The sequence below is a fragment of the Hyla sarda genome, chromosome 1 (assembly GCF_029499605.1).
Source record: "Hyla sarda isolate aHylSar1 chromosome 1, aHylSar1.hap1, whole genome shotgun sequence".
NCBI lineage: Eukaryota > Metazoa > Chordata > Amphibia > Anura > Hylidae > Hyla > Hyla sarda.
Genome location: NC_079189.1, coordinates 337,906,484 through 337,978,572, shown reverse-complemented (window position 1 = coordinate 337,978,572; position 72,089 = coordinate 337,906,484).

Below are 72,089 nucleotides of genomic sequence, written 5' to 3'. Positions count from 1 at the left end.
TAGGTCGGGGACTCAACAACGCTTATTATCCAATCTGTTTGCTATGCACTCTCTTGTGGACACATGGAGGGAACATAACTGTGCCAGTAGAGGTTATACCTATTATTCCCCGGTCCAACGCCACTACACGAGGATAGACTGGATCTTGGTCAACGCTGCGATGGTGTCTAAGCTGGTCTATGCTCGTCATGTACCCGTGTCATGGTCGGACCATGATCTGGTATTGTCAGTCTTTAATTTTATGTCCACTCTCATATTACCATTTAGGTGGAGACTTAACGAGTCTCTATTGACTATGCCTAGAATTAAAACCCAATTGGAGAGTGATATTGCTTCCTACTTCTCTTTAAATAGCTCCCCACAATCGTCTCCGCATTGGACGTGGTTGGCCCATAAGGCTTACATCCGCGGACGCCTGATCTCTACGGCCTCGGGTATTAAGCGAGATAGGTCTAGAGCAGGATCCTACCCCCTATCTTTATAAGTCTATTGCGGATACTAGGTTGCAATTGGATGCCCTGCTTTCTACTAAGGTTGAGAAAGCTTTGAGGTGGACGGGTGCAACCTATTATAGGTTGGCTAACAAACCTGACAGGTTGCTCGCGGCTATGCTTAAGAAAACTTCCTCATTTAACCGGGTACATAGTGTTCAGTTGAGACCGGGTCTCCGCACATCCCACCCTGATCGTATTTATGAGGCTTTTTCTTCCTTCTATTCTCACCTCTACTCGGCTCCTCCCTCTCCCCCTAATTATTCTGCTTCTTTCAATGCTTTTTTCTCTCAATTGTCTCTCCCATCTTTATCTGCTTTGGACCGGGAGGCCTTGAACGGACCCATCACGGTGGAGGAGGTAGAATGGGCCATTGACCATCTTAAATTGGGCAAGTCTCCCGGCCCGGACGGATTTTCTGCCTCCTACTTTAAAACCTTTTCCTCTTTGCTAATTCCTCATCTTGTTTCCTTTTTCAACTCCCTTTTTTCTGGCGCCAAACCTCCCTCTGAATTTCTTGATGCTTTGATCACTGTGTTGCCTAAACCCTCTAAGGACCACACTCTACCCTCTAACTATCGTCCTATCTCTCTTCTTAATGTCGATTCTAAACTACTTACCTCTATTCTTGCTTCTAGACTTAATTCCTATTTGCCCTCTCTTATCCACCATGACCAGGTGGGATTTATCCCAGGCCGACAAGCCCCAGATAATATCAGGAAGATCTTAAACCTTATCAACTATTCAGATGTAACTAAAACTCCCATGGTGGCCCTAGCGCTAGATATAGAAAAGGCCTTTGATACGGTCTTGTGGCCCTACCTGTTTCAGGTACTGTCGAAATTTGGCATGTCGGGTCCCTTTGTTAGCATGTTGCGTGGCATTTATTCGGCCCCAACGGCCTACTTGAAGCTGCCCTCCACTTCACCCTCATCTATATCTATAGGGAGGGGAACGTGCCAGGGATGCCCCCTCTCACCGGCACTTTTTGCGCTCGTGATGGAGCCCTTGGCGGTTGCTATTAGAGACAATGTTGACATTAAGGGCCTTGTGGTGGGTTCGCTGGAATATAAAACTAGTCTATTTGCAGATGACCTTTTCCTGACGTTAACGAATCCTTTAGTTACTTTACCTAATTTACTCACCCTCTTGGATAGGTTTGCTGGGCTGTCGGGGTTGAAGGTGAATGTGGCTAAATCGGAGGTTATGTATTGCAATGTCCCACCTTTGACACGTCAATTGATTTCATTAAATTTTGGGTTTCATGATTCCTCCCAAGGCCTGTCCTATCTAGGTGTTACTCTTACTACATCCCTTAAAGCTATATATGCGGCAAACTATCCTCCACTATTTCGCTCTATTAGAGCGGATCTCACTAAGTGGACGGTACCCCATATCTCGTGGATAGGTCGCATAAATGTATGCAAAATGGTTATTCTTCCACGCATCCTGTATTTGTTCCGCTCCCTTCCCATCCCGGTAGTGAAAAAAGACATATGCTCTCTTCAACACACTATTTCCCATTACATCTGGAATGGGAGACGACCCCGCATTAATAAGACTGTTATGCATTATCATAAAAGGGTGGGTGGCCTATCGGTTCCCAACCTGTTGAAATATTACTATGCTGCTCGCCTAGCCCAATTGGCCCTCACACACGCCACGCAAAATGCCCCTAGATGGGTGGGGTTGGAGGCATCCCTTATTTCTCCCTACTCTTTTTCCGCCTTGATGTGGTCATCTTGTCCTGTCTCAGCTCTTCTCTCCTCTTTGGCGCAAATCACTCTGTTTTCCTTGTCTCTTTGGCATCTGGTTCGCTTCAAATTCCGTCTGCAGTCCCCTATACCTCCCCTCCTCCCCTTTCTTTCTAATCCCTCTTTTCAACCTGGCATTTCCACTGCTTTATATTCTTGGTGGCGCTCTGCTAACCTAACTAGATTATCTGACCTGCTGGTGGGTAAACAATTGATCACCATTACACAACTCTGCTCTATACATACACTCCCGCCTGGGGAATATTTCCGGGCCCTTCAAATCCTATCATATTACTCCTCATTGGGACCTAAGGGCTTTCAGGTACATACTACATTCTATGAAGCAGCCTTGCTTTATGGTCCTACGTTGCCAGGCATGCTTTCTCGCATTTATGCTCATCTAAATGCTCCCCCTACTGATACTAAACTGCGCTTCATGGTAGCCTGGGAACGTGACCTCCGTGTGACCCTATCTTTGCCCCAATGGCATGCTTGTTGCACGGCTATTAGTAAGGGTAGTTGGCAGGTCTCCTTGATGGAGACATCTATTAAAATCCTACATAGAGTCTATATGGTCCCTTCTAGATTGCACACGCTATACCCATCGGTGTCTCCTCTTTGCTTCAGGGGATGTCAGACTACTGGTCAGACTACTCTATGCATCATATTTGGTGGATCTGCCCTACGGTAGCGCAATTGTGGAGAAGGGTTCATGTGGTCCTGGTAGATTTATTTGGTGACCGCATGCCCAGTTCCCCATCTTTTTGTCTTTTAAGCAACAGACCCAGTAGGATGCCATTCCGCACCTTTCGAATGGCTCAATTCATTCTTATGGCTAACAGGATTCATATAGCGGCCCAATGGAAATCCCCGTTATTGTCGTTTCAGAAGGTTATCGATAGAGTTAACTTTATTATGCTTTGTGAAAACTTGTCTGCCATTCGTGAGAACAGGGTGGAATATTTTGATAAATTATGGGAAGAATGGCAGGCCTCCTCTTATTGCCCACCTATGCAGAATTGCCTTTCTCTATATTGAACTGGGGGGCGGGGAATTTTACTAGGTATTATATGTGCTTGAGGCGACTGTTTGGGACGACCGATCCTGCCATTGCCCTGTATTTGTACTGTTTTCCATGCATATGTTCTTTGTTTCTGTGCGAACTAATGAGATGATGTAACCTCCATGTTCTCTGTTTTATCTGTTATTATGTGATTTTATGCCTGAAAAGGCATTTTACTATTTATCTTTTGCCTTTTGTACTGCTATCATTATTCTTTTCAATAAAAGATTCTTGGTTTGACTGTTAAAAATGAAAATCCCCTTATCCAATTTAAAAAAATAAGTGTAAAAAAAAATAAACATTTTGGGGAATTGCCACATACCTAGATGCCCAATCTATTAAAATATAAAGTTAATGATCCCGTATTGTGAACGGAATAAACATAAAAATACAAAAAACAAAGTCCAAAATTGATCAAAAGTGATCAAAAAGTCACATACACGCAAAAGTGGAACATATAAAAACTACATATCGCGGTGCAAAAAAATGACTCTCATACAGCTCCATATACAGAAAAATTCAAGAGTTATAGGGGCCAGAATAGGGCGATTTTAAAGATAATAATTTTGTTTAAAAATATTTTTTAGTAGTACAATTTGTAGTACAATTACAGAAAAGTATGTAAACATGGGTATTATTTTAATCCTATTTATCCACAGAATAAAGAGGACATGTCAGTTTTATCATAACGTGCAATGTGCAAAAGCTACATTTCTTTTCAGAACATAACAATACACTCCAAAAATAATTACCCATTTATTTATATAGCGCCTACAGATTCTGCAGCGCTTAATCCTTCCACTCCACATTGAAGGTATAAAGCTTGAGGGGCATATGCATTGCATTTATCTATTTAATCTTATGCAGGCTGTATCAGTAGATCCATCAAGGCAGCCAAGGAAATCTATTGAAGGCCACAGGCTACCATGTATATCGGTCAACATGCAGACCACTAAACCACCAGGTACGCACCTAAAAAACTGTTTAGATGCTGTAATTGCTATTGATTCTGAAAACGACTTGCATCAGAGTGATCTCTAGTGTCAGTCATTACTGGTGAGTGTTAGCTGTAGAATGTAACAGGCACCCAACGGGTATAGAGAGGGCTCCACGCCATAGTCAACGCCATACTCCCCATGAAAAGTGTTTAAAAGACAGGACTTTTGTGCAGGTTTTTAAGGTACCACAAAACCATTCTCCTAGCCCTCCCCTTATCCAATTTTTTTAGGACCATTGGGAACGTATGGTACCACATAATCAAGAGAGTAATAACTTAAATAGTAACACAAGTAGCCTTAACACAATTTAAACAGAACCTTATATATTTTTATGTTTAGTATTTCAAATTGACCCCCACCATTTGGTGATTTTGCTTACAAATGTTTTTTAGCCCTTGGCTTGTTTGATTAAAAACCTGTCTTAATGTGACAATGATTATTAAAACCTCTTCGTTGCAGTTCACCCAAATAAAACAATTTGAAAAAAATAGAAAAAGGTAGAAAATATTCTTTATAATAGTTATTAGACAAAAGAACAGCTGTGAAAATGTTTTCTTTTAAAATCCATAACTCATTGCATTTTTCATCTATAGGCCCATATGAGGGATTGTTGTTTGCAGGAACAATCGTAGTTTAACCCCTTAAGGACGCCAAGTGTATCCATACGCCCCCGTTTCAAAGTCCTTAAGGACTGAGGGCGTATGGGTACGCCCTTGGGAATTCCGGTCACCGCCACTCGCCGTGCGGGGACCGGACCAGGGTGACTGCTGATATCTATCAGCAGGCACGCCATGCAAACCCCTGGGGGGGGGTCCTGAGACTGTCGATTTGTGGATATTCTGGGTCAGTCGGGTCTCTGGTGACCTGGGAAAAAAGGGTGAATGGGGCTATCCAAGACCCAGCAGGAGTGAGGACCTTGCCCTGGTTTGGCGGGGGTCCTCTTTGGTGCGGTGGCGGCAACAGGAGCAGCAGGATCGGTGGCAGCAGCGGCGGCAGTCCCGGTGGCAGGATACAGCAGGAGGTGAGGCCTGTTCACCTCCTTCTGTTGCTTAGCAACAACTATCGGCATGCAAACCCAAAGGGCATGCTGGAAGTTGTAGTTATGCAACAGATGGCGTTCCAACTACAACTCCAAGCATGCCCTTTGGTAGTCTGTGCATGCTGGGGGTTGTAGTTATGAAACAGCTGGAGGCACATTTTTACTATGAAAAAGTGTGCATTCAGCTGTTGCATAACTACAACTCCCAACATGCACAGACTATCAAAGGGCATGCTGGAAGGTGTAGCAGTGTGCCTCCTGCTGTTGGAAAACTACAACTCTCAGCATGCCCTTTGACTGTCAATGCATGCTGATTGTTGCAGTTTTGCAATTGCTGGAGACACATTGGTTGGGAAACCAAATTTTTTACCTAACTCAGTGTTTTGCAACCAATGTGCCTCCAGCTGTTGCAAAAATACAACTCTCAGCATGCACTGAGAGACTGTACATGCTGGGAGTTCTAGTTTTGTAACAGCTGGAGGAACGCTGGTTGCATAACAAACCCTCTCGCAACCAATGTACCTCCAGCTGTTGCATAACTACAACTCCCAGCATGTCTGTCAGTGCATGCTGGGTGTAGTAGTTTTGCAACAGCTGGAGGTTTGCCGCCCCCCCCCCCCCCCCATGTGAATGTACGGGTGGGTTTACAGTGAGTTTTCTGCTGCAAGTTTGAGATGCGGCAAATTTTACGCCGCAGCACAAACTCGTAGTGAGAAACTCACTGTAAACCTGCCCATGTGAATGTACCCTAAAAACACTACACCACACTACATTAGCACAAAATAAAAAGTAAAACATTACATATACATATACCCCTACACAGTCCCCGCCCCCCCCCCCCCCCCCCAATTAAAAAAAAATAAAAAAAACATCTTGTACGGCACTGTTTCCAAAACGGAACTCACAGTATTGTGGGACAGCCACTGACTGTCAAGGCATGCTTGGAGTTTTGCAACAGCTGGAGACACCCTCTTTGGGAAACACTGCCGTAGGGTATTATTGTGGCGAATTCAAATCCCCAATTTAGGCCTCAAATGTGCATGGCACTCTCTCCCCCTGTCGTATTTCAAGGAAACAGTTTAGGGCCACATATGGCGTGTCTCCATACTCGGGAGAAATTGTGTTACAAATGTTGGGGGCTTTTTCTCCTTTGACTCCTTATGAAAAGGTAAAGTTGGGGTCTACACCAGCATGTTAGTGTAAAAAAATAATCTTTACACTAACATGCTGGTGTTGCCCCATACTTTTAATTTTCACAAGCGGTAAGAGGAAAAAAAAATTGTAACACAATTTCTCCTGAGTACAGAACTAGAAGTGCTCTGCGGGCACACAACATGGCCCAGGAGTGAGAGCGCACCATGTACATTTGAGGTCTAAATTGGTGATTTGCACAGGGGTGGCTGATTTTACAGCGGTTCTGACATAAACGCAAAACAATAAATACTCAGATGTGACCCCATTTTGGAAACTACACCCCTCAGGGAATGTAACAAGGGGTATAGTGAGCCTTAACACCCACAGGTGTTTGACAAATTTTCATTAAAGTTTGATGGGAAAATGAAAACAAAAATGTATTTACCCCACATTACCCCTAATGTAGTTACCCTACATTTTCAATTTTCACTAGAGAGAATAGGAAAAAGCCCCCCAAAATTTGTAGCCCCATTTCTTCTGAGTAAGAAACTACCCCATATGTGGATGTAAAATGCTCTGCGGGCAAACTACAATGCTCAGAAGAGAAGGAGCACCAATGGGCTTTTGGCAAGAGAATGTGTCCGGAATTGAAGGCCATGTGTGTTTACAAATCCCCCGTGGTGCCAGAACAGTGCCCCCCCCCCCCCACATGTGACCCCATTTTGGAAACTACACCCCTCACAGAATGTTTTAAGGGGTACAGTGAGCATTTACACCACACTGGCGTTTGACAGATTTTTGGAACAGTGGTCCGGGAAATTGAAAAAAGTAATTTTTCATTTGCATAGCCAACTGTTCCAAAGATCGGTCAAACACCAGTGGGGTGTAAATGTTCACAGCACCCTTTATTAAATTCTTTGAGGGGTGTAGTTTCCAAAATGGGGTCACATGTGGGGGGGGGTCCACTGTTCTGGCACCACGGGGGCTTTGTAAATGCACATGGCCTCCCACTTCTATTCCAACCAAATTCTCTCACCAAAAGCTCAATGGCGCTCCTTCTCTTCTGAGTATTGTAGTTCGCCTGCAGAGCACTTTACATCCACATATGGGGTATTTCCATGCTCAGAAGAGATGGGGTTCCAAATTTTGGGGGGCATTTTCTCCTACAACTCCTTGTAAAAAAGTAAAATTTGGGGGCAAACCAGCATTTTAGTGAAAAAAAAATTCATTTACACATCCAACTTTAACAAAAAGTCGTCAAACACCCTTGGCGTGTAAAGGCTCACTGGACCCCTTGTTACGTTCCTTGTGGGGGGGGGGGGGGTGTAGTTTCCAAAATAGTATGCCATATTTTTTATTTTTTTTTGCTGTTCTGGCACCATAGGGGCTTCCTAAATGTGACATGCCCCCCAAAAGCCATTTCAGAAAAACTCACTCTCCAAAATCGCATTGTCGCTCCTTCCCTTCTGAGCCTTATAGTGCACCCACAGGGCACTTGACATCCACATATGAGTTATTTCCTTACTCAAAAGAAATTGGGTTACAAATTTTGGGGGGCTTTTTCTCCTTTTAACCCTTGTAAATTTTGAAAAACTGGGTCTACAAGAACATGCGAGTGTAAAAAATCAAGATTTTTAATTTTCTCCTTCACCTTTCACCTGCTATTCCTGTGAAACACCTGAAGGGTTAACACACTTTCTCAATGTCATTTTGAATACTTTGGGGGGTGCAGTTTTTATAATGGGGTCATTTATGGGGTATTAATGAAGACCCCTCAAATGCAAGTCAAAACCGAACTGGTCCCTGAAAAATTACAATTTTTAAAATTTTGTGAAAAATTTGAAAATTGCTGCTGAACTTTGAAGCCCTCTGATGTTTTCAAATGTAAAAACATGTTAACTTTATGATGCAAAGATAAATTAGACATATTGTATATGTGAATCAATATATAATTTATTTGGAATATCCATTTTCCTTACAAGCAGAGAGTTTCAAAGTTAGAAAAATGCAACATTTTCTAAATTTTCATGAAATTTTGTGATTTTTCACCAAGAAAGGAGGCAAGTAACAATGAAAATTTACCACTGTGTTAAAGTAGAATATGTCACGAAAAAACATTCTCGGAATCAGAATAATTGGTCAAAGCATTCCAGAGTTATTAATGCATAAAGTGACAGTGGTCAGAATTGCAAAAAAGGCTCAGGCCTTAAAGGGGTATTCCAGGAAAAAACTTTTTTTTTAGATCAACTGGTTCCAGAAAGTTAAACAAATTTGTAAATTACTTCTATTCTGCTTTCAATAAATATCAGCTGCTGAAGTTGAGTTGTTCTTTTCTGTCTAAGCACTCTCTGAAGACACATGTCTCGGGAGCTGTCCAGAGTAGAAGCAAATTCCCATAGCAAACCTATTCTACTCTGTGCAATTCCTATGGGAATTTGCTTCTACTCTGGACAGCTCCTGAGACACGTGTCATCAGAGAGCACTTAGACAGAAAAGAACAATTCAACTTCAGCAGATCATAAGTACTGAAAGGATTAAGATTTTTTAATAGAAGTAATTTACAAATCTGTTTAACTTTCTGGAGCCAGTTGATATATATAAAAAAGTTTTTTCCTGGAAAACCCCTTTAGCCCCTTAAGGACCAGGCACGTATGAGTACGTCCCTGCGCCCTGGGTCTTAAGGACCAGGCACGTGCTCACACGTCCGTGGGAATTTCGCATCCCGCCGCGCAACGGGCAGGTTGCGAAACCGGAAGCCTGCTGAAATTGTTCAGCAGGCGTCCGAGGCAAACCCCGCGGGGGGTCCTGAGCCCCCCCCCCCCATGTCGGTGATCGCAGAAAATTGCATGTCAATTCAGACATGCGATTTTGCGCTATTCAAGGCTGATCGGGTCTCTCGTGACCCGATCAGCTAGGAAAATAGTGATGATCTGACCTGTCAGTGACAGCCCAGATCATCTTGCAGAGTAGGAGTGAGGTCGCAGTGCTGTGATCTCCTCCTATCCCCTGCCATTGTTCAGAACTAATTCTGACCAATGGCAGAGCAGGACAGTGGGTTGCCATGGCAACCCCCCGCTCTGCCCACCCCTGGATGTCGCGGGGAACATGGGGAGAAGATGGAGGTCGGTACCTGCAGGAGAAGATGCCTGGGAACAGCTGACCGTCACTGCAGACTGCTGGATCCCGGCTCAGGTAGGGAAGCGACGTGGGGGGGGGGGGTTGGGGGATTGTGATCATTACTGTGGCAACCACTAGGAAGGCCAAACTGCAACCCCAGCATGCCCAGACTGCAAAAGGCTGTCTGGGCATGCTGGGAGTTGTAGTTTTGCAACATCTGGAGGGTCACAGTTTGGGGACCACTGTTACAGTGGTGCCCAAACTGTAGCCCTCCAGATGTTGCCAAACTACAACTCTCAGGATGCCTAGACTGCCCAGGCATGCTGGGAGTTGTAGTTCTGTAACATCTGTCCCTTCAGATTTTGCAATTTTCATGACATTTTTGAAAATTGCTGCTCTACTTTGAAGCCTCTAATTTTTTCAAAAAGTAAAAATATGTCCATTTTATGATGCCAACACAAAATAGACATATTGTATTTGTGAATAAAAATAAAATGTATCTGGAATATCAATTTTCCTTACAAGTAGAGAGCTTCAAAGTTAGAAAAATGCAAAATGTTCAAAATTTTCATGAAATTTTGGGATTTTTCACCAAAAAAGGATGCAAGTAATGATGAAAAGTTACCACAAAAATAAAGTAGAATATGTCACGGAAAAAAAATCTCAGAATCAGAATATTCGGTAAAAGCGTTTAAGAGATATTAATTCTTAAAGTGACAGTGGTCAGATGTGCAAAAAACGCTCTGGTCCTACAGTGAAAATTGGCCTGGTCCTTAAGGGGTTAAGGTGAAAAAGGGCTCAGTCCTTAAGGGGTTAAAGTTACATCACTCATTTTACCACAAAACCTAAGTCAAAATAAATAAAAAAAACATAATTAACATAAAATTTTAATAATATAATTATATTTTAATAATCTTTCAATTGCATACATTGAACAATGCTGTGCCATAGCACAGCATTAATCAATATTACCAGGACTCCATTACAACAGGCTGCCCATCTTCTCAGCTGATCAGGACTTGGCCAATTTGCAGCTGTCCCAATCAACTCCACTAAGCTACCATCAATTAGTTTTGCCACTTTTACACACCGCGATGAACTTTAAATGTGGTGTCTAAAGAGTTAATGCCGTACATCCATCTGATCAATGACGTCTGGCATTAACCATGGGTCTGGCTACAAAGCTCCTGGGCACATTTCATAGACTGGGAGGAGGTGCAGGTCATGCACTTATGCCCTGCATCTTTTAGGGGTTAATAATATACATTATTAGATGAAAATATTCACATTATTAGATAAGAAAATACTGCAGATTTTTACTGCTGTTTGTGCTTTTATTTTACAATATGTGAACTTAGCCTAAAAAGGATATATATCCATTATGGTACATTTATTTTACCCTCTTTGAAACATATAATTTCAAAGAGAAGACATATACACCTCATACAGTCTTCTCATTCTTCTCATATTCCAGCTGTAACACAAACATACTATAGAAATATCGGGCAAAATTTATTATTGCTTTTAGAGCCTTTTTTTGTCTATGTTTTGGCGCAGTTCAGGAGCAAGAAGCATATTGATATAGACAGTTTAACTCTTTTTGCCTATCCGTAGAATTTTGTCTTTTTGACTATGCAGTGGTTACGTATTTATCATTTGTGACTTTTGTCAAAAGTCGCTTTTTTGTGTGCAAAGGTACTTTTTTAGGCGCAAAGCTTCACCACCTACCAGTAGGCGTGAGAATCACTTCTACCTTCCGCAATTCAACCTTCAACCCCTTGTGGATGACAGCGTCCCACTCCCCTTCTATGACACATGCTCAGGAGCTGAGCGCAGGTCCTAGCTGGGTGGCTTTAACCTCTTAGACACCGCAATCAAATTAGATTGTAGCAAATGTCATGTCAGCTCTGTGAAAGTTATTAAAGGGGTATTCCAGAATTTTTTTTTTAAATTTGACTATGCTACAGGGGCTGTCAAGTTGGTGTAGTTCATAATATAGTGTCTGTACCTGTGTGTGACGGTTTTCTCACAATTCTTCTGTGATTTTCACCCCAATATTTATTTTTACCAGCATACAAAATTACTGTTGTCTCAGATTTTTCCCAGCTTGCAATGCGGCCAAGACCTGACTCAATAGTCGGCTAATGACAGGGAGCCTGTCTGCTTCAATGGGTGGAGGGATCAATCTGCAACTAATGCAACAGCTGTAGGTACCCTGATTGAAAACCACACTGATTTGAATGGATGCAGCTCATTTATGTTCAATGGGTGGGGTGGCTGATGTGCGGGAGGGAGGAAGATGGAATTGTAGGATTTGTAGTAAAAAAAAGGAAAGTCAAACAGGAAATACTAGTTCACAAACAGCTAGCCACAGTTTTATGGTAATCTCACAACATAGCCATTTAGCCCCAAGACAAGCGCATATCCTTCCTAAGCATGTCCATTACTGTCTGCCAGGTACGTACTAAAATCACCTTATGCTGGATAACCCCTTTAAAAACACCTAACCTGCCAAATTCAGGACCGGGGAAAGGGTCTACTTCCCTCCCTCACAAGCGTCTAGAAAAAGTGTATGTGGTAGAACTTTTCCCACCACAGCAGAGCTGCGCAAAATTCATCATCCTGCTGCACCTTCTTTATAAATAAGATACACGCTAGTCAAACCCACCACCCAAATAAACATGGGAAAATAGCTCTACCGTAGACATTCTTTGATAAATCTGGGCCATCATGCTTACTTTCAGGGCTGGTGTAAGGATTTTTGACACCCTAGGCCAAAGCTAATTTTGCCGGCCCCTTGACTCCTCCCATTGACATTCCCTACCTTACTACTGGGTTGACACACTGTAAGAAACCTCCTCATGTATCTCATTGTGACTGGGATGACACACTGTAATAAACCCCTTCCTCATGTAATCACCTTACTACTGGTCAGGACCTGGAAAAATAACTTTCTTGCGGAGGGCAGTACGGCGCCCCCATCAAGGCGGCTGCCTATTTTGCCTATTGGTGGAACCGGCCCTGCTTACTTTCTCACAGTGAAAGCACCTGCTATGTAGGATCAATGTCAGTTGAAATAAAATATTACATTATCCATCTTGTCTCTCCTGTTTGTGTGCCAGGTCTATTGGCTGTAGCAAAGAAATTAACAGCAAGCTGAGAAAACAAAGGATTTTACCAATCTTCAGTAGATGTTTCACCAAAACTGTTCTTTCTCAATGTCATCATCCCAATAATTTATTTCCTCCCAGGCTACTTTACTTATTTCCGGCTGTATTTCTACTGTCTGTGATGGCTTCCAGATGTCTATGCTGTCATTGGTGATTCACTGTTTTCAATACATAATTTACAAACTTCGAAATATCTCCTAGTTGGTTGTTCTAACACTTGTTCAATACCCAGCAAAACTGTTACCCTATTTTTATGCAGCTTTTTTTCTTAAACCAAGACTACTAAAGTAGGGATATCGGCATTTTTCCCAAATGTTGCCATTTTGGAGCCAAGTGTGCAGAAGCCAATATATACTTTTCACCCAGATTGTAAAAATGTATTATTATTACGGTATGTAGTATTATTTTGCCACTTTAAAAATGTCAAACTTCTTTTAACAAAATAAGTATGCTTAATATCCCCCTATTATTACCCTATTACAGTGATTGCTGTGCAGGATTAATAATGTTATATATATATCAAATATTTATTTATCTAATTATTTGGAGAAATAAATGGTCCACTATGGCCACTTTTTAACCCTTTAAGGACAACGGACGTAAATGTACGTCCTGATGCGGTGGTCCTGTACATGACGTGAGCCTTGGACCGATGCTCGCATAATGCACGGCAGGTCCCAGCTGCTATCAGCAGCCAGGGTCCCTGTCTGTAATGGCAGACATAAGTGATCACGCTGATGTCCGCCATTAATGCCTCAGATGCAGATAAGATGCCGATACAGATAATGGCATCTACTGCAATGCAGGCTTCAAATGGATGATCGGATCACTCTCGGTGCTGCCGCCGGGATCCGATCATCCAACATGGTGGCCAAAGGTCCCCTTACCTGCTCTGGCTGTCATCCTGGGGTCTTCTGCTCTGGTCTGAGATGGAGCAAACCTGAGTAGAAGATCACCGATAATACTAATCAGTGCTATGCCTATGCATAATGAGAAAGTTATAGGTGGTCAAAATAGGACAATTTTAAACATACTAATTTTCTTTTAAAAGTTTGAGCTCTTTTTTAAGTGGTACAATAATAGAAAAGCATATATCATGGGTATTATTTTAATTGCATGGACCCACAGAATAATGAAAACCTCATTTTTACCATAAAACCCACATAAATAATATTTTTTGGTTGCCACATATATTTTATGGTAAAATGAGTGATGTCATTACAAAGTACAATTGGTCACACAAAAAAACAAGACCCTAAATGGGTCTGCGGATGAAAATAGAGTTATGGCCGTAAATCTTGGCACCCCTGAAATTTTTCTAGAAAATGAAGTATTTCTCACAGAAAAGGATTGCAGTAACACTTTTTGCTATACACATGTTTATTCCCTTTGTGTGTATTGGAACTCAACCAAAAAAGGGAAGAAAAAGCACAAATTGGACACAATGTCACACCAAACTCCAAAAATGGGCTGGACAAAATTATTGGCACCCTTAACTTAATATTTGGTTGCACACCCTTTGGAAAAAATAACTGAAATCAATCACTTCCTATAACCATCAATAAGCTTCTTACACCTCTCAGCCATGAATGTTGGACCACTCTTCCTTTGCAAACTGCTCCAGGTCTCTCTTTTTGGAAGGGCGCTTTTTCCCAACAGCAATTTTAAGATCTTTCCACAGTTGTTCAATAGGATTAAGATCTGGACTCATTACTGTCCGCTTCAGAACGCTTTGTAGCCATTAGAGATGAGCGAACTTTTCAAAAATTCGATTCAGCCGATTCGCCGAATTTTCCCGAAAAGTTTGTTTCGATCCAAATTTGTTCACGGCGAATCGATATTAAAAAAGGCTATTTCTAGCCTATATACAGCCTCTCTAGGGGTATAGAACACTTTGCTGTGTCCTAAAACGCATATGGAGTGTGCTGGGGTAATGAAATAATACTGTTATTCAGAATAGCATGCAGATTACCGCCATCGCTCTTAGAATCACTGCCGCACAGCAGCACAATGACAGAGCCTGGTTGTGGCATCATTGTCAGGAGACCATATAGTGACTGAATGACATAGCGTAGAGGTGTTGGCAGCATGGGGACTCCATATAGTGGCTGAATGGCACAGCGTGGAGGTGTTGGCATCATTGTCAGGAGACCATATAGTGACTGAATGACATAGCGTAGAGGTGTTGGCAGCATGAGGACTCCATATAGTGGCTGAATGGCACAGCGTGGAGGTGTTGGCAGCATGAGGACACCATATAGTGGCTGAATGGCACAGCGTGGAAGTGTTGGCAGCATGAGGACACCATATAGTGACTGAATGGCACAGCGTGGAGGTGTTGGCAGCATGAGGACACCATATAGTGGCTGAATGACACAGCGTGGACATGTTGGCAGCAAGAGGAAACCATTTAGTGGCTGAATGGCACAGCGTGGAGTTGGCTGATGCACTAGAACACTACACACCAGGGCTTCACAATCCCCCCCAAAAAAACAACACAATATATGAAATTTTTGACAAAGATTTCTCATAGGTAGCACCCGCTATCCAAAAATTAGAAATTTCCAGACCCAGGCCCCACCTCTGCGGCATCAGGAACCCATATATTGCCTGAAGGACACAGTCTGGAGTTGGCACCAGTACACACCCGGGCTTCACAATCCACTCCAAAAAACAACAAAATTTTAGAATTTTTTTAAAGAAATACCTTTGTGTAAGAACAAGCACATATCCAACAGTTCACAAGACTCTATAATGCAGGACGGTGGACCACCCAAAGACATTCTTCTCAAAAATAATAAACCACACAATGTTTGAATTTTTTTTACAACTAATTCAATATGTGTGTAAGCGCATCTGCCTCCAAAAGATCAGATCACCAAAGAACTTTTTTCGGCCAAAATGATGAAGCAGAGTTAATCCCTGTCCGTATTTTATATATTTTTTTTTTCATTAAAAAATCACACTCAACAAGTTCCATTGTGTAATGATTAGCATTCTGGAAAATTCTATTTTATTACCGATAAAATTATCAGTAAATTAAAAAAAAACACTACTCAAGAGTGTTTAATTACCCCATACATTGCACCAGGAGCAGTCAGGAGTAGGCCTCAGCAGTACCCAAGAGTCTTTAATAACCCCCTACCTTTGCACGATCAATTGCGAGATCGAGCAATACCAGGTGTGTTATGCCCTCAGATTTCCGGGGCCGCAGCCGCGTTCCACTGAACCGATTAGCGTGTCTCTATCTTTCAAGGACAGGTGCGTGTTGCAGCCTGAAACCAGTTCGTGATAGGGATCTGGGATTGCAATTATTTAACCTTAAAACGAGGAATTACCAGTAAGTGGGGGTCATAAGCTGGCATTGAGTCCCTGCCCTTTGTACACACCGCCCGTCGCTAGAAGCGATTGGATTAGTTAGTTAGTTGGTTAGTGAGGTCCTCGGATCGGCCCAGGCGGGGTAGGTGAAGGCCCTGGCAGAGCGCTGAGAATTTAACGATCATTGTTGAAATTTGCATTAAGCATGTATTTAGCTACTGCTAAACATCCAAAAATGTAAGGCCCAAGGCCAGAGGCACCAGGGAGGCAAGTAGTTCCTGAAAGACGCAGAATGAGTCTGGATCATGCATTTGCAGTACCCAAGAGGGTTTCATAACCCCTTACATTTAAAGATCAATGTTGATATTTACATTAAGCATGTATTTAGCTACTGCTAAACTTCAAAAAATTATAGGCCCAAGGCCAAAAGCATCAGTTTTCCCCATATTAGGAGCATAGTTGTCCCCCAGATTAGGCAGCATAGATGTCGCATAGTTGTCCCCCAGATTAGGCAGCATAGATGTCCCCCAGATTAGGAGCATACTTGTCCCCCAGAGTAGGCAGCATAGATGTCCCCCAGATTAGGAGCATACTTGTCCCCCAAATTAGGCAGCATAGAGGTCCACCAGATTAGGCAGCATAGATGTCCCCCAGATTAGGAGCATACTTGTCCCCCAGATTAGGCATCATAGATGTCCCCCAGATTAGGAGCATACTTGTCCCCCAGAGTAGGCAGCATAGATGTCCCCCATATTAGGAGCATACTTGTCCCCCAGATTAGGCAGCATAGATGTCCACCAGATTAGGCAGCATAGATGTCCCCCAGATTAGGAGTATACTTCTCCCCCAGAGTAGGCAGCATAGATGTCCCCTGGATTAGGAGCATACTTGTCCCCCAGATTAGGCAGCATAGATGTCCCCCAGATTAGGAGCATACTTGTCCCCCAGAGTAGGCAGCATAGATGTCCCCCAGATTAGAAGCATACTTGTCCCCCAGATTAGGCAGCATAGATGTCCACCAGATTAGGAGTTTAGTTGTCCCCCAGATTAGGAGCATAGTTGTCCCCAGATAAGGAGCATAGTTGTCCACCAGATTAGGCAGCATAGATGTCATCCAGATTAGGCAGCATAGATGTCCCCCAGATTAGGCAGCATAGATGTCCCCCAGATTAGGCAGCATAGATGTCCCACAGATTAGGAGCATAGTTGTCCCCCAGATTACACAGCATAGATGTCCACCAGATTAGGAGTTTAGTTGTCCCCCAGATTAGGAGCATAGTTGTCCCCCAGATTAGGCAGCATAGATGTCAGGCAGATTAGGCAGCATAGATGTTCCCCAGATTAGGAGCATAGTTGTCCCCCAGATTAGGCAGCATAGTTGTCCCCCAATCAGCGCGGGCCGGTCAGAGCCAATCAAAGGGCCATATGTGGCAAGCGGACCGTACAAGGCCCATGTCTGCCCCAGAGGGTTTCATAACCAACCACAATAGAGAAAATGTTGTTGTAGGAGCATGGTCAATCTACTCAGACCCATCTGTCATTGGTGGCTGGAAATCCTGGCTAATCCATCCCTGATTCATCTTGACAAACGTCAGTCTCTCCCCATTTTTAGTGGACAGACGAGTTCGCCTTGGGTTGACTATTGCCCCGGCCGCACTAAACACCCGCTCTGATGGCACACTACTGGCCGGGCAGGACAGCTTTTCCAGGGCAAACTCCGCTAGTTGCGGCCATAAATCGAGTTTGGCTGCCCAGAAGTCCAGCGGATCTTCAACGGTTGTTGGCAGGGTCTTGTCGAGGTAAGCCACCACCTTCTGGTTCAGGTCCTGCTCCATGTCCACCTGCTGCTGATGAGTAGCTTCACTATGTGGCTGAAGGAAGCTACTCATCAGCGACTGTAGACTCAGGCTGCTGCTGATTGAGCCAGTACTGCTCCTGCCACCCCTCCCCTGCCCAGCAGCCATGAAAGTGGTAGGTGAGCGCAGAGGGCCCCCCGAGTCAGACCTGCGAGTGGATGGACCATGTGGCCGACCGACTACGTAGAAGCTCCCTGAAGTAGGTCAGTTTGTCCTCCCTCTAAGTGGGTGTAAAAAAGGCCCCCATTCTGGGCCGGTAGCGAGGGTCTAATAAGGTGGAGATCCAGAAGTCATCGCGCTGATGAATTTTGACAATTCGGGGGTCACTATGCAAGCAACTCAGCATGCATCGTGCCATTTGTGACAGTGAATCGCTGGGACTACCTGCCTCCATCTCCACTGCATACTGCCACGGTGTGTCTGGGTCCTCTGTCTCGCCTCCCTCGTATCAACCCTCCAGCTCCTCTGGGTGCTCCTGCTCCTCCTCTCCTGTCCAATGACCAGAAACACCGGCCATCTCATCCACCGTAAACTGTGCTCCGCTCTGCCCCTCATCATCCTCCTCCAGTTCATCCCCCACAGGACTCATGTAGCCTTCTGATGTAGGCGCAACGTCTCCATTGCTGTGACCAGCCATGTTTTCAATCATTTTTTGGAGTAAATGTAGGAGTGGAATTACGTCGTTCATGGCGTAATTCGAGCGACTAACAAAAAATGTGGCTTCCTCAAAGGGCCTCAGCAAACGGCAGGTGTCACGTATGAGCTGCCACTCGTTCACATTGAAGTTACACAGGGGAGTACTCCTATCTGCTTGTATCATCAAAAAATCTGTGATGGCTTTTCTTTGTTCGTATAGTCTGTCCAACATATGGAGGGTGGAATTCCAACGTGTGGCAACGTCACAAATGAGACTATGTTGTGGGATACCGTTCTGATGCTGCAGCTCAAGCAAAGTGTGCTTGGTGGTGTACGAGTGGCTGAAGTGCATGCACAATTTCCTTGCCATTGTCAGGACGTCTTGCAAATGGGGTGAAGACTTAATGAACTTCTTGACAACCAGATTCAACACGTGTGCCATGCAGGGCGAATGGTTCACACTTCCTTGTCGCAGCGCGGCCACAATGTTCTTCCCATTGTCGATCACCATGGTTCCCATTTCCAGATTTCGTGGAGTAAGCCGTACTCGGATTTCTTCCCTAATGAACTTCAGCAGTTCCTCCCCTGTGTGACTCTGTTCGCCAAGGCAAACCATGTGAAGGACGGCTTGACACCGCTGTGCCCTACACACGTGGTACAATGAAGGGCAACTGAGATTTGGACGTGCAGTGGAGGCCGAGGACACGGGGGAGGAGGAGGCGCACACTGCAAAAGGACCAACTGCCTGGGAGCGATAGCGTGGAGGAGGAAGCGGTGTGACCTGTCCAAGTTGCTGTTGTGGCTGTGCAGGAACAACATTTACCCAGTGGGCCGTAAAAGACATGCATTGTCCCTGCCCGTAGTTACAGCTCCACACGTCGGCGCTGCCGTGGACTTTTGAACACACCGACAGGCTCAAGGACTGGCCCACCTTCTCTTGTACAAACTTATGCAGGGCTGGTACTGCCTTCCTCGCAAAGAAATGACGGCTTGGGACTCTCCACCTCGGCTCGGCACAAGCCATCAATTCCCTGAAAGCTGCAGAGTCCACCAGTTGGAAAGGGAGGGACTGCAACACCAGCAACTTGGACAGGAGCACATTCAACTTCTGCACCGTTGGATGAGTGGGCGCATACTGTTGTCTCTTGGACATGTTCTTCGCCGATCGATTGTTGGCGGAATGGCTGACTACGAGTGGAAGAAGCAGGAGCGCAAGAAGGAGTACTGCTCTGATACTTTTTAAATGTGTGGTTTATCTTTGATTCAGTTTCTAATAAAGTTTATGGATTTTAGTTGGTATATGGGAAATTAGGGTACTATTGGATTGCCCCAAGGGGTATTTTATTGGAAAAGTGATTGGATTAACCCTCCATATACTGGTCTTGACCAGTGCATTGATAAGAGGTTAATCACCTCACTTAAAAAGACCGGGCACAATAGCCATCAAATGTAATGGCAGGCTTTCTGTCTGGGAAACCTAACTCTGAATTATTCTTAAACCAAGCACAGCATGTCTTTTCAGCCAATGAGCTGCCTTTGAATCAGGTGGACATTAAATCAGCATTCAAGAACCTACAAAAAACCTACGAAAGTTATTTGCGCTCCTGGTGGGAGATTGCAAGTCTAGAGACTTATTCCTCACAAAAAATTGTGTATAGGGGACTTAGGATAAACATAACTCCTAATTCACACAAAGACGACCCAGAATTTATCCGTGGATGGCAACAATTGCTAACTGAAAATTCACTCCGTATGTTAGAGTACCTTCTAGCATATGAAAAAAGGCCTTTAGTGAAATCAGTAAACAACTTGAGGGACAGATAGAAGAGATTCAAATCTTCAAACCTCAGACAGATTTTAGTAATCTGGAACAACAGTTACAGAAGCATATAGAAAGTTTTCAGTCAGAATTAAAGGAACGGAAACATCGTAAATATATCAGAGATAAAAAAGATTTTGATACAGGTCTGATATATGTGAAGAGGGGACCTGAAAACTATAATTCGAACAATCAGTATACTGAGATCTCTGAAACAGAGGTGTCTGAATCAGATGACCCATCTGGGGGAAAAAATCAAAACCAGGGCAGATATAGGAATAAGAACAAACGTAAGACCTATAACAAAAGATCAACTTACCGAGGAAACTGTAGAGGTCAGGGACAGGGGAAGAACCATGGTAATCAACAAAGGGGAGGATACGGTCAACAGAACCAAACAAATTATAATCCCCACCCACAATGGCATAAGGAACCAAATATATGCCCCCAGGAACAAGTGGTATGCAATTACCTGCATACACTGCATCATCACAACCCTCTGGTTTACAGTCCTCATGTCCTCCAATACAATCCTCTGGTTTACAGTCATCATGTCCCCCTACACAAATAGTGGCTACAACCATACCACCCGTCAATCCAGCAGGGAATATGAATCAATATCTGCCCCCACAAGTTGCCCCCCTTTTTTTTAGGGGGAGGTGTCCAACTCAGGGACAGGGAAAAGTGGGGATATCTTCAAAATCCCCTTCACCCCAAACCAACTTAGGGGAAAATGATGAAATGCAATCATGTAATTTAACATCATTACAGCTAACAGACGATCAAATATCCTGTGTAAGGGGCTTTCATTTACCCCCACTCCAAAATATGATTCCTTCACATGGGGGAAGGATATGAATTTATTCGCAAGGAAACTTGCTTTACATAAGGTACACAAAAACAATATAGCAACCAGTAATACCAGAAGACAAGATGAACAGGTGGTGACAGATTTGGTTGATCTGTTGGAAGAAAGTGAGACGGGAGAGCGAAGAATGCCACTTCCTCCTTTTACAAGTTTAAAACCCAAATGTAAGACTACACCCTATTTTGGTCAATTCAGTAACATAGACACCTTTGTGAGAATGGTCAGTGCAAATTTAGAACAATTGCCGTTTAGGAAGTACAATACCAACCTAACTCAAAGAGAGAATCAGGCTCTAAAACAACTAGAAGAAAATGATGAAATAATTATAAAGCCCTCCGACAAGGGGGGCAACATTGTTGTAATGACCAAAAATGCTAATAAAGATATGGTGCTACGTTTACTGAAAGACCAAAGTGCATATAAAAAATTGGATTACAACCCTACAAGTGCATTTGTAACTGAACTGAAAGAAATTCTGTCCCGAGGGAAAAGTGATGGTCTGATTACAGATGATGAATTTAAGGCAATGTTGAATGAGAAACCGACATTGGCAACGCTTTATGTGTTGCCAAAAATCCACAAACAGAAGACTCCCAATTCCGGGTCGCCCGATCGTATCGGGCAACGATAACCTGACAGAAGGAATAAGCCTGTATGTTGATCAAATTTTGGCCCCGTTTGTTACCTCCTTACGATCATACATAAAAGATACAAGACATTCTGTCTCCAGGCTTGAGGAGATATCATTTACCTCAGGTATTTACATAGCGAGCCTCGATGTTGAGGCCCTGTACACGAATATTGATCACAAACTGGGGATTAGAGCGGTAGAGCACTTTTTATGCACGAAAGGTACACAATTTACCACTCACAATAAGTTTGTCACTAAACTTTTGTTTTTTCTATTAACACACAATTATTTTACCTTCGATGGCCACTTTTCTTTACAAACTAAGGGCCCAGCAATGGGCACAGCATGTGCACCAAATTTTGCAAATGTATTTTTAGGGTGGTGGGAGGACACGGTGGTATTCACTGAGACACTAGGTGATTACACAAAACACATTTTATTTTGAGGTCATTTTATAGATGATGCTCTTTTGTTTTGGGATGGCACCATCACCTTATTTCACAAATTTGTTCACAAATTGAATCACAATCAAATAGGAATGCATTTTACATCAGAAATAAATGAAAAAACACTGTGTTTTCTAGATATGGAAATCTTTCTCGGACCTGAAGGCAGCATCCAGACAAAAGTCTACAGAAAGACCACCTCAACAAATAGCTTCTTAAACTGGAGAAGTCATCACCCTAGGCCCCTCAAGAGTGGAATACCAGTGGGGCAGTATTTGAGGGCCAGGCGAAACTGCTCCACTGAGGAGGCCTTTCTTGAGGAAAGCAAGGTACTAATGCATCTTTCTGTCTACCCCAAAAAGGTCCTCCACAGGGCCTTTGTGAGGGCAAGAGATACCCCGAGATCTGAGTTATTGAGAAATAAAACAGCAAGCGGACAACAACAAAAAAAAAGACAGTTCGATGCACCTTTGATCAAAACAATCAACAGGTGATGCAAATATTGAGAAAGTACTGGCCAATTTTATTGGCAGATAAAGATCTCACAGAAGTACTTACGGAACAACCGAGTGTGACGTACCATAGAGGTAGAAACATCAGAGAAAAGTTGGTGCGAAGTCACTATAAATCAAAAAAAGACAATTATGAGGGTACGTGGATCACACCCCTGTGGTAGATGCAATTTTTGTAGGTTCCTTTCAAAGAAAAAATAATTTGTTAACCCCATTGATGGGAGAAAATATGAAGTCAGAGACTTCATTAATTGTCAGACACAAGGAGTTGTGTATATTGCCGAGTGTGGGTGCCCCAAATTGTACGTAGGAAAAACTACACAAGAATTAAGAAGAAGGATTTCAAAACATCTAAGTACAATTAGAACAGGGGCTGATACCCCCTTAGCACGGCATATACGAGACGCGCATAGAGGAGAAGTGAAGGATTTGAGATTCTGGGGCTTCATCAAACCCAGCCTCGGACCAAGAGGAGGGAATTTAGACAAAAAACTCTTGAAGGAAGAAGCCATTTGGATATATAGGCTGAAAACTCTTAGTCCATTGGGCCTAAACGAAGGGTTTACCTTCTCGGCCTTTCTATAAAGCCAGCCAGGAATCAAATAGGAATTAATAGATCTAAAAATAACTATTGAACAATAATCAGGTATCCGCGTTAAAAGACGTGTAAGGACAAAAAAAGAATTAAGTAAAGGAACATGCCCATCTACATATTTAATTGGAAGTAATAATAAAATGAATCACAAATAAGAATATGAACTAGCTAAGAATTAAGTTACAAGGATCACTTACCTGGAATTGTGGAGGATTGATGGGAGATTGGAGGAAGTAGGGTGTAGGTCTGGTTGGGTTTGTTATGGAGAGAGGCCCTGTTGCAACAAAAGAACAAAAAGTTATAAGTTGCTGAATCTAAAGGAATATGGAATAAAAACATAATACCCTCCCCTCTCCTCCCCCCTTCCCCCCATTTCCCTTCCCCCTCCCCCTCCTTTCTCCCCCCCTTTTCCCCCCATCCCCAACTCTCTCCCCCCCTTTCCCCTTCCCACACAATTTAATCTCCCACCGTTCCCAATAAAATATAGTTGAATCAAAAAACAGAGTACAAGCAAAGTAGATCCAATAATAAGATAAACAAGCTAGTATAATTAGTAATAATTTAAAAATGACAATTAAAAATAAGATTTAAACCATTCCAAAACTCCCCAGATCCAAAAGAAGAGAGATACAAAGAAATATATGTATAGAAAGAACAAATATATAGAAGTAGACAAATCATTAAGAGAAGTAAACAGTCTCCTTTATCAAACCCTAAAAATAAACATTCTTATATTCCCCCTACGAATCTGATGATGTGACTCTCAAAAGGTTATTTACCTTAGCAAATGATGTTTGGGATTTCTATGAGTTCTGATTGGGAACTCAATAATCATCTAATTTAATGATAGAACTCAACAATGATTTTACTCTAGAAACAACCAGCCTATAATAATAATACTGGTGTGTAGAGAGATGAGATTTATCTCCTGTCAAAGTGTCTCAAGTCTCAGTATTGAAACACTAACAGTCCACGCATATGGAAGTGCGCAGAGAGAGAATTAGGAGGTATCCATTTACCTGAGAGTTCCGCTTCTGAAAACAAACAGTTCGCGCACATGGGAGTGCGCAGACGAGAAGAAACGCTACAGATACTAAGTCCTGGCGCATGGGAGAACACGCAGATGACGAAAATAGTAAACAAAGATACCGATTGGTTAAGACATGTATCAACTTAAAACCAATGAGATTCGGAGAACCGAATCAAGATTTCATTGGAGGAAGCCAATGTCACTCAGGAATATGTACCAATTAGAGGAGAATGACAACAGAAGAAGGATTTGGTTGGATGGGGAGTGATGGGTATGGGATTTAATGACACAAACAGAGGTAATAAAGAGTCTGGCACATGCTGTCCACGCTCAGAAGCCCCATACCTCTTGACAAAGCTACGTAGTAGCGAAACATGTCGGAGAGGGGGGCTGAGTAGGGTGTTTTAACTATATCAGAGCAGTTTCCGGAGCAAGCAGAGTGTGAGCTGCAGGCACACTCAGCAATAAAGATTACTAATTAATCTCAGTAAGAGAGATACCGCAAGATAATAGATCAACCTCAAGGAATACTGCTCTGCTACTTTTTAAATGTGTGGTTTATCTTTGATTCAGTTTCTAATAAAGTTTATGGATTTTAGTTGGTATATGGGATATTAGGGTACTATTAGATTGCCCCAAGGGGTAATCTATTGGAAAAGTGATTGGATTAACCCTCCAAATACTGGTCTTGACCAGTGCATTGATCTGCAAGAAGGAGGGTTTGACACAATGCTCTCTTCGGCTGAGGTAGTGGAGCCTTGGCTGGATAACGGAGGGAGCGGATGGCCACTGGGTGATGCGGCAGGCTGGACCACTACCTTGGAGCCACGGTTATCCCAGGCCGCTTTATGGTGGCGAATCATGTGTTGACGCAGGGCCGTGGTGCCGAGATTGGGACCCTGGCCACGCTTCACTTTCTGCCCACAGATTTTGCATGTGACTACACTAAGGTCCTCCGGATTCTTTATGAAGAACAACCACACCGCAGAGTAGATGATTTTCCCACCCGCAGTTCGCACTATTTCACTGCTATTGGCGCCGTCTCCAGGAACCCCTGTTCACTACCTCCCTGAATGGTAGCTTGCCGCGAAGCAGGTGGTCTCCCCCTGGCACGTTTGGCTCCTGAATTTCCTCTACTGCCACCACCACGCTGATTGCCAACCGTGCTACCGCCTTGCTGCCTCATAGACAAAGAGCAAATCTCTTCTCCTGATGATGATGAAGCCCCGGCTTCTGCACCTGGCTCCCAATTGCGATCGGCTTCATCATCATCAAAAGATGTGTGCACGTCACTGATGTCCTCCTCGTGTTCCACAACAGTGTCGGCCTCAGGACCCTGAACAATTGAAACACCGCCTCCCTCGTCACTCTCCGCATCAATACTTGCCCGCCTTGCGGAGCAAGGGACGCATGTCTCCTCACATTCTTCGCTGCCCATTAGATGCTGAATGTCCTCTATTACATCGTCCTCACTAAATAGTGGAGCTGAACCCAAAGCATGAGATACTTCTTTGGGAGAGGGAACAGCATAGGACAAAGGCAATGGGATTACGGGGACTGCTCCCAGGCCATGCCAACTGAGGGTTGTGTCTGAGGAACCCACGACTCTTGACTGGGGTTGTCAGATGTCGCTTGTGATGATGGGGATGAGTGTGCAAACCAATTGGCGAGAGTCAACGACATGACCGCTGGGTGTTAACGGGAGCTCAGGCCTATTGCTGCGACTCCTGCTGCCACTCGCCCCAAGTCTGCTGCCAACTCTGCCTGACGTATGTAGGCTTCTGCCCCTTCTCTGTGCACGTCCTGGCACTTCCCTGCCTGACATACTTAGTGCGTTTATGAGGGTATAGAACAGCAGCAGGCGATTACTTATGACTGTCCTTTCAAAGTATATAGGCCCTAGACAGAATAACAGTTACTAAATAGTAAACTCCTTTGTTGTATGTATGCCCTTTGCAATGATGAGCGCACTGTTAAGCGTATTTGTACGCAGGAAAAACTTTTTTTTTTCATTAATACACCGGCAGGTGTATAACGTGTGGTATAACACTTAATTTAGCACAGAGAGAGAAAAAAAGGAGGTATATGGTACGCTATTTGCTTGAATTTAGGCCCTTTGCAATGATAAGGCCACTGTTAAGCGTATTTGTACTCAGGAAAACCTTTTTTTTCTTGAATACACCGGAAGGTGTATAACGTGTGGTATAACACTGAATTTAGCACAGAGACAGAAAAAAAGGGGGTATATGGTACGCTATTTGCTTGAATTTAGGCCCTTTGCAATGATAAGGCCACTGTTAAGCGTATTTTTATGCAGGAAAACCTTTTTTTTCTTTAATACACCGGCAGGTGTATAACGTGTGGTATAACACTTAATTTAGCACAGATACAGAAAAAAAGGTAGTATATGGTACGCTATTTGCTTGAATTTAGGCCTTTGCAATGATAAGGCTACTGTTAAGCGTATTTGTACTTAGGAAAACCTTTTTTTTCTTTAATACACCGGCAGGTGTATAACGTGTGGTATAACACTTAATTTAGCACAGAGACAGAAAAAAAGGTAGTAAATGGTACGCTATTTGCTTGAATTTAGGCCCTTTGCAATGATAAGGCCACTGTTAAGCGTATTTGTACTTAGGAAAACTTTTTTTTTCTTTAATACACCGGCAGGAGTATAACGTGTGGTATAACACTGAATTTAGCACAGAGACAGAGTAACAGGTGAAAAATGGTAAAAAGGCACTAAAGTCCACACTAATATGACTTATTTCTGAACAGCAGCAGGACCCAACAGTGCAGCACCACAAAAAAAAAAATAATCCAGGGATTAAACCCTAAATTGCACTCTGTCACACAATTCTGAGTAGCAGAAGATTTGTGGAGCAAAAAAAAACTCAATTGGGCTGAAAAATGAGGAGATAAGATGCTTCAGAAAGTTCAGGCAGCTTGAAGATCTGTATGAGGCAGCTGACAGGTATCTGCCCCTCTCTGCTGCAATGCTAAATAACGTGAATAGGAGGTTTAGCAATCAATGATCCTTCTCAGTGTAACAGCACAGCACTCTGCACTCCTGCCTTTCCCTAATGCTGATGTGACTAGCAGTTGCAGTGTAACGCTCTGGTATGAGCTATCCACACAGTCCCGTCCTCTCCATCTGAGTGCATAGATGAAATGAAGAGAGGCAAGATGGCCACCAATTATATAGGGGCTGTGACATCAAAGGGGTCAGTGAACACTGATAGGCTGCATCTCACATGTGGTTCAGGGTCAGCCCGCCTAACTTCATTACCGCCCCTGTTTCCCGCCCTCCCATAATCCCCTGCCCCATGTACTCACACCATTCAGTCCCACCAAAATGTGATTTTAATGTCTTTATGTTTCCTGTATTTTGATGGTATTGTGTTGATAATAAAGGTTTTCAAGTATATAAGTAGTAATGCTCTTTTTTCTAGAAGTGTTAAAACGTTATAATTGAGCTATACTGAGTGGTAGATTTTTTTGAGACCCTAGGCATTGATTACAATGATGGAATTGTTGGGGTATTAATGGAAGAGATATGCTGTATGGGTTTTCTATGTTTAATGCCTTTTCAAAATTGTGGAAAAATAAGACTGTTCAAGCATGTGATGCTCCTTTAAACTAACCTGGGGCAAGTAACAGGTGTGGGCAATAAAAAACAATCAAACCTGAAAGCAGATAAGTCTTTGCATTGTGTGTCTGTGTGCGCCACACTAAGCATGGATAACAGAACGAGGAGAAGAGATCTGTCTGAGGACTTGAGAACCAAAATTGTGGAAAAATATCAACAATCTCAATGTTACAAGTCCATCTCCTGAGATCTAGATTTGCCTTTGTCCACAGTGCGCAACATTATGTGTGCAAGGCATCATGAAATCTGAGGATTACCAACGGATTTTGAGTCACACTGTACAGCCTAGTGTCAGAAAACTGGGTTTGTGTCCGAGATCTTGGGTCTTCCAGAAGGACAATGACCCCAAACATACGTCAAAAAGCACCCAGAAATGGATAGCGGCCAGGAATGAGACATGTGGAGAGATCTTAGAATTGCTGTTGGGAAAAGGCGCCCTTCCAATAAGAGAGACCTGGAGCAGTTTGCAAAGGAAGAGTGGTCCAACATTCCAGCTGAGAGGTGTAAGAAGCTTATTGATGGTTATAGGAAGCTACTGATTTCAGTTATTTTTTCCAAAGAGTGTGCAACTAAATATTAAGTTAAGGATGACAATAATTTTGTCCAGTCCATTTTTGGAGTTTGGTGGGACATTATGTTCAATTTGCTTTTTTTCCCTCCCTTTTTGGTTTAGTTCCAATACACACAAAGGGAATAAACAAGTGTATAGCAAAACATGTGTTACTGCAATCCTTTTCTGTGAGAAATACTTAATTTTCTTGAAAAATTTCAGGGGTGCCAACAATAACAGCCATGACTGTACACAGCAGTGTGTGTACTACATACACTGCTATACATGGTTAGTATATGCAGAGCATTGCACCCTAGTGTCTGTACATTCCTATGTTAGCAGGAGCGGATGGCATTGGACAAACATTTCAGCAGGAGCAAGCAGGATTAGCGAGAGCAGTCAGGAGTGGAGCAAACACCCAGATGGGAGAGGGTGGGATTGGTCAAAAAAGTCATCGGGAGTGGGCGGGAGGAGGATTGAAAAACCTGTTCCACGCAGGGCTCTACATTAGAGGGCTCAGAATAGAAGGAGGGCCATTGAGCTTTTGGAGAGAAAAGTTTACTGATATTGAAGTCGAGGGCCATGTGCGTTTACAAAGCTCCCATGGTGCCAGAACAGCAGAAACCCTCCACATGTGATACCATTTTAGAAACTACACCCCTCAAGGAAGGAAAAAGGGGTACAGTGAGTACATACACCTGACAGGTTTTTTAAACAGCGGGCCGTAAAATTGAAAAAATCTGATTTTTTAAACTGAATTGCATGTATTAACCCAAAATTTTTGGTTCACAAGTAGTTATAGAGAAAAAAAGCTCACAAAATTTGTAGCCAAATTTCTCCTTAATAAGGAAGTACCCCATAGGAGTGAGACAGCTTAGGAGTGAGACAGCTTAGGAGTGAGACAGCACCAATGAGATTTAAGGCCTAAAGTGGTGCTTTGCACTGCAATGGCAGAGGTTCTGACATAAAATCTAAGGAAAAAACCTTGGCAAGTACCACAATTTTTAAACTACACCCCTCAAGGAAGGTAACAAGGGGTACAGTGAGTACTTACACCTCACAGGCTTTTTGAACAGTAGACCGTAAAATGACATTTTTATATATTTTTACATCAAAATGCTGGGGTTACCCAATTTTTTAAATCATTTTCACAAGGGGTAATAGGAGAAATTGGGTGACAAATTTTAGAGGGCTTTTTCTCCTGACTATGGAAATGCATCCACATATGGGGTAATGTGCTGGGCGGGTGCACAACAAGGCTCAGAAGGCATAGAGGTCTGTTTGCATTTGTGGCCTATGGCATATCAGTAGCTGACGATTACATACATTCAGTACATTCAGAGGAAACCACAAAAAAGAAACACCCACATGTGAACCCATTACAGAAAGAACCCCCCCCCAAGAGCAATGGGTACAGGGGTAAAGAGAACATTTTGTATTCCAAAATGTATTTTCCAGGAATGGATAAAGGGTAGTTTTAGAAAATTGCAATTATGAACCTATGCTCTTCTTCATCGTTCTGTGAAGAACTAACATGTGACTCTGAATTGTCACCTGGAAATATGACAGATCTCATGAGTGAGAACTCTTCGCATTTGAGGCCAATGTTTCTTATTGACCTAAATGACAGTTACATACATTCAGAGGAAAATACAAAAAAAAAGGAACCCCCACATGTGAGCCCATTATAAACAGTACACCCCCTAGGGAAGGTGAATAGGGGTGAAGTAGAGATTTGGAACAGACGGGTGTTCCCTACATTTATTTTCCAGGAATGGATGAAGTGTAGTTTGGGGAAAATGAAAATTGCAATTTTACTACTGATATGCCAATTACTTTCCCAGAATGATGACCCAGAGTATACCCAAAAAATTATAACTTGTAAAAATGATGCCCCCCCAAAACCCTATGCTCTGAATCATCATTCTGGGAATGTGATGTGTGTGGTCGTCCCTAACCTGTTACCTCAAATGCGCACAGCGCTCAGGTAGGGAGAGAGCACTGTGCATTTGAGGCAACTTTCAAACCCCAAATGCTATTGGCTCTTTGACCCATGACTCATGGGGATGATACATTTTTATTTACCCAGTACACATCATTGCGATGTGTACTGTGGAAAAAAAATGAATATTTGTCATAACATATATATATCGCTATATTCTAAATATTCGCAAAATCACGAAGTGCCGATATTCGTGGTAAAAGTTTCCAATTCGAATATTTGCTCAACACTACCAGCCATTGGGCGACGATGAACTGTTGGGCGTGCAGGTTCGTCTGGTCAACCATTAGATTGACAAAGTCATCACTGAGAAAAAATAAATAAAATAGTCCACTTCAGTGAACCAGATGATGTCAATCTTCATTCTGGATTCGCTAACAAACTCAGGAGTCAAGGGCTCGTGATTCACCGGTACAGGGCACCAGTAAACTTGACTAGGACCTTTGACTAGGGTGACTCGCACTAGCATGGGGCACAGGGTCAGGAGCAGAGGAGTGTGCGGTTCCGAATGGCGGCACCTCCGACACCTTGGTTGCCCATCATCATTAGATGATGAGGATGGCGAGGAAGATGAAAAAAAGTGTGTCATCTTTCTCGCCCTCACTGGCAAGTAAGGCAAGTAAGGCATATGCCTCCTCTGCTGAAAATGCCCTGTGGGCCATTTCCCTACTCTAGTGGTGCTTGACTACCTGCCTTACCCTAATCCGCCCTTACCCACCACTTAACTGAACAAAAATACAAAAATATAAAATAAAACTAAACTAAAAAAAGAAAAACTATTTTTTTATTTTAAAAAAACAGGACTACTAGCGCAAAAAGCCCTGCGCAAACAAAAGCCTTTACCTAATCAGTAGTGTGCGCACTGATTAATGCTTGGTGGCAGCAGAGGGCACAGAAGTCAATGGGGGTCCTGCAACTCAGCCCAGAATAGTAGCTGGGGGCACGTACAAAGACCCCCCCCCCCCAAAAAAAAAAGAAAAAGAAAAAAATGCTAAAACCCGGAAAAAAAAGCACCTGCCTGAACAAAAAAAAAAAGCTGATCAGTGATAAATCACTGTCAGCGGTGAAGGCAGGCCACACACACAGGTATGGTCCGTCCACATAGCACTGGCTTGCTGGTGGTGGCATGGACCGCCTAACTGGTGCAAAAAAATGAAAAGGCTCTTATAGTCCCCGAAAAAGCACCTGCACCACAAAAAAACGCTAATCAATATTACAAAACTGATCAGCGGTGGGTGGGCAATTGGCTAACGGTGGCCTGACACTCTTTTATAGAGAAGAGGGTCGGCCACACGATTAGCGCAAAAAAAAAAAAACGGTTATTGCCCAAAATAAGGCTGGGGCAGATCGCAGCCACCCTGTAGGGCCTGAGTCACGCAGCTAAAGGTGCTGCAGACCCGCGGACACCTACAGATGATGGTACACTGCACAACTGTCCCTGCCTAATCTAATCTGTCCCTGACTGCTAATGTGATAAGAACAGATAATCTCCAGACAGCAAAGCGGGATGGATGGGAGCGCTGAGACAAGGTAGAGGTTTAAAATGGTTTATTTTCCATCATGCAACGCGTTTCACGGTTACCCGCTTCCTCAGGCATCCTGTTGCCTGAGGAAGCGGGTAACCGTGAAACGCATTGCATGATGGGAAATAAACCATTTTAAACCTCTACCTTGTCTCAGCGCTCCCATCGATCCCGCTTTGCTGTCTGGAGATTATCTGTTCTTATCGTGTTTTTACCCCAGCGGGAAGAAGCTGCAGAGACATTTTGATGAAACACCTTGTTCCATTGTTGTACTTGGCTGTAGTACAACTACTTGCGGTAAGTGCAGTTTACATTTAGTGTTACCGATTACACTCTGATGTTACACTACGGAGCTCATCCGTTTGTGCTTTTTTATTTATGACTGCTAATGTGGCACTGGATTGACTTGGGGGGAGAAGATGGGTACACAGAGCTCCTTACTTCTCACCAACTGTAAAATGGTGGTGAGCAGAACAGGGCAGCGTGGCTTAACCCCCTCCTCCCCACCCCTCACTGCTGTGATTGGTGCAATCATTCCAACTGGCCAATCACGGCTGTTCTGGGGGGTGGCAACACTGCCACCTCCCATTACAGTACTGAAGGTGATTGGTGGTGTATATTACACCCTCGATCACCTTTTTTCCAGGTCATTGGGTCACCTGAGACCTGAATGACCCAGGCGCCGTGTCTGCGGGGGGGTGCAGCCCATAGACTGGTTTGAGTGGCATTGGGGCCGCTCTGCCGGTGGGTCGTTCCCCCCCCCTATGGGCATTGGTGTCGCGGCGGTGGTGGTCGCCACACGGTGCTGCGCCATTTTATGCTAGGGACGTTAGGGACCCACTCTGGATAGGTGGCCTTGACGTGGCGAGTGGGCTTGTACTTTTTGATCAAAAATGTATACTAACAACCTGTTAGTTTTTGATATTATGCTGAGAAGCAATCAGATCATTATACAAGATTGTAGATGTGCACCATGTCTGTTTTTCTACCTGAATTCACACTGAATGACCCAGATTCGCTGCAAATCGCTGGTCTGAATTGACCATAGATTTGTGGCGATCGCTGACAGGGGAGTCACCCCCTGGCAAGTGCTGGGGACAATAAAACTGCAGGGCATGCTTGTACGCCCTGAGTCCTTAAGGACTTGGGAACAGGAGAGTAAGGGTGCGCCCTGCATCCTTAAGTGGTTAAGTGCATTCGCTGTGCATCCTACATATTGTACTTGACACTCTGCACATGTGAAAACATATTACACTTATAACGTATTATGATTGATGTACTGTTTAATTTGAAAAACCCTCCGATTAGTGCACAATGTGACAGATGTGGTGTTGGTCATGATCCCACAACAGATACATTTCTTGTGTCCGCATTTAAAAGAGCCCATATGATTGAGCCAGGTGGTTCTGCTGTTAATATGGTTGGAAAATAAACTGGGGGACAGTTTCTGAACAACTGTGGGGGCTCATTTAGAAATACAACGATAACCATGCTCAAAAACATTTTTGTACACGGAATCTGATGTAATTAAAGGCATATACTTGTGTAAGATATTACGAATGTCTTTATATTCATTACTATACTGTGTTGAGAAGGTAATGGGAGATGATTGACGTACGGTCTTTTGTGATGATTGAAACAAAATGATTGAATGGAATGTGCCCGATTCTTACTAGATGGTCTTGGCAAGGGCAATGAAAATGCCCTAAATGCTGTTATAAACAGTTCAGGAAAGATGGCAGCCCCCATAAAATTGTTTAAAAAAATGAAATAAAAACAGTACAATCAGAAAATAGAAACAGATAAAAAAAAAAAAAAAAAGAACATGTTTCGTTATCTGTCTCTAATAAGAAAAAAGAATCTAGGCGACACATTTCCTTTAAGTGTAATTGCTGATGTTGGTCATTGACTCTAAGTACTGCTAATAACAGCCTACATGGTAGACTATTCAGCTACTGTGCTCGCTTCATAGAATTGAAGAAATAAATGATCTTCTTGAAGTAGAATAAAAGTAGATGGAAAGTATGAACTCACTTCTGAGTAGGGATAATATCAGTAACCGAATATGGACAAGAAAATAATAAAAAAGCAAAGGGCTTTTATTGCCAGAATATATAAATGTATGGAGGTAATGGAAATAAAGTAAACCAGTCTTCCAAGGTACATTGGGAGAAGGAAAAGATGAGAGGAAGTAGGATCCAGATAAAGACAATTTGTTGTATGATGCATAAAATAGAATTAAAATTAAGTGAACCTCCTGTCGCCTTAACAGGGCCCTTGCATCAGGTGGAGGGGTTCAAATGGTAAATAAAAATAGTAGTGAGTAAAATGAGAAATATATAATAATATAAAATATATGTAAAAACAGTCTGGAATGGGTATACCAACTGAGAAGAAAACGGCTGGATGGTATAAAATAGAATAAAATAGCTTGCGCTAGAAAGTTATGATAGTTCGTTGGTGACAGTGCAAAGTTCAAATAATATAGAAATGTTCAGCAGTGATATTTCGTTGGTGGTATAGTGCACAGTAGTGATATTAAAGATTAATTGGTAGCACAGTGCAACAGTTTAACAATTAGGATTGTATCAGGCACAAATTCTGTTCTTATCATGTACATTAGTGGTATAGGAGGATGCAAGGTTGGTGCATGGTACCACTCACTGACCGTTGTGGTGTAGGAGAATCCGAATTCCGGGCTGGCACGGAGGCGTTCAGCACTTATAGTTGATACCCGACAGCATGGTGCTGCAGGTTCTCGGTCTCCAAGCATGTTCAGCGGTGCATGGCTGGCACAGGACAGCGTCCGGCCTTAGGGTAGGTGATCGCCGTGGGGAATGATGTGGAGATAAGGATGAGTCCTGAGCTGGTACGGGAGTGAATACCGGCGTCCTCATGTCGGTGATGCACTAGGAGCACGGAGGGGCATCTCCAGTTGGTAGAAAGGTAAGGGTGAATAGGTAATGATGCTAGATGTGGGCATTTTCTTCAGTAGCAGAATAATAATGGTGGATGAATGGGGATAGTGTGCTTTATATAGTCCCAAGGTGATGATGCGTTGTATGGTGATTTGGAAAAAATTGAAGGAAACATGGGAATGGGATGTAACATAATGGCTGGATCCAGAGAGAAAATAAGAAAAGGAAAGAATGGAAAAGGATATGGGGATGGATGTGAAAAGAATATATTATGATAAAATTAGGAGAAATTGAGAAAAAATTTAAAAATAAAAATAAAATGCAAAAATAAAATAAAGATGGGTGGAAAAAAAATTGTAAAAATAAAATAAAGATGGGTGGATGATAACAAAAAAATTTAAATATTTAAAAATAAAATAAAGATGGGTTGGTGAAAAAAAAATGAAAAAAATGTTAGGGGAGGGATGGAAAGTAGAATTGGATATGTATGAGTAACTTGAGCTTCTAAACAAGGGTATCTGAGATGTCCGTAAATTGTGCTTGGGTGGGCTAGGTCCCAGGGACCATCACTACGTCGATATGCGACCAGCTAGTGACAGGCCATGAAACGGAGCCAAACCACAAGGAGGAATAATTAGAGAAATCCGAAGATCTCGAGTTCTGCGTTGAGTCCTCTTGGTACTAATGAATCGAACTTGAAGATCTTCCTTGATTCGGCCTTAGACATGCGAGTGATGTAATCACCGTCTCTCCAACATGTTTTTTGGATGGCTACAAAAAAGAAATCTGCTGGATTTTGATTATGGTGTTCACTGAAGTGTAAAGATAGGGGGTGTGTTTTTAATTCTTTTTTTATGTTGTAAATGTGTTCATAGATGTAGGTTTTCAGTTGTCTTTTCGTGTGGCCTATATATTGTTTGCCGCTTGTACATTGAATCAAATACTGTATATTACACCTTTGCTATGGCAGGTGAGGCATTCAGATATTTTGTATGTGAAGTCATTAGAAGTGGATGAGACTTCGATAATTTTTAGGGGTGAATTTGTGGTTTTGCATCCCATACAGGACCCGCATCTGGGAAAACCTTTAGTTTGTAGCCACGTGGTTGATGTATGTGAGATGGATGGTTGTTTGATGGTAGGAGCGATTTGAATACCTAAATTTGGGGCTTTTGTGTACACAATGGGTTGGTGTGAGGGAATATCTTGCCCGATGATTCTATCATTACGTAGAAAATGCCAATTCTTTTTGATTATCATTTAAATTTTTTTGTGATCTGTATTAACCCCTTAAGGACTCAGCCCATTTTGGCCTTAAGGACTCAGACAATTTAATTTTTACGTTTTCATTTTTTCCTCCTCGCCTTCTAAAAATCATAACTCTTTTATATTTTCATCCACAGACTAGTATGAGGGCTTATTTTTTGCGTGACCAGTTGTCCTTTGAAATGACATCACTCATTATATCATAAAATGTATGGCGCAACCAAAAAACACTATTTTTGTGGGGAAATTAAAACGAAAAACGCAATTTTGCTAATTTTGGAAGGTTTTGTTTTCACGCCGTACAATTTCTGGTAAAAATGACATGTGTTCTTTATTCTGAGGGTCAATACGATTAAAATGATACCCATTATTATATACTTTTATATTATTGTTGCGCTTAAAAAAAATCACAAACTTTTTAACCAAATTAGTACGTTTATAATCCCTTTATTTTGATGACCTATAACTTTTTTATTTTTCCGTATAAGCGGCGGTATGGGGGCTCATTTTATGCGCCATGATCTGTACTTTTTTTTGATACTACATTTGTATATAAAAAACTTTTAATACATTTTTTATAATTTTTTTTTTAATAAAATGTATTAAAAAAGTAGGAATTTTGGACTTTTTAAAATTTTTTTCGTTCACGCCGTTCACCGTACGGGATCATTAACATTTTATTTTAATAGTTCGGACATTTACGCACGCGGCGATACCAAATATGTCTATAAAAAATGTTTTTTACGCTTTTTGGGGGTAAAATAGGAAAAAACGGACGTTTTACTTTTTTATTGGGGGAGGGGATTTTTCACTTTTTTTTTACTTTTACTTTTACATTTTTTTACATTTTTTTTTACACTTGAATAGTCCCCATAGGGGACTATTCATAGCAATACCATGATTGCTAATACTGATCTGTTCTATGTATAGGACATAGAACAGATCAGTATTATCGGTCATCTTCTGCTCTGGTCTGCTCGATCACAGACCAGAGCAGGAGACGCCGGGAGCCGCACGGAGGAAGGTGAGGGGACCTCCGTGCGGCGTTATGAATGATCGGATCCCCGCAGCAGCGCTGCGGGCGATCCGATCGTTCATTTTAATCGCGAACTCCCGCAGATGCCGGGATCTGTATTGATCCCGGCACCTGAGGGGTTAATGGCGGACGCCCGCGAGATCGCGGGCGTCGGCCATTGCCGGCGGGTCCCTGGCTGCGATTAGCAGCCGGGATCAGCCGCGCATGACACGGGCATCGCTCCGATGCCCGCGGTTATGCTTAGGACGTAAATGTACGTCCTGGTGCGTTAAGTACCACCTCACCAGGACGTACATTTACGTCCTGCGTCCTTAAGGGGTTAAATGGTAAAATTATTTTGGGATCATCGTTAGTAGTAGTTGGGTCAACTGACTTAGGAATAAAATATGAAGATCTATCTAGAGTGCAGTTTTTTTTAAAAAGATTTTTCTAAAATGTTTTTAGGGTAATTTTTATCCAGGAATTTTTTCGTGAGGGCTTCTTCTTCAAATTTAGTGTTTAATGTTCAATTTCTCTTTAATCTTCGTTATTGTCCCATTGGGACATTTAAATGCCATCTGGGTAGATGGCAACTGCTAAAAAGAATAAAACTACCCCACCCAAGTACAATCTAAGGACATCTCAGGAATCCATTGTTTAGAAGCTCAAGTTACTTGGGAGAAATTCTACTTTCCATCCCTCCCCTAATATTATTTTTTTCATTCACCCATCTTTATTTTATTTTTACATTTTTGCAATTTTTTTTCCACCCATCTTTATTTTATTTTGACATTTTATTTTTAAATGTTTTCTCAATTTCTCCAAATTTTATCACACATATCCTTTTCACATCCCCATATCCTTTTCCATTCTTTCCTTTTCTCCCTTTCTCTCTGGATCCAGCCATTATGTTACATCCCATTCCCATGTTTCCTTCCATTTTTTCCAAATCACCATACAACGTATCATCACCTTGGGACTATATAAAGTACACTATCCTCATTCATCCACCATTATTATCCTGCTACTGAAGAAAAGGCCCACGGCCTTGAAACGCATCTAGCATCATTACATATTCACCCTTTCCTTTCTACCAACTGGAGAACCCCTTTTGCACCCTTGCACCAGCTGTATGCCCCTTATTTCGGGACCACCGTATCACCGACACAAGGACGCCGGTATCTACTCCTGTACCAGTTCAGGACTCATCCTTATCTCCACACCATTCACCACTGCGATCACCTACCCTAAGGCCGGACGCTGCCCCGTGCCAGCCGTGCACCGCTGAACATACTTGGAGACCAAGACCCTGCAGGACCACGCAGACGGGTATCAACTATAAGTGCCAGACGCCTCCGTGCCAGCCCGGACTTCTGATTCTCCTACACCACAACGGTCGGTGAGTGGTGCCATGCACCAACCCTGCATCCTCCTATACCACTAATGTACATGGTAAGAATGGAATTTGTGCCTGATACTATACCTCTACCTCAGCATCCTAATTGTTAAACTGTTGCACTGTGCTACCAATGAATCTTTAATATCACAACTGTGCACTATACCACCAACGGAATATCACTGCTGAACATTTCTATATTATTTGAACTTTGCACTGTCACCAACGAACTGTCATAACATCTAGCGCAAGCTATTTTATTCTATTTTATACCATCCAGCCGTTTTCTTCTCAGTTGGTATACCCATTCCAGACTGTTTTTACATATATTTTATATTATTATATATTTCTCATTTTACTCACTACTATTGTGTATTTACCATTTTAACCCCTCCGTCTGATGCAAGGGCCCTGCTAAGGTGACAGGAGGTTCACTTAATTTTAATTCTATATTATGCATCATATAATAAATTGTCTTTATCTGGATCCTATTTCCTCTCATCTTTTCCTTCTCCCAATGTACCTTTGAGGACTGGTTTACTTTGAAGCCAACACCGTTAACCTCAGGTGCATTCTTTTTGCAATTCTAAGTGAGCTACACATTCCCTTTTTTCTATTAGAATATACAAATGGACAATGTTCTTTGAGGGAAAGGCACTGCTCTTTGTCAGGTCCTCTAGTAAGAAAAACATGTACTACATTTTTTAATTAAAAAAGCCAGCAAAACTCAAGGTCAAGTGACGTCACTGATGCTTGCAATCATTTCCAGCAGGAGATACATTTTGTTGTTAAACAAACACATACAGTGGATATTAGAAAAATACAAAATAAATAGATAAATCATATTGATCGCAAAAACCCAGAGGTAAATGGGTGCGGATACAGCGATTTGTTTAACAAATGTGTTAGTATGACCCTGTGTCCTAGTACAGATACTTTATTGACCTACCCCACTACATGACGTACATGTAATGACTTGGTGTGCTAAGTGCCAGGTGGACAAGCTGTACATATATGTCGGATGTACATATACAAACTAATTGTGAAAACCTTCTGATTTGCAGGCTGTTTTAGAGGATTTTTTCCAGGCATTTTAAAGACATGAGGTTACTTCTTTAATTTTTAAAAAAGGCCTCTGAAAGATACAAGAAGAAATTCGATTGGTTCCTTTGGGCACTTGGTCAACTTATCCTCTACACATGTTTTGATAAATCTCCCCCATGGTTTTTTATAGCAATAGCTGATAATGATAAGAATCATTATAGTGAAGCCTGGATTTAAAATAAAGATGTGTAGTGTATCATATAAGATAACTTTGAAGCTTTTTTTTTTACACAGTTTTTATGCACTTGTCTGCACTCTTTTGTGGGCTATAGTCAGAGAGTATTTAATACTAGTGCAATATGAGTACACGTGTGCTAAGAATTACATTGGTGGTGGCCGGTTACATAGTGAAAGTTTATGATATTTCATTAGAAAAAAATTAGGTCATTTTTTTTACATTCTTTATTAGGTCCCTATTCAATCAGTGCCTATATGAGAGAGGGAAACCCTTCTCTGTACCTAACTGCTTGGATGCCATGGTCACCATTGACTGCGATATCTAAGAGATTTGTTACATCCACACTAGCGAACAATGAAGTTGTAATGCTTGTCCAAACCACTGTCCCTACCTACTTAGGCAATCCGTCCTAAACAGCAGCCCAACACTGGGCAAATGTCTCTACATTGCACTATGTGCAGGGTCATCAGAGTAGTCAGAATAGTCAGCAACACACATTCAAATAACGTACAAAATCACAAGAAAAAGGCAAAAGGAAGACAGGAAATGGGTCAAACATAGATAGTGGTATAGTACAAAATCAGAAAATCGAAGAATAGTCAGAGCCTAAGAAAAGGCCAAGTCACAGGAAGTCAGAAGCAATATAGAAAGACAGGGAACAAGAATAGTGGTATAGGGAATTAACCTCTATCACTCTATCACGGACACAGGAGAATACACATAACAGATATAAATATCCTGCCTCTGGGAGGCGTATGTGTCGGGGCGAGTTTTCATTGGCCCGGCACTCACATCTCCTCATTAGCTGGCTTTGATTATCAAAAGTGTCTATGCCATGATCTCATGGGTTCAATGGCAGTACCCATGAGATCAGCATGATGTTATTATCCATCAAAGAACAAGTAACCTAGCATGATGGATATGTATGTCACAGTGCATCAAGTGGGTAATAATCTTTTTCATTTCCTGTCCTCTGCAATTCAGTATAGAGTTGACAAGAAAAATCAGTTTGCTTAGGAAGAAAAAAGTTTCATCTTCTGCTAGGAAACAGTCTGATGCAATCTGCTTTCATTACAGTCCCCAGATGATGACATCTTAGTACACATCAGACTTTGATCACTGTTGAGAATTCATACAGACATCAATTTCTTGGTACTTCACCTAGCAATAAACAACTAGCTCTTGTGTTTAAATCAGCTACAAGAAGCAAAGTCCTTCAAGTAAGAAAGATATTTAATACAACTCCGTATTTTATAATAATCATAATAAAAGGGGACTGAGCCTATTGTGCCCTTTTATTAACGTTGAATTATTGTACTTAATTAACAAAGCAAAGGTTAAACAAAAGTATTTATTGCTATTTTTATTGGATTAGCATTTCCAGAAAGAATTTTTTTTCATCCCTGGCAGCACAGCAAATGTGACCATACAAACAATGAACCATTGTAGTCACTGGCAGACTGCCAAGTTGCCTTTGAATTTAGATAATGTCTTAGGGATTGATTCTTCAAGATCTCTAGTACAAGAGATGCTTCTTTCTTACGAGAAGGAATTCTTTCTGTGATTACCCAAGAGGTTTTTCAGGATAGCAAGACCTCTTTGTTCCAAGAAATAGTTGTTTCATATAGAAGTTCATGACAAGAAGAAGCATATTAGAATGAATTAGCTAAAAGCTCACAATCCTTGTCTTTCCATTAAAGATTCAAAAATCAAACATTCCCCTCAACAGAGGCCATGTAGCAGGATGATCTTTGTACTAGAAATAAACTCAAAGATATTTGAATGTGCTCTGAAAAATGTGCTGTGAACTCTAAGCCTGACCTTTCTCTAAAATGACAGCAATAGTTGGACTACTAAGTGAGCTGAGACTGCTTTATCACACATATGAGCTGTAAACGGGAATGGCTGCCAAAGACCAGGGGTAAAACACCTCAGGCACAAGGCACGGGGGACGTTGTAAATAATGTGGCAGAGAATAACATATTCTTTAAAAACTGGACTGTCACTGCAAAGTGACTCTCCAATCAAAGCACAATTTTCTTCAACATTCAAATGTTTATAAATTATCTGATGGCTCTTAGTAGAGGATCAAGTGTGATGGGATCAGGACTTAATGGACTAAATGCATGTTTGATTTGATGTAGGATAAACTGGGGGTATAAACTGTAATGGGGCCTTTGGAGCGGACTCCTGGACAGTCTGTGGTGCAACAGTCTGTTGGTGGATGGAGCGAGACATGATGTCCCAGATGTGTTCAGTCGGATTCAGGTCTAGGAAACGGGCAGGCCAGCCCATAGAAACAATACCTTCCTCTTGCAGGAACTGCTGACACACTCCAGCCACATGAGGTCAAGCATTGTCTTGCATTAGGAGGAACCCAGGGCCAACCGCACCAGCATATGGTCTCCCAAGGGGTCTGAGGATCTCATCACGGTACCTAATGGCAGTCAGGCTACCTCTGGCAAGCACATGGAGGGCTGTTCGGCCCCTAAAGAAATGCCACCCCACACCCTTACTGACCCACCGCCAAACCGGTCATGCTGGAGGATGTTGCAGGCAGCAGGACTTCTGTCACATGTGCTTAGTGTGAACATGCTTTCATCTGTGGAGAGCACAGGGCGCCAGTGGCAAATTTATCGATCTTGGTGTTCTCTGACAAGAATTGAAGTGTAGAAAGTGTTCCCTTTATTTTTTTTGAGCAGTGTAGAAGAAAAGAGGAAGTACATTTTCAATAAACAAGATAAATAACTCATCATTTAAAAACCGAATCCCCTCCATAACATGGACCAAAAGCATAGTAACGATTAATAAAAAGATGGACAGTGAGACATATTGGGACAATGTTTAACTGGGTCATCACAGATTGTCAATAACTTCTTATTTAACATGATGATGTTAAAACGGTACACAACCCTGTGAAAATGTAAGGCAGATAGGAGCAGTCAGGGGAACTCTATAACTTGTCAGATCCACCACTAGAAATAACCTGGGTCCAAAATGTAACTACAATTGGGCAGCACCAAAGCATGTAAACTGGAGTATGCTGATGACCAAAATTAAGGCTAATCAATTGTTGGGTGCAAGGCAGAACATCACAAAATAAAGTCTAAGATTTGGAGAAATCCGAAAAGATGACGAATAAATTTGGAAGTGACTTCAGGGGGTTAGTGATGGTCAATAAAGGATAATCTGCAAAGAGGTTGGTTTTATATGTTGAGTAACCAATAGTTAGCCCACAAAAGTCAGGATTTGCTCTAATGAGGGTTGCCAGGGGCTCCATAACCAATGTGAACAATGCAGAGGAGAGTTAAAACCGCTGGAGAGTACCTCTAAGGATAGAAATAGGGTTAGAGACTATTGAGGGAAGATTTAAATAAGCAGCCGGAGTTGAGTACCACAATTAAAGAACATGTACAAGGGCCAGCAAAACCAAATTTGTCCAGCACAGCAAATAAGACATCAAAACACAGCCGAAGGCCTTTTCTATGTTCAAAACCTAGGAAATCATAGGAGTAGAAAAGGCATTCGACCATTAAATCAAGATTTTTGCAAATATTATCTAGGGCCTTGAGTCCAGGTTACAAAATCTACTTAACCAAAATGAATCAAATCGGGCTAGAATTTATTCAGTTAACGAATTTGACAGGTTGGTGGGTGCTGGAAACAGTCATGACTTCCTCTCGCCCATCAACTCCAACTATCAGGGATGTAGCTTTGAAAGGACCGACGTGCTAAGGCACTCACCAAATGGTCAACCCAGTAGACCCAGAAATCCAAATTTATATGAAAGAGGGTTTGATGGCAGTCCGTAACTTCTCTCCTAATGCGCAACTGAAAGAAATTAATTGGTGTATAGTGCACAAAGCAAAGTATATCCTTAACTTGTCTGGATCCCCCTCCATACCTCACACAATGTCCCACATGCCCATTACTAAGGACAGAGCTTTGGCATTGTGCATGGGAATGTTCACAAGTCTCCCAAATGTGGATGAATGTACAGAGATTAGTAAGACACACACTCACTGCAGGCTAATTCATTACCTTCCTGCAAAGGAATCCGATCCACCAGATAGAGGAAAAGTTATTGGGAGTCTCCACCTTTTATTCCTAGTTGCAAAGAAATGCCTCCAATGACTCTGGCTCCTCACAACAATTCCAACTCCCTCAGAAATCCTCAAGGAATTTCACTTAGAAATGCATAGAGAGCTGTTATGAGCAATTAGAAACACAGAACTACATGCTAAATCATTCTTCCACAAGTGGAAAAAAAATACTTACAACACTTACCAGATGAGACAGAGCGCCATAGAGTAGTAGGTCACTTAAAAAATTCTGTGCTAAAAGGTACCTCACGGAACTTGTAAATCCCCACCTAGATGCAGTGGATACTTAGTATTTATTTTTTGTTGTACTAAAGAGTCTGCCTCTTCGGGGCCTTATGTTTCTTTAGAGGCGGGTGGAGATGTACTTATGTAAAAGGTATCTACATTCGCTGTGACACCCATGTTAAATGGAGAATTTTTCTTTTAGCCCAAGAATTGTCTATAGATTTTATTTCATTTATTTAACTGTGAACCTGATTCCACAGGCAAAGTTTTCATGTTGTTTTTCAGGTTAGATAGTTACTTAATACACATTTAAATATAAAATCCAGAAGACAGACATGATTATTTTTGACAATCGATTCTTCTGTTATTGTAACTGACTAGAACTATGAACAACCTTATATCTCTGTGACATTTGCTTGGATAGATTGCAATTACCGTACTGCTCCATGTTTGCTTCTATGAATTTATAAAAAAAAAAAAAAAAAGTTATGTGACTAAAATAAAGGTGATAATTTTGGTATCCAAATCTAGGAGAGAGACGATATGATGATGGGTTCATAGAGAAATTTAGAGGGTAAGCAAAGTATAGTTAAAAGCCATAACTACACAAAATTGGTACTGTAAAAAAACTACAGCTCATGGCACATAAAAATAAAACTCAGCAAAGCTGGTGGGAAAAAAGAGTTATAGGGTTTAGAACACAGCAGTGAACAGATTTTAAACTTTTTTTTTTCAAGTTTTCTATTTTTATCTTTTTATATAAAACAAAGCATAAATTATCCAAGTTTGGTATCATTGGAATTTTACTGACCAACAGAATAAAGTTAGATTGTCAGTTTTACCATATTGCAAACTTGCTAAAATGATTGCCCTACAAAATTGTGTGATTCCATACTTTTTTTCAATCAATATGTTTGATAATATTATCTAGGACCTTAAATCCAGGTTACAAATCCCATAGGAATGCATCAAATAGAGCAAGAAATTATTGAGTCAAGTGACTAGAATAGGGGTGAGAATTTTTATATCGAAATCTAGGAAAGATGATGATTTGTAAGATGAAATTGGACTTTTTAAAGGGGTACTCCGCTGGAAAACATTATTTTTTTTTTAAATCAACCGGTGCCAGAAAGTTAAACATATTTGTAATTTGTTCAACTCCATACTTTCTTTAAATTTTGCTTTGCATATATTTTTTCTGCCTTTGTAATACATTATATGATAAAGTGCACCAATGAAAAGTACAACTTGTCCTACAAAAGGTAGGCCCAAATACAATATTATCAGTAGAAAATAAAAAAAAAGTTATTGGTCCTAAAAGGTGAGGAGAAAGAAAACACCAGAAATCAAAATTTGAGGTGATGTGAAAGGGTTATAGCCTCTAAGGTTATCAGATAGTACTCTACATATCTGCATAACAAAATTTATAAAACCTGGGAGGGACAGCATAAGTAACAGTTAGGTGGATTTAGCCAGAATTAAGGAAAATGTAATAAGCAATGATATATAAAATAAATGGCATCCAATAAAAAAAAAAAAAAAAAAAAAATAACTTTCAAAAAAGTGTCTGAATAACTGGAAAGACAGTCCGCATATTGCGCTAGACAGTCATACTTTCATACTCTGGGGAGGGGGATGGGGGATAGTGAGAAGCACAGAGATCCAAACTGCACCTAGCCAGCTAGACTCAAGGTGGAAAAATATTAAAAAAAAACGAGTAACGAAAGTCCCAAAAACAGAATAGCATCAAAGAAAAGCATAAACAAAAAATAGTGTGCTAGTGTGGAAGGCATCTTCCCCTTTAGCTCAAGTGGGATGGAAAAGCTGATGTACATGTGCGACTCGGGAAAGCAGCGCTCTAAGGTAGCAAATGAGAGGTAGACCAAATGATATTCTCCTTGGTGATAGGTTCTTACACCTTGTTTAGTGTGTGCGCTATATAATGGTGCCCCTTGACCTAAGAAGAAGGAAAAAAGGTGAATCTCTGAATAAAGATGTATAAATGAAGGCATACCTAGAAGGGCAATGAGGTTTCGAGTAGCTTGAAGCTTTAATGTCACCAATTTCCGGGAATGTATTTTCAGTATAACATCTTTAGGCAGGTCCAGGATTTTCAGGCAAGCCAGCGATCTATGCATATGATCAAACCGAAATAACATCAAGTTCAATATGAGAAGTTTATTTGTAAAACAGCGCCATCACAGATTTAGTAAGATCAACAGTAGATTCAGGCAAACACCTAAGGCATAGGTTTACCCTGTTTTTTTCAGGTCATTATGTTTGAGCTCAAGGTTCCTTTGGTCAGAGTGCACATCATCAGATAGCTCATCTATCTTCTATTCCAGGCCTGAGACCCACTTGGCAAACTCCTGGATTTGCGATGTTAACGTGTGCTAAATGTTATAGAACAGAGCGGTTGGGGTGAGGTCCAAGAAAATCTTCCCCTTTAGTGTGCCTGTCAGAAGAGTATTTGCAGGATGCTGCCATCTTGCCTGAGGCTCCGATCTGGAAGAACTCTGGAATTGACTGAGAAAGAGATTGGAAAAGTTTCAAATTCTTCTTCTTGCCCAATAAGGAGATGTTCAGAAAAACCCAGGTAAGTTTTCTTTTTCTTTCTTTTGATAATTCTCAAATGAACTCCAAGATTAACAGTACCATAATGCGACACTGGCACATTCTTGAAAATTACATTGATCTGAAGGACGTAGTGGAACAACATCCTATGATTTCTTATAGAAAGAATAAGACTATTTCGGATCAATTAAAATGCTTCAAGAAAACTAAAAATGAAAACTGGCTGAAAAAATGTAGTCCAGTAGGTAATCACAAATGTGGTAACTGCAATTACTGCCATTTCATTCTATTACCCAATTGATCACCTGCAAAAGTACTTTTGTAATTTATTATTTAATATGCCCATGTCCAGATTTTATATCGGGAAGACTAAATGGCAACTCCATATCAGATTTCGAGAACACCGGTATTGCTTGAGAAAAGGCCAAGGTGTCCCTAGGTTAATTGAACACCTACAGACATGTCATAATAATGAAATAGATATTCTCAGATTTGGGGGCCTAGAAAGAGTGTTCTTACCAGAACAGAGTTTTCCTACCAAGGCAGAGACTACTGATACAGCAGGAGGCCTGCTGGATTCTGAGACGCAAAGCTCAGGGACCCGCAGGGTTTAATGACCGTCTGGACCTATCCCCTTTCCTTGCATAATTCATTAATCTTTTTAATCTCACTTAGTTTGCTCACTTTAATTTTCTATATAAATCCTTATTATAATTGCTATTCTCTCCTTTTTGTCCCCTTTCACTTTTCGTACTATAGTCACCTGATTTAAATGAATCTGGGGTGATGACATAGATCCAAGGCCGGAAGAAGTACGCACTGACGTGCAAAACAGCCGGCGTTGCCTCTGAGCACTCCACAGCGTCTTCTAGCAAGATCCCGTGATACCGGACGTGTAGATACCTATGTAGCGGTGAGTGCACGTATGCACTTCATTGATTGACACCAGGTAAGTTTTCTGCCACTGTGGACCCAAGAATTGGCGTTAGAAGAGGCTAATAAGACACGGCCATTACGGAGCTCCTGTCTCATTAGCTGCATGCATGGGCCCTATTGAGACAGGTTTACTAAGGCTGCTGCACTTAAATTATGGCCCTCATTTACTAAGAAAATCGGGTTGTAAGTCTATGTTGCTTTCTTACCCGACTGCTTTTTTCCCCTGGTATTTATTATTATGTCGCATCCTGTTTGTCGCACGTGGGTTTTGTAGGTTTTGGTTTCCAACTCCTCTGAGCTGTCGGGAAAAAATCCACAACAATTCAACAAATTCGGGTTGGAAACCTTAATAAATACGTGGGAAAGCTCAGAAATGTCGGGTTACGCCCCTTTTTCGGGTTTGGGAGAATCCACATCGGGTCCGTCAGGGAAAAAATGTCGCATAGTGTCGCAGACTGGCGCACGATGTCTGCGACATGGCGCAGACAAAGATGCGACAAAAAAACCCGACAAAAGAGGTCGGGTTTAGAATAGTAAATGAGGGCCTATGTTCTTAAATACACTAGAATCATGATGCTTAGAAATTAAAACACATTTATTTAGGCAAGGCATTCCAAAAAGTGTTGAAACTGTACCTTAACCAACAAAGCTTTTTCCAATGCTTACTGGGAAAAAGCAGTGGCATAGATGGTAAGAGGGAAATGCCATGCACCACATAGATCTGTAAAACAAAGAGAAAAACAGGCGCTCCCTTGTGAAGAACCAACGGGATCACAGGTGTGTGGGAGGGGAGGGAAAAAAGTGAAGGCTCACCCTGCCAGGTTGTGTGCACTCCCACACAACCAAGATGTGCGTTTGATATAATGATCTCGGTCTGCAGCCTTCCCAGAGATAGCGGAGAGATGTAAGGCGAACTTCGGAAGAGATGGGAATATCGGCGCTGACCAAGGAGAGGACAATAGAGCCAGGTGTGTAGCGAACAGATTTAATCCCACCACATAGGCACCACAGCACCACATAGGCACACAAACTTTGGCACACTTAAAGGGGTACTCCGCCCCTGGCATCTTATCCCCTATCCAAAGGATAGGGGATAAGATGTTAGATCGCCGCGGTACCACTGCTGGGGACCCCGGGGATCGCCGCTGCGGCACCCCGCCATCATTACTGCACAGAGCGAGTTTGCTCTGTGCGTAATGACGGGCGATACAGGGGCCGGTGCAGCGTGACATCATGGCTCCGCCCCTCATGACATCACGGCCCGTCCCCTTAATGCAAGTGACTGCCGCCACGCCCCCTCCCATAGACTTGTTTTGACGGGGGCGGGCTGTGATGTCACGAGGGGCGGAGCCGTGATGTAATGATGTTTCGGCCCCTGTATTGCCCGTCATTATGTGCAGAGCGATCTCGCTCTGTGCAGTAATGATAGCGGGGTGCTGCAGCAGTGATCTGACATCTGACAGCGATCTGACATCTTATCCCCTATCCTTTTAAAGAGTGTTTAAGCAAGGTAAAAAAAAAAATGTTTTAGAACTTTTAGAATTTTTAGAATTTAGAACAACTAAGATAGTATTCAAATGCACTATATTTATCTATCAACCTTAGACACTTTGAATTAGACAGTTTTAGTAAGTCTGAGCCTTAGTCACCAACAAAGCAAAGGCTCAGGTTTTGGTCACCATCAGATAAAATCAAAAGAAAAGGGACATGGAATAGAACAATGGCTCACATGCAGTATAATACAAAAATGCTAAGAATCCAACCTAGAGGAAGTCATATGGCACAAAGTCAGCAACATGACATTCTCTGCTGAAAGAAAAAGTGCTGTGACCCTATATCTGGGCTCCATGAGTATCATGGATGTTTGTTAGCAAAGGACACTGAAATATTATAAACGATTGTTTCTAAGAGGAAAAATAATTAGTCAGTAGTAACATAAAATATGCCCTACCATTTCAACAAACATTGCAATGCACTTATAATAGTACATGTAAATATAAGAAACTTATCATAATTTTAGTAATATATCTTATTAGACAAAAAAATATTTTTTTTGTACTGTAATCAAGCCCCCCCCCTCTCCTCCAAGCCCATCCATTACATTATCTTCCACACTGAAAACAACAGCCAATTTTTATCCACTGTGCACCCCCTGCTGGTCATTTAGGGATCAAGTTACAAGCATTAGTCTATGGAGGGAGATGGGAGTGCCTGAGAACACAGACAAGCTGCAGAGAGACAGAAAAATACAGCAGAGGGACATCTCTGTTAGTAAGAGATCTCACCCCAGAGCTTGATACATTATTTGGACTGCTCATTGTTGCTTTATCATGCCTTCCATGCTGTGTCTAGCAGACTCCATAGATGTTTGGATGTGCCCACCAGCTCTCATAGAACTGAAAATTTGTGATGAATCCTTGCAGAGCAGAAATATGCTAAAAAAATAAAAAAAATATGCCATATATAGGTTATACTGTAAAATGGCCAGAATTAGTGCTGGTAGCTGCAAATGCAGTAAAGAAGTTTAAGCATGCATGGAATAAGCATTAAGTTATCCGTGATATCAGATAAAGTCAGGGATTATTTATAGTATTTAGAATATTGTGCAGATTAGATGGGCCGAAAGGTTCTTATGTGGCAACACATTCTATATTTCCTTTTGTACTCAAACACGGGGCAGCTTATCCTAAAAATGTACCTAAAATGAAAGGAAAACATTAATAAATCAATGACAGGCTGATGCAATGTGCAGAGTGCAATGCTATTAAAAAATTACAATTTTTGTCAATAGTGAGAATAACTTCCTAATTTGACAAGTATACCAAATATACCAGAACTGCCATTTCCATTATGTATGCTCTAAAACAGGATTGGAAATGGTGTACATCCTTCATAAATGATTTGCAACATTTATTTAATAATTTTTTATTTGCAGAAAAAAACCTCTGCAAAAAACCTTAAGCAGATTAAAAAGGAAGAAAATACATCTCTTACTTGAAACCACCAGAATGTGTCTGTGTGTACTCAGTACTGAGAGATTTTAGAAATGTCCTGACCTACACTCATTGATAAAAAAAAAAAGTAATGCACCAAGATGTGTTGGAATCGAATGAAACTTTATTTGTGTGAATGCAATGATGAGATCCTACGGAAGCCGGTGAGTTGCCTAGCAACATCTGGAGGGCTACAGTCTGAGACCATTATACAGTGGTCTCTAACCTGTAGCCCTCCAGATTTTGCAAAACTAAAACTCCCAGCATGCCCAGACAGCTGTTTGGGCATGCTGGAATATGCAGTTTTGCAACAGCTGGAGGACTACAGTTTGGGACCATTATACAGTGGTTTCTAAACTGTATCCCTCCAGATCTTGCAAAACTACAACTCCTAGCATGCCCAAACAGTTGTTTGCTGTCTGGGCATGCTGGGATTTGTAGTTTTGCAACCTCTGGAGGATCACAGTTTGGAGATCACTGTGCATGGGTCTATAATATGTAGCCCTCCAGATGTTGCAAAACTGCAAATCCCAGCATGCTCAAACAGCAAACAGCTGTCTCGGCATGCTGGGAGTTGTAGTAGCGTAACCTCCAGCTGTTGCATAACTACATCTCCCAGCATGCCCTTCGGCGATCAGTACATGCTGGGAGTTGTAGTCTTGCAACAGCTGGAGGCACACTGGTTGGAAAATACTGAGTTAGGTAACAGAATCTAACTGAAGGTTTTCCAACCAGTGTGTCTCCAGCTTTTGCAAAAGTACATCTCCCAGCATGCACAGTCTGTCAGTACATGCTGGGAGTTGTAGTTTAGCAACAGTTGGAGGCACAATGGTTGGAAAATACTGAGTTAGGTAACAGAACCTAACTGAAGGTTTTCCAACCAGTGTGCCTCCAGCTGTTGCAAAAGTACTACTCCCAGCATGCACGGTCTGTAAGTACATGCTGGGAATTGTAGTTTTGAAACAGCTGGAAGTTTGTCCCCACCAATTGAACGTACAGAGTACATTCACACGGGCAGGTTTACAGTAAGTTTCCTGCTTCAAGTTTGGGCTGTGGCAAATTTTTCGCCGCAGCACAAACTCCTAGTGGGAAACTCAACGTAACACGCCAGTGCGAATGTACCCTAAAAACACTACACTACACTAACACAAAATAAAGGGTAAAACAATGCATATACACCCCCTTACCCTGTCCCCCCGCCCCAATAAAAATGAAAAACGTATTGTACGGCAGTGTTTCCAAAACGGAGCCTCCCATACTTCTTTTTTTCACAAGCAGTAAAAGGAAAAAAAGACCCCCAAAATTTGTAACGCAATTTCTCCTGATTACGGAAATACCCCATATGTGGGCGTAAAATGCTCTGCGGACGCACAACAAGGCTCAGGATTGAAAGCGCACCATGTAAATTTGAGGCCTAAATTGGTGATTTGCACAGGGGTGGCTGATTTTACAGAGGTTCTGACATAAACGCAAAAAAATAAATACCCACATGTGACCCCATTTTGTAAACTACACCCTTCATGGAACAAAACAAGGGGTATAGTGAGCCTTAACATTCCACAGTTGTTTGACGAATTTTCATTAAAATTGGATGGGAAAATGAAAAAAAAAAATGTTTTCACTAAAATGCTGGTGTTACCCTAAATTTTTCATGTTCACAAGGGAAAATAGGAAAAAAGCCCCCCAAAATGTGTAACCCCATTTCTTCTAAGTAAGAACATACCCCATATGTGGATGTAAAGTACTCTGCTGGCGCACTACAATGCTCAGAAGAGAAAGAGCGCCATTGGGATTTTGAAGAGAAAATTTGTCTGGAATTGAAGGCCACGTGTTTTACAAAGCCCCCATAGTGCCAGAACAATGGACCCCCCCCACATGTGACCCCATTTTGGAAACTACACCCCTCACTTAATGTAATAAGGGGTGCAGTGAGCATTTATGCCCCACTGGTGTCTGACAGATTTTTGGAACAGTGGTCCATAAAAATGAAAAATGTTATTTTTCATTTGCACAGCCCAATATTCCAAAGATCTGTCAAATGGCAGTGGGGTGTAAATACTGACTGCACCCCTTATTCAATTCTGTGAGGGGTATAGTTTCCAAAATGGGGTCACATGTGGGGGGTCCACTGTTCTGGCACCACGGGGGGGGGGGGGCTTTGTAAACGCACATGGCCCTGACTACCATTCCAAACAAATTCTCTTTCCAAAAGCTCAATGGTGCTCTTTCTCTTCTGAGCATTGTAGTTCGTCCGCAGAGCATTTTAAGTCATAACATGGGGTATTTCCATACTCAGAAGAGATGGGGTTACACATTTTGGGGGGCATTTTCTTCCATTACCCATTGTAAAAATTGTAAATTTGGGGGAAAATCTGCACTTTAGTGAAAAAAAAATTTTCACATCCGAATTTAACGAAAAGTCGCCAAACACCTGTGGGGTGTTAAGGCCAACTGGACCCCTTGCTATGTGCCTTGAGGGGTGTAGTTTCCAAAATGGTATGCCATGTGGGGTTTTCTGCTGTTCTGGCACCATAGGGGCTTTCTAAATGTGACATGCCCCCCAAAAATCATTTCAGCAAAATTCACTTTACAAAATCCCTGTCGCTCCTTCTCTTCTGAGCCCTCTACTGCGCCCGCCGAACACTTGACATACACATATATGTCTAGGCATGCTGGGAGTTATAGTTTTGCAACATCTGGAGGGCCACAGTTTGGAGACCACTGTCCTTCCAGACTCTCAGCATGCTCTGACTGTCCAGGCATGCTGGGAGTTGTAGTTCTGTAACATCTGGCCCTTCAGATGTTGTAGAACTACAAGTCCCAGCATGCCTGGACAGTCTCAGCATGCTAGGAGTTGTAGTTTTGCAACATCTGGAAGGGCACTGTTTGGAGACCACTATACAGTGGTGTCCAAACTGTAGTGCTCCAGATGTCAATTCAAAGCATGCCGAGACTGTCCAGGCATGCTGGGAGTTGTAGTTCCGCAACATCTGGCCCTCCAGATGTTGCCGAACTAAAACTCCCAGCATGCCTGGGCAGTCTGGGCATGCTTGGAGTTGAAGTCTTGCAACATCTGGAGGGCTACAGTTTTGAGACCACTACACAGTGGTCTCCAAATTGTTCTCCTCCAGTTGTTGCATAACTACAACTCCCAACATGCCCTTCGGCTGTCTGGGCATGCTGGGAGTTTTAGTACTGCAACAACTGGAGGCACACTGGTTGGGAAACATTGTCTGTTTCCTAACTTAGTGTTTCCCAATCTGTGTGCCTCCTGCTGTTGCAAAACTATAACGCCCAGGATGCACTGACAGACCATGCATGCTGGGAGTTGTAGTTTTGCAACAGCTGGAGGCACATGGGTTGGGAAACACTGAATAAGGAAACAGAGAGTGGTGCGGAAACACTGCGGTAGTCTGTTACCTAACTCAGTGTTTCCCAATCCCAACCAGTGTAACTCCAGCTGTTGCATAACTACAATCCCAGCATGCACAGTCTGTCAGTGCATCCTGGGAGTTGTTGTTTTGCCCCCCCCCCCCCCCCCCACATGAATGTACAGGGTACATTCACATGGGTGGGGGTTTACAGCAAGTTTCCCCCTTCAAGATTGAGTTGCGGCAAATTTTCCGCTGCAACAGGGAATCTCACGGTAAACCATCACCCATGGGAATGTACCCTAAAAACGCTACACTACATTAACCCTAAATAAAGAGTATAACACTAAATATACACTACACCCTTACACTGTCGCCCCCCCCCTCCAATAAATACATATTGTATGTCAGTTTTTCCAAAACAGAGCCTCCAGCGGATTCAAAATAACATCTCCCAGTATTGCCGGGCAGCCATTGACTGTCGAGGCATGTTGGGAGTTTTGCAAGAGCTGGAAGCAGCCTGTTTGGGGAAAACTGACGTACAGTATTTTTGGTGGAGGAGCCAAGTGAAACGCTTGCATCCGAGTACACCCCTATGAAAATCCCTAATTTAAGCCTCAAATGTGCATAGCACTCTCTCACTTCAGAGCCCTGTTGTATTTCAAGGCAACAGTTTAGGGCCACATATGGGGTATCTCTGTACTCGGGAGAAATTGCACTACAAATTTTGGGGGGCTTTTACCCCTTGTGAAAAGGTAAAGTTGGGGTCTACACCAGCATGTTAGGTTAAAAAAATAAAAATTTTACACTAACATGCTGGTGTTGCCCCATACTTTTCATTTTCATAAGAGGTAAAAGACCCCCAAAATTTGTAACACAATTTCTAGCAAGCACAGAAATACCCCATATGTTGGCAAAAAATGCTCTGCACAACAGGGCTCAGGAGTGAGAGTGCACCATGTACATTTGAGACCTCAACTGGTGATTTGCGCAGGGGTGGCTGCTGGTTACAGCGGTTCTGGCATAAATACCCCATATTGGAAACTACACCCCTCATGGAATGTAACAAGTGGTATAGTGAGCCTTAACACCCCACAGGTGACTGAAAGATTTTTGAAACAGTGGTCCGTGAAAATGAAAAGTGGGGTGTAAATGCTCACTGCACCCCTTGTTACGTGCCTTGAGGGGTATAGTTTCCCAAATAGTATGCCATGTGGTGTGTTTTTTGCTGTTCTGGCACCAAATGGGCTTCCTAAATGAGACATGCCCCGCAAAAACCATTTCAGCAAAATTCGCTTTCCAAAAGCCCAATGTTGCTCCCTCCCTTTTGAGCCCTCTAGTGCACCCACAGAGCACTTTACATCCACACATTATATATTTCCTTACTCGAGAGAAATTGTGATTCATATTTCGGGGGACATTTTCACCTATTACCCCTTGTGAAAATGAAAAATTTGGGGTAACATCAGCAATTTATGTGAAAAAATTAAAATTTTTCATTTTCGCTTCCAACTTTATTGAAAATGTGTCAAACACCTGTGGGGTGTTAAGGCTCACTGTACTCCTTGTTACGTTCCTTGAGGGGTGAGTTTTCCAAATAGTATACCATGTGGGTGGTTTTTTGCTGTTCTGGCACCATAAGGGCTTACTAAATGCGACATGCTCCCCAAAACCCCTTTCAGCAAAATGCGCTCTCCAAAATCATTGTCGCTCCTTCTCTTCTGAGCCCTCTAGTGCACCCACAAAGCAATTTACATCCACATATGAGATATTTCCTTACTCTAGAGAAATTGGGTTACATATTTTGGGGCACATTTTCTCCTTTTACCTCTTGTAAAAATAAAAAATATGGGTCTAAAGAACATGTTAGAATAAAAAATGAAGATTTTGATATTTCGCCTCCATTTTGCTGCTATTCCTGTGAAACACCTAAAGGGTTAACAAACTTTCTGAATGTCATTTTGAATACGTTGAGGGGTGCAGTTTTCATAATGGGGTCCATTGTTGGGTATTTCTAACATAAAGACCCTCAAATTCACTTCAAAACTGAACTGGTCCCTGAAAAATTCAGATTTAGAAATTTACTTGAAAAATTGGAAAATTACTGCTATACTTTGAAGCCCTCTGATGTCTTAAAAAAGTAAAAACATGTCAACTTTATGATGCAAACATAAAGTAGGCATATTGTATATGTGAATCAGTATATAATTTATTTGGTATGTCTATTTTCCTTACAAGCAGAGAGCTTCTATGTAATAAAAATGCCAAATTTTCAAATTTTTCATGAAATGATGCAAGTATCGACAAAAATTTACTACTAACATAAAGTAGAATATGTCATGCAAAAACAATCTCGGAATCAAATTAATAAGTACAAGCATCCCAGAGTTATTAATGCTTAAAGTGACAGTGGTCAGAATTGCAAAAAATGCTCTGGTCCTTAGGGTCAAAATGGGCTCGGTCCTCAAGGGGTTAAAAAAAATCGGATTTTTCAAAATAAGTAAAGTGGGGCAAAAAAGTTTTTAGTCAGCCTCCAATTGTGCAAGTTCTCGCACTTAAAAAGATGAAAGAGGCCTGTAATTTTCATCATAGGTATACCTGAATTATGAGAGACATAATGTGGGAAAAAAAAAATCCATAAAATCACATTGTCTGATTTAAAAAGAATTTATTTGCAAATTATGGTGGAAAATAAGTATTTGGTCACCTACAAACAAGCAAGATTTCTGGCTCTCACAGACCTGTAACTTCTTCTTTAAAAGTCTTCTCTGTCCTCCAATTGTTATCTGTATTACCTGTTTGAACTTGTCATCAGAATAAAAGACACCAGTCCATAACCTCAAACAGTCACACTGCAAACTCCTCTATGACCAAGACCAAAGATCTGTCGAAGGACACCAGAAACAAAATTGGCGACCTGCACTAGGCTGGGAAGACTGAATCTGCAATAGGCAAGCAGCTTGGTGTGAAGAAATCAACTGTGGGAGCAATTATTAGAAAATGGAAGACATACAAGGCCACTGATGATCTCATTAGATCTGGGGATCCACGCAAGATCTTACCCTGTGGTGTCAAAATAATTACTAGAACCAGTGACAGCCCCAAAACATCACTGCTCTAGAGGAGATCTGCATGGATGAATGGGCCAATATACCAGCAACAGTGTGTAAAAACCTTGTCAAGACTTACAGAAAACATTTGACCTTTGTCAATGCCAACAAAGGGTATATCACAAAGTATTGAGATTAACTTTTATTATTGACCAAATATTATTTTCCACCATAATCTGCAAATACATTTTTAACAAATCAGACAATATAATTTCATGGATTTTTTCTCATTATGTCTCTCATAGTTGAGGTATATCTATGATGAAAATTACAGGCCTCTCTCATCTTTTTAAGTGGGAGAACTTGTGCAATTGGTGGCTTACTAAATACTTTTTTGCCCCACTGTATGTTTAAAATTGCACTATTTCGACCACCTATAACTTCCTCATTTTTCCGTATACAGGGCTATATGAGGGCTCATCTTTTGCAGCAAGATCTGTAGTTTTTGTGTATATGTAACTTTTTAATGACTATTCCATTTAGCACTGATCAGTGTTATCGGCAACTACTTCTCTGGTCTGCTAGAAGGCAGGCCAGAGAAGAAGACCCATGAGAGTGGCAAGAGACAGGTAAGGAGACTTCCATCTGCCATCTTGGCTGATCAGATCCCTGTGGTCATACTGATGACATTCAGATCAGCCATCAGACCCCGCCATGCGAGTGGTGCTTGCATCATGCACGGCAGGTCTCAGCTGCTATCAGCAGCTGGGGGGACCACTGGAAATGGCGGACATCAGCGATCGCACTGATGTCTGCCATTAACCCCTCAGATGCGTGTGTTTGAATGGATGATTGGATCGCTGCCGCTGGGATCCGATCATCGTGGATCTGATCATCCAACTTGGCAGCCAAAGATCCCCTTGCCTGCTCTGGCTGTCATCCCGGGGTCTTCACTGGTCTGACATCGAGCAGACCAGAGAAGAAGATCGCCAATAATATCAATCAGTGCTATGCCTATGCATACCACTGTTCAGTATATGCAAATGATTGCTATAGATAGTCCCCATGGGGACACAAACAGCATAACAAAAAGTTTTTTTTTTAAAAAGTTTTTCAAAAATTTGAAAAAGACCCTTTCCTGATAAAAATTGAAATGGGCCCCATTTTCCTATTTTATCCCAAAAAGCGTTAAAAAAATAATAATAAACATATCTGGTATTCTCGCTTATGCTAATGTCCGAACTATCAAGATATAATATTAATGATCCCGTACGGCGCAAACATAAAAAGTCCAAAACAGCTGCTTTTTTGTCACATCACATTCAAAAAAGAAAAATAATCAATGCGATTAAAAAGTTACATTTACACAAAAGTGGTACCGATGAAAACAACAGATCACGATGTAAAATGAGCCCTCATACGGCCCCTCATACAGCCCGGTCTATGGAAAAATTAGAAAGTTAGTTTAGGCCCGATAGGGCCAGGGGCAGACACAGACAGCAGAGGGCCCCTGTGCAAAGAATGTGCCTGCCCCCCCATATGTCTATTGTTCAGGAACCCCCCCATTGCTATTACCCCCCCCCCCCCCGCTCTCATTACCCCCCTGCTTCCATTAACCCCCTATTCCTTGCATTCACCTCATTCTGCCCCTCGTTCCATTCACCCTCCACTTCTATTACCCCCCCTAATGCTTCCATCCCCCCTCACTGCTACCATTGACCCCCCTGCTCTTGCTTCCATTCACCCCCCACTTCCATTACTTCCATTACAACCTGCTACTTCCATTCTCCACATCCTGCCTCTCCTTCCATTCACCCCCATGCTTCCACTACCCCCCTGCACCCATTAACCCCTCCTGCTCCTTCCATTCACCCCATCCTGCCCCTCCTTCCTTCCCCCCCTGCGCTTCCATTCCCCCCACTGCGCTTCCATTCCCCCCCCTGCGCTTCCATTAACCCCCCTGCTTCTTTCATTCACCCCATCCTGCCCCTCATTCCATTACCCTCCCTGCTTCCATTAACCCCCCTCCCCCGCTTCCATTAACCCCTGCTTCCAGTAACCCCCTCCCCCTGCTTCCATTAATCCCCTCCCCATGCTTCCATTACACATACACCCCGACTTCCCTTAACCCCCCCTGCTTCCATTAACCCCCCCCCCTGCTCGTTCCATTCACCCCATCCTGCCCTTCTTTCCATTCTCTCCCCCTGCGCTTCCATTACACACACACACACACACACCCATTTCCATTAACCCCCCCCCTGCTTCCATTAACCCCCTGCTTCTATAATTTAGGTAGATAGATAGACAGATAGATATGAGCGATAGATAGATATGGGATAGATAGATAGATAGATATGGGATAGATAAATAGATAGATATGAGATAGATAGATAGATAGATAGGACATAGATCAGTGTTTTCCAACCAGAGTGTCTCCAGCTGTTGCAAAACTACACCTCCCAGCATGTCTGGACTGTAGTTTTGCAACAGCTGGAGGCACCATGGTAGGGAAACACTGATCTATGCCCAGTCTACCTATCTATCTATATATCACAGTGTTTACCAACCAGTGTGTCTCCAGCTGTTGCAAAACTACAACTCCCAGCATGCCTGGACAGCCAAAGGCTGTCCTGGCATGCTGGGAGTTGTAGTCTTGCAACATGTAGGCACTTTTGTTGAGAAACACTGCAAACTTGCAAAGCCCTAACCCGCTCATCTTTATAAAGTTACCTACTGTTCACACAGCCCACGGCCCTCAACTCACCGGGGATGCAGTGTGATCCGAGACAGGGGCCACATGATGCCGGGGATGAGGAGGAGCTGAGGCAGTTGTTCCTCATGAAGTTATCGGGGAATGAAGCACGGCCTGATGCAGGGACTGGTCAGAGGGCTTGGAGCTGACTTCCTGCCTGTGCGGGGCACGTCTACTCCCACCAGCCCCTCTGCTCTTAAAGCGACAGTTACACTAATGGGGGGGGGGGCTCCCTCTCAAGGCCTGGGCCCAGCATACAGATACCTCTATAGCTATGCCACTGGCGGTGGGCCCCCTTACTTGCTGGGCCCTTGTGCAGTTGAACCTGCTGCACATATGGTTTGTCCGCCCCTGGATAGGGCATGACGTGCATTGTTTTATGCTTCTTTTTGTACTACTAACTACGCTTTTAAATAAAAACTTCTTGGTTTCACTTTTTAACCCCTTAAGGACCCAACCCAAATATACCTTAAGGACCCAGCCATTTTTTGAACATCTGACCACTGTCAATTCAAGCACTAATAACTCTGGGATGCTTTTACCTTTCATTCTGATTCCGAGAATGTTTTTTCGAGACATATTCTACTTTATGTAAGTGGTAAAATTTTGTCGATACTTCTATAATTTCTTGGTGAAAAATTCCAAAATTTTATGAAAAAATTGAAAATTTAGCATTTTTTTTTATTTGAAGCTCTCTGCTTATAAGGAAAATGGATATTCCAAATAATTTATACATTGATTCACATACACAATATGTCTACTTTATGTTTACATCATAAAGTTGACATGTTTTTACTTTTGGAAGACATCAGTGGGCTTCAAAGTTCAGCAGCAATTCGGAATTTTTCAGGGTCCAGTTCAGTTTTGAAGTGGATTTGAAGGGCCTTCATAGTAGAAATACCCCACAAATGACCCAATTATAAAAACTGCACCCCTAAAAGTATCCAAAATGACATTCAGCAAGTGTGTTAACCCTTTAGGTGTTTCACAGGAATAGCAGCAAAGTGAAGGAGAAAATTCAAAATCTTCATTTTTTACGCATGTTCTTGTAGACCCAGTTTTTGAATTTTTACAAGTGGTAATAGGAAAAAAAGCCCCCCAAAATTTGTAACCCAATTTTTCTCGAGTAAGGAAATACCTCATATGTGTATGTCAAGTGTTTGGCGAGCGCAATAGAGGGCTCAGAAGGGAAGGAGCAACAATGGGATTTTGGAGAGTGAATTTTGCTGAAATGGTTTTTGGGGGGCATGTCACATTTAGAAAGCCCCTCTGATGCCAGAACAGCAGAAAACCCCCACATGGCATACCATTTTGGAAACTACACCCCTCAAGGCACGTAACAAGGGGTCCAGTTAGCCTTAACACCCCACAGGTGTTTGATAACTTTTCGTTAAAATCGCCCTAAAGTGCAGTTTTTCCCCCAAATTTACCATTTTTACAAAGGGTAATGGGAGAAAATGCCCCCCAAAATGTGTAACCCATCTCTTCTGAGTATGGAAATACCCCATGTTAGGATGTAAAATGCTCTGTAGGCAAACTACAATGCTCAAAATAGAAGGAGTCACATTTGGCTTGAATGGTTTTTGGGGGGCATGTCCTATTTAGGAAGCCCCTGTGGTGCCAGAACTGCAAAAAAATACCCACATGGCATACCATTTTGGAAACTACACCCCTTAAGGAACGTAACAAGGGGTACAGTGAGCCTTAACTACCCACAGGTGTTTGACGACTTTTTGTTATAGTTGGATGTGTAAATGAAAAAATATTTTTTTTTTTTACAAAAATGTAGTTTTTTCCCTAAATTTTACATTCTTACAAGGGGTAATAGGAGAAAATGACCCCGAAAATTTGTAACCCCATTTCTTCTGAGTATGGAAATACCCCACGTGTGGACGTCAAGTGCTCTGCTGGCGAACTACAATGCTCAGAAGAGGAGGAGCGCCATTGAGCTTTTGGGAAGAGAATTTTTTTTGAATGGTAGTCAGGGGCCATGTGCGTTTACAAAGCCCCCCCGTGGTGCCAGCACAGTGGACCCCCCCCACATGTGACCCCATTTTGGAAACTACACCCCTCACAGAATTTAATAAGGGATGCAGTGAGAATTTACACCCCACTGGTATTTGACAGATCTTTGGAACAGTGGGCTGTGCAAATGAAAAATTTAATTTTTCATTTTCACGGACCACTGTTCCAAAAATCTGTCTGACACCTGTGGGGCGTAAATGCTCACTGTACCCCTTATTACATTACATGTAGTTTCCAAAATGGGGTCACATGTGGGGGGGTCCATTGTTCCGGCACTATGGGGGCTTTGTAAACACATGTGGCCTTCAATTCCGGACACATTTTCTCTTCAAAATCCCAATGGCACTCTTTCTCTTCTGAGCATTGTAGTTCGCCAGCAGAGCACTTTACATGCACATATGGGGTATGTTCTTACTCAAAAGAAATGGGATTACAAATTTTGGGGGGATTTTTTTCCTATTTTCTCTTGTAAAAATGAAAAATTTAGGGTAACACCAGCATTTTAGTGAAAATTATTTTATTTTTTTTTTCCCATCCAGCTTTAATGAAAATTCGTCAAACACCTGTGGGGTGTTAAGGCTCACTATACCCCTTGTCACGTTCCATGAGGGCTGTAGTCTCCAAAACGGGGTCACATGTGGGTATTAATTTTTTTGCGTTTATGTCAGAACCGCTGTAAAATCAGCCACCCCTGTGCAAATCACCAATTTAAGCCTCAAATATACATAGTGCGCCCTCACTCCTGAGCCTTGTTGTGCATCCGCAGAGCATTTTACGCCCGCATATGGGGTATTTCCGTACTCAGAAGAAATTGCGTTACAAATTTGGGGGTCTTTTTTTCCTTTTACCACTTGTGAAAATAAAAAGTCTGGGGCAACACCAGCATGTTAGTGTAAAAATGTTTATTTTTTTACAATAACAGGCTGGTGTAGCCCCCAACTTTTCCTTTTCATAAGGGGTAAAAGGAGAAAAAGCCCCCAAAAATTTGTAGTGCAATTTCTCCAGAGTATGGAAATACCCCATATGTGGCCCTTAACTGTTTCCTTGAAATACGACAGGGCTCCGAAGTGAGAGAGCGCCATGCGCATTTGAGGACTAAGTTAGGGATTACATAGGGGTGGACATAGGGGTATTCTACGCCAGCGATTGCCAAACAAGGTGCCTCCAGCTGTTGCAAAACTCCCAGCATGCCTGGACAGTCAATGGCTGTCCAGAAATGCTGGGAGTTGTTGTTTTGCAACAGCTGGGGGCTCCATTTTGGAAACACTGCCGTACAAGAGGTTTTTCATTTTTATTGGGGGGTACAGGTGTTTATGTAGTGTTTCACCCTTTATTATGTGTAGTGTAGTGTAGTGTTTTTAGGGTACATTCGCACTGGCATATAATGGTGAGTTTCCCGCTAGGAGTTTGCGCTGCGGCAAAAAATTTGCCGCAGCCCAAACTTGTAGCAGTAAATTTAGTGTAAACCTGTCCGTGTGAATGTACTCTGTACATTCACATGGGGGCAGGCAAACCTCCAGCTGTTTCAAAACTACAACTCCCAGCATGTACTGACAGACCGTACATGCTGGGAGTTTTACTTTTGCAACAGCTGGAGGCACACTGGTTGGAAAACCTTCAGTTAGGTTCTGTTACCTAACTCAGTATTTTCCAACCAGTGTGCCTCCAGCTGTTGCAAATCTACAACTCCCAACATGAACTCATCACCGAGGGCATGCTGGGAGATGTACTTATGCAACAGCTGAAGGTACGCAACTACAATTCCCAGCATGCTGAGACAGCTGTTTGCTGTCTGGGCATGCTGGGATTTGCAGTTTTGCTACATCTTGAGGGCTACAGTTTATAGACCACTGTACAGTGATCGCCAAACTGCGGACCTCCAGATGTTGCAAAACTACAAATCCCAGCATGCCCAGACAGCAAACCGCTATGTGGGCATGCTAGGAGTTGTAGTTTTGCAAGATCTGGAGGGATATAGTTTAGAGACCACTGTATATTGGTCTCAAACGATATCCCTCCAGCTGTTGCAAAACTACATATTCCAGCATGCCCAAACAGCTGTCTGGGCATGCTGGGAGTTATAGTTTTGCAATATCTGGAGGGCTAGAGTTTAGAGACAACTTTACAGTGGTCTCAGACTGTAGCCCTCCAGATCAACTTACCGGCTTCCGTAGGATCCAGGGAGCCGTCCTCTTCTGCCGCACGACATCGCCGCCCGCCGATCACACTCGCCCGCAGCCTCCGGAGGGGTAAGTGGATCTTCGGCGACCAGTCCCCTTCAGTTCCCCGTTCGGCCCCGCCTATTGTGGGTGGGCAGGACGGGGAAAAGAAACGTTAACCCCCCCCACCCCCGATCTGCTATTGGTGGTCGCGTCTAGACCACCAAAAGCAGGGATAAGAGGGGTGGCACCTCGGCCACCTCACTCCTATCCCTTCAGGGGGATAGTAGATGTCTTAGACAACTGCGATCCCCCTTATATTCCGGGTCACTGGGTCACAATAGACCCGTATGACCCGGAATAGGGGCAAATCGCAAGTGTGAATTCACTTGTGATTTGCGCCAATCGCCGACATGTCCATGCGCCCTAGGTCCTTAAGTGGTTAAATGAGAAAGTTATAGGTTGTCAAAATAGAGGGATTTTAACCCCTTAAGGTCGCAGGACGTATATTTACGTCCTACGCCGGCTCCCGCGATATGAAGCGGGATAGCGCCGCTATCCCGCATCATATCGCGTCGGTCCCGGCGCTCATCAACGGCCGTGACCTGCGGCTAATACCACACATCGCCGATCGCAGCGATGTGCAGTATTAACCCTTTAGAAGCGGCGGTCAAAGCTGACCGCCGCTTCTAAAGTGAAAGTGAAAGTAATCCGGGTGCTCAGTCGGGCTGTTAGGGACCGCCGCGGTGAAATCGCGGCGTCCCGAACAGCTGACAGGACACCGGGAGGGCCCTTACCTGCCTCCTCGGTGTCCGATCGGCGAATGACTGCTCCGTGCCTGAGATCCAGGCAGGAGCAGTCAAGCGCCGATAACACTGATCACAGGTGTGTTAATACACGCCTGTGATCTGTGTAAAAGATCAGTGTGTGCAGTGTTATAGGTCCCTATGGGACCTATAACACTGCAAAAAAGAAAAATAAAAAAGTGTTAATAAAGGTCATTTAACCCCTTCCCTAATAAAAGTTTGAATCACCCCCCTTTTCCCATAAAAAAAATAAAACAGTGTAAAAAAAATAAAAATAAACATATGTGGTATCGCCAATTGCGTAAATGTCCGAACTATAAAAATATATCATTAAATAAACCGCACGGTCAATGGCGTATGCGCAAAAAAATTTCAAAGTCAAAAAAAGCAAATTTTTGGTCACTTTTTATACCATTAAAAAATGAATAAAAAGTGATCAAAAAGTCTGATCAAAACAAAAATCATATTGATAAAAACTTCAGATCACGGCGCAAAAAATGAGCCCTCATACCGCCCTGTATGTCGAAAAATAAAAAAGTTATAGGGGTCAGAAAATGACATTTTTAAACGTATAAATTTTCCTGCATGTAGTTATGATTTTTGCCAGACGTACGACAATATCCAACCTATATAAGTAGGGTATCATTTTAACTGTATGGACCTACAGAATAATGATAAGGTGTAATTTTTACCGAAATATGCACTGCGTAGAAACGGAAGCCCCCAAAAGTTACAAAATGGCGTTTTTTCTTCGATTTTGTCGCACAATGATTTTTTTTTCTGTTTTGCCGTGCATTTTTGGGTAAAATGACTAATGTCACTGCAAAGTAGAATTGGCGATGCAAAAAATAAGCCATAATATGGATTTTTAAGTGGAAAATTGAAAGGGTTAAGATTTTTAAAAGGTAAGGAGGAAAAAACGAAAGAGCAAAAACTGAAAAACCCTGAGTCCTTAAGGGGTTAAACATTCTAATGTTGTTATTAAAGTTTAAGATTTTATTAAAGTGGTACAATAATAGAAAAATGTGTAATCATGGGTTTTGATTTAATCATATTGACCCACAGAATAAAGAAAACGTGATTTTTTCTGTAAAATCGAAACCTTACAAAATGTGCAACAAATAATTTTTTGGGGGTTTTGCCATACATTTTATGGTAAAATGGTTGATGTCATAACAAAGGACAATTGGTCGTGCAAAAAACAAGCCCTCAAATGGGTCTGTGTATGAAAATATAAAAGAGCTAAGATTTTTAGAAGGAGAGCAGGAAAAAATGAAAATGCTAAATTAAAATAAAATGTAAGTGTCCTTAACAACGCAGGACGTATATTTACGTCATGCACCGGCTCCCGCGATATGACGCGGGGTCACGCAGTGACCCCACGTCATATCGGGTCGTTCCCGGTGGGCATCAACAGCCGGGACCCGCAGCTAATACAGGACATCACCGATCGCGGTGATGCCCTGTATTAACCCTTCAGCTGCGACAATCTAAGTTGACCGCCGCATCTTACATGAAAGTGAAAGTATCCCGGCAGACAAGCGCCGATAACACTAATCAATGGCATGTTAACCCCTTAAGGACTCAGGGTTTTTCCGTTTTTGCACTTTCGTTTTTTCCTCCTTACCTTTTAAAAATCATAACCCTTTCAATTTTCCACCTAAAAATCCATATTATGGCTTATTTTTTGCGTCGCCAATTCTACTTTGCAGTGATATTAGTCATTTTACCCCAAAATGCACGGCGAAACGGAAAAAAAAATCATTGTGCGACAAAATCGAAAAAAAAACGCCATTTTGTAACTTTTGGGGGCTTCCGTTTCTACGCAGTGCATATTTCGGTAAAAATTACACCTTATCATTATTCTGTAGGTCCATACGGTTAAAATGATACCCTACTTATATAGGTTTGATTTTGTCGCACTTCTGGAAAAAATCATAACTACATGCAGGAAAATTTATACGTTTAAAAATGTCATCTTCTGACCCCTATAACTTTTTTATTTTTCTACGTAAGGGGCGGTATGAGGACTCATTTTTTGCACCGTGATCTGAAGTTTTTATTGGTATGATTTTTGTTTTGATCGGACTTTTTGATCACTTTTTATTCATTTTTTAATGTTATAAAAAGTGACCAAAATACGCTTTTTTGGACTTTGGAATTTTTTTGCGCGTACGCCATTGACCTTGCGGTTTAATTAATGATATATTTTTATAGTTCAGACATTTATGCACGCGGCGATACCACATATGTTTATTTATTTATTTTTTTACACTGTTTTATTTTTTTTTATGAGAAAAGGGGGGTGATTCAAACTTTTATTAGGGAAGGGGTTAAATGACCTTTATTAACACTTTTTTTTTTATTAATTTTTTTTGCAGTGTTATAGGTCCCATAGGGACCTATAACACTGCACACACTGATCTCTCATCCTGATCACAGGCGTGTATTAACACGCCTGTGATCAGCATTATCGGCGCTTGACTGCTCCTGCCTGGATCTCAGGCACGGAGCAGTCATTCGTCGATCGGACACCGAGGAGGCAGGTAAGAGCCCTCCCGGTGTCCGATCAGCTGTTCGGGACGCCGCGATTTCACCGCGGCGGTCCCGAACAGCCCGACTGAGCAGCCGGGATACTTTCAGTTTCACTTTAGAAGCGGCGGTCAGCTTTGACTGCCGCTTCTAAAGGGTTAATACCGCACATCGCCGCGATCGGCAATGTGTGGTATTAGCTGCGGGTCCCGGCCGTTGATTAGCGCCGGGACCGACGCGATATTATGCGGGATCGCGCCGCGATCCCGCTTCATATCGCGGGAGCCGGCGCAGGATGTAAATATACGTCCTGCGTCGTTAAGGGGTTAATACATGCCAGAGATCAGTGTAAAAGATCAGTGTCTGCAGTGTTATAGCCCCCTATGGGGGCTATAACACTGCAAAAAAAATGTGAAAAAAAAGTGTTAATAAATGTGATTTAACCCCTTCCCTAAAAAAAGTTTGAATCACCCCCCTTTTCCCATAAAAAAAACTGTGTAAATAAAAATAGACATATGTGGTATCGCCGCGCGTGTAAATGTCCGAACTATAAAAATATATCATTAATTAAACCGCACGGTTAATGGCGGACACGTAAAAAAAAATTACAAAGTCCAAAATAACGTATTTTTGGTCACTTTTTATACCATTAACCTCCCTGGCGGTATGATTCTTTCTGCAAATTTGTACCAAAAGCGGTACAATTTTTTGCACTGAATTTCACATCTCCCCCCCCCCCCCCGCCCATTTCACATCTCCCCCATCACATTCCCCCTCCCTTGTCACATTCCCCCTCTCCCTTGTCACATCCCCCCGTCACATTCTCCCCCTCCTTGTCACATTCTTCCCCCCTTGTCACATTCCCCCCTTGTCACATTCTCCCCCTTGTCACATTCCCCCCTTGTCACATTCCCCCCCTTGTCACATTCTCCCCCTTCATGTTACATTCCCCTCCCCCTGTCACATCCCCCCTTGTCACATCCCCCCCTTGTCACATTCTCCCCCTTCATGTTACATTCCCCTCCCCCTGTCACATCCCCCCCTTGTCACATCTCCCCCCCTTGTCACATTCTCCCCCTTCATGTTACATTCCCCTCCCCCTGTCACATCCCCCCCTTGTCACATCTCCCCCCCTTGTCACATTCTCCCCCTTCATGTTACATTCCCCTCCCCCTGTCACATCCCCCCCTTGTCACATCCCCCCCCCTTGTCACATTCTCCCCCTTCATGTTACATTCCCCTCCCCCTGTCACATCCCCCCCTTGTCACATCCCCCCCCTTGTCACATTCTCCCCCTTCATGTTACATTCCCCTCCCCCTGTCACATCCCCCCCTTGTCACATTCTCCCCCTTCATGTTACATTCCCCTCCCCCTGTCACATCCCCCCCTTCATGTCACATTCCCCCTCCCCTGTCACATTCCCCCCTCTTGTCACATTCCCCCCCCCCCTTGTCACACTCCCCTCTGTCACATTCCCCCCCCCCCCCCTTGTCACATCCCCCCCCCTCTGTCACATTCCCCCCTTTGTCACATTCTTCTCCCCCCCTTGTCACCTTGTTCTGCAGCAGAATACACTAGGTTTGCCGGGCAGATTTCAAACCTAGTGCATTTGCTGCAGAACAAGCCCTTTCCCCTTCAGCCAATCACAGGCTTTACACCACTGCGGCTTGTGATTGGCTGAAAAGTGAAACGTCCTGTAAGATGAATAGAGCAGGGACCAGAGCACACGGAGGGGAACGACATCTTCAGGGACCGGGACTAGGTGAGCAAAAGGTTTTTTTATCTTACTACTGTTTCCTTTTACATTTAGCTCAGTGTTTTTCTAACAGGGTGCCTCCAGCTGTTGTGAAACTACTACTCCCAGCATGCCCGGACAGCCTTTGGCTGTTCGGGCATGCTGAGAGTTGTAGTTTTGCAACAGCTGGAGGCCCCCTGGTAGGGAAACACTGACTTTTAGTATTTTTCTTTACCTGCTCTGGCCGGCCCCCGCAACGGGAGCCGACCAGAGCAGATAATCGCAAGTTTTCCCGGGGGCCGCATCGCTATATCGCATTGCTTTTGCGATATATCGTGCAGCCCGGCCGGGAACTCTGTAATTCTACCCCGAGCGTGACTCGGGGTTACCGATCCTGGCAGGGAAAATTAACCCCGAGTCACGCTCGGGAATACCGCTCAGGAGGTTAAAAAATGAATAAAAAGCGATCAAAAAGTCAGAACAAAACAAAAATGGTACCGATAAAAACTTCAAAATGAGCACTCAAACCTCCCATTTTAACCGTATGGACCTACAGAATAATGATAAGGTGTTATTTTTACCATTTTTGTTAAAATGACTAATGTCACTGCAAAGTAGAATTGGTGGTGCAAAAAAAATAAGCCATCATATGGATTTTTAGGTGGAAAATTGAAAGGGTTATGATTTTTAAAAGGTAAGAAGGAAAAAACAAAAAAAGGCAAAAACTGAAAAACGCTGATTCCTTAAGGGGTTAATGGGTTAAAGTGCTAAAAAGGGTATTTACTAAGCAAGTAGTCAGACATTCATAAGCTCACAGTCCCAATAAAAAAGTTATTTTTGCATGGAATACAAGCAGGGCCGATTTCAGGCTTAATTGCCCTGGGCAAAATCAAAAGAGGGGCCCCAAAAATTGTAATAGTGCACTAACCAGATTTGCACATTTTTGGTCACTTCAAATACCATAAACAATATCTAAAAAGCTATTAAAAAGTCCCATCAAAACAAAAATGGTACCGATAAAAACTAAAAATCAAAGCACAGAAAATTACCCTCCTACATCCCCATATACAGAAAAATAAAAGAGTAATAGGGATGAAAATAGTACAATTTTATATTTGTGTATAGTTCCCCCACATTAGGTTGGCAGTATAGTTCCCCCACATTAGGTTGTAGTTCCCCCACATTTAGTTGGCAGTATAGTTCCCCCACATTAGGTTGCAGTTCCCCCACATTAGATTGGCAGCACAGCCATGACTAAGGGCTCTTTAGCCTGAAACGCGTAGGCTCTACACTCCTCGATATGCTGTTTGTTATTTTTGTACCTCAATAAACAAGTTTTTACCTGCCTTCCTGGTGCTGGACATCTTCCGTTTTCTACTGTTTGCACGTGGAAGGGAACGACACCCTGCCGGTCTGCAGCACAGAAGCCAGGATACGGGGATAGAGCAGTACCTTTGCACTGTTGGCAGCACAGTTTTCCCACATTAGGCTGGCAGTATAGGTCCCCCCACATTAGGTTGGCAGTATAGTTCCCCCACATTAGGTGGGCAGTATAGTTCCCCCACATTAGGTTGGCAATATAGTTCCCCCACATTAGGTTGACAGTATATTACCCCCACATTAGGTTGTAGTTCCCCCACATTAGGTAGGCAGTATAGTTCCCCCAAATTAGGTTGTAGGTCTCCCCCATTAGATTGGCAGCACAGTTCCCCCACATTAGATTGGCAGCACAGTTCCCCCACATTAGATTGGCAGCACAGTTTCCCCACATTAGGCTGGCAGCACAGTTTCCCCATATTAAGTTGGCAGTATAGTTCCCCCACATTAGGTAGGTAGTAAAGTCCCCCCACATTAGGTTGGCAGTATAGTTACTTCACATTAGGTTGGCAGTATAGTTCTCCCACATTAGGTTGGCAGGATGTTCCCCCACATTCGGTTGTAGTTCCCCCACATTAGGTAGGCAGTATAGTTCCCCCACATTAGGTTGTAGTTCCCCCACATTAGGTAGGCAGTATAGTTCCCCCACATTAGGTTGTAGTTCCCCCACATTAGGTTGGCAGTATGTTCCCCCACGTTAAGTTGTAGTTCCCCCACATTAGGTTGTAGTTCCCCCACATTAGGTAGGCAGTATGTTCTCCAACATTAGGTTATTAGGTTGTAGTTCCCCCACATTTAGTTGTCAGTATAGTTCCCCCACATTAGGTTGGCAGTATAGTTTCCCCACATTAGATCGGCAGTATAGTTCCCCCAAATTAGATTTGCAGTTTATTTCCCCCACATTAGGTTGTAGTTCCCCCACATTAGGTAGGCAGTATAGTTCCCGCACATTTGGTTGTAGTTCCCCCACATTAGGTTGGCAGTATACTTCCCCCACATTAGGTTGTAGTTCCCCCACATTAGGTAGGCAGTATAGTTCCCCCACATTAGGTTGGCAGTATAGTTCCCCCACATTAAGTTGGCAGTATGATCCCCCACATTAGGTAGACAGTATAGTTCCCCCACATTAGGTAGACAGTATAGTTCCCCCACATTAGGTCGGCAGTATAGTTCCCCCACATTAGGTTGGCAGTATAGTTCCCCCACATTAAGTTGTCAGTATGTTCCCCCACATTAGGTAGACAGTATAGCTTCCCCACATTAGGTTCGCAGTATAGATCCCCCACATTAGATTGGCAGTGTGTTCCCCCACATTAGGTTGTAGTTCCCTCACATTAGGTTGGCAGTATAGTTCCCCCACATTAGGTTGGCA